Here is a 51,928-nt window from a genome sequence, read left to right on the forward strand (position 1 = left end):
CCAACAATAGATTAGATACAATTGCATCGGGGACTTACACTTATGTCATACTTACACTTACTAATACTAGGCTCAGAAACACCCACCTATCAAATGCGGGTACACGATCGCTATCCACCTTTCTGAATTTGTTGCATAAAGCGCTACGTTTGGATAGTCCCATGCTCGGCTAAGCCATTGAGATTCATTACTTTCGAGTCTAAACCCGGCTGGCTTCAGGGGGACCTACTTTGCTTCTAAACTGGACCTATACCTGGCATGACTTAACGCGGAAGAAAGAAGGAATTGATGAAAAACAGAACATTGCTTTATTGAAAGCTCATGTTAGCCGATACAAAGACTCCTAACACGAGTTATTACTGTTGGCTCTAGCTAAACTGCTGGATCTGGCTCTTGCACTGCTGATACACTCCCGAGGAATATGACACAAGAACATCGATTACACTCGCACCTACGTCAAGCGTAAAGTAAAGCAATGAATTGACACTCGAACTACTTATTATTCTCCTGCTCCATCTCTTCCCTTTAGCGCCGAGGAAAACACAGAATTCATTTGATAACTCCTTTAGTAGCTACTCAAGTCTGGGCCTGCTCCTTATTATTAAGATGATACTGTTCCTTTCCACTTGACCGACGCAGTTAAATAAACCCTACATAAACAGACACCATAGTCCACTTATGTTATTGAACTCCAAAATGAGAGGAAGAGATGCCATGCCCCATGTGAAGTAGTGTTGTGTATATTGGGAGAACGGGTGCCCATATCAAGAAAACGAATAGCTCGGTTCACTTTCCAGTATAGGGAGACAGACTTCGAATTGAGAAAACGAATAGCTCGGTTCACTTTCCAGTATAGGGAGACAGACTTCGAATTGAGAAAGAAGTTCCCCCATTTCCATTGAGATCATTTCCGGGTCTCTTCGAAAATCGGCTGCTCTCTGACAATCCCTAGTGGAGCCCTGCTGCTCAACGACTGTCCGATGAAGGTATCAGGTGTCAATACAATGAATGAATCCGAGATGAAGGTATCAGGTGTCAATACAATGAATGAATCCGAGATGATGGCCTTCTCTTCTTATTCAAAGAAGTGTTTCACTTGACTATATTCTATAATATGTGAAATGATATTCCTTCTTTTTGACTATATTCTATAATATGTGAAATTCCTTCTTTCGAGTTGATAGAAGAGACCCGTCCAGCCAATTAAGAGATCAGACGGACTGTTGTTGAAACTCGCTAACCTGACTGCTGACTGCTTTCATTGCACCCGAAGGCATAGAGAGTAAGGAACTAATTCATATATATTAATGAGCTATGAGCTATAGTCCAGTGTCCGCGTCATTAAGTAACAAGTATGTCATTAAGTAACAAGCACTGCGTAATGTAGTAACAAAAACACAGCTCTGACTTTCTTTATGGAATTGGACCCGCTTCTTTCACTTCTCGACCAGCTCTGACTTTCTTTATGGAATTGGACCGCTTCGATCACTTCTCGACTGGAATTGGACCGCTTCGATCACTTCTCGACCGGGACTTCCTCCTATAGATAAGATAAGATACCTGATATATGGATCTATGGGCAAAGAAGCGGATTTCTACTTCTCTTCCTACACAAGGAGAATCTATTGTACTACCGATGGAAGGGAAAGACAAGAAGAATCTATTGTACCACCGATGTAAGGGAAAGCGGACTGAGATACCACCGATACCCTATGAAAGAGAAGGAAGGGTGGAGAAAGAAAGCTAAGCACTTGGATGGATGCATACCATAATAGGGATCTCCTGATGAAGTAAATCAGACAAAGTAGATTCTTTCATGGTGTGTGAGCAAAGACAGATGGATTCGTTATGATTCGGTTGTTTCAGTCGCTTCCTGTTTTAGTCAATCAATGCAGAGGTCAGGTACCTTTCTTCGCTTAGTAGCACAGCACAACTATTGCTCTATGGGGGTTAGGTTAAGGCTTCTTTAGCGCATAGCTAGTTTTAAGCTCAAACAACTAAGGGGGAATTCGGCTGTTCCAATCAATGTTTGTCAAAAGCCTAGCCTATCCATTATAGTTCTATTTCTCAAAGAGAGTTCTATTTCTCAAAGAATAGAGACATATATGAAATTAATAAAGAATAGATGATATATAGATAAGGTAATAAATAGATATATAGCTAAGGTAATAAAGAATAGATGATATATAGCTAAGGTAATAAAGAATAGATGATATATAGATTTATGGAATGATATGTAAGATTTTAGGTATAAGCGGGAATGGTACCAATGGTCCTCATCCTGATTCCTATGGGTTTGTCTCCAAGCGGGATTTGTGATACCCAGACGGTAAACCATGATAGTAAGCGATCCCATTGCCAAGCACAGAGCGGAACCATCCGAGCACACCGAGCGTCATACTAATGATTATTTGTGATGATTTGGAGGAGTATCTTTCTCTGTGCCCGTCGGCTTGATTTGATGTGATGTCCGGTCCGGGGTAAAAGAATGAGCTAAGCACCGAGCTAAGAACCATACCAACAAGGTTAGTACAGGGATGTAGTAAAGCGTACCGGGAGAAAGAGCAGCAAGAGTATAGAGGGGAATCGAAGAGAGAACACTATATATATAATCATGAAGAGAGAACACTATATATATAATAATGAGATTCTCCCTGCTAACAAAGGCTTCTTCACTACTAGGTGCACTAGTTCGAGGATCTTTCACTGAACATGAGTTTGCGATTGACTTCCTTTGCGTTTAACCGCTCCTGCCGCCAAGTCCTAAGGTTATGAGCAAGTAAAGCCTTTCTTATTAGCCTGATCCACCATCTCTAAACTCCGACTATGAGAAAGCCACCCACCTTATCTAGCTAGCAGGGGAGGCTCCTCAAAAATACATAAAGAAGGTTCCAGCCTTAGTGATTGAGCTCCAAGAAGAGGAAGAAAAGTGTCTCTGGTTATCATCCCGACCGTAGATTGAATGAATTGATTGGCTAGTGTAACACAGGTCGATCCATGCAGAATGTCTTACAGGAGATATAGATAGGATATACTCTACTTCAGTCCAAGAGGTCATAGTTCTATTCTTGTTATCGGCTAGTTAAGCCTGAGCTCCGAGTGAAACTATTAGAAGCTGCAATTCCATTATTATTAGCAATGGTTTGATTCTTACTGGTAGTAGTAGCAGAGTGAAACGGTGGGGAAAGTACTCAATCTAAGATCCCCGGATCAGCAGCTAAGGAATAAAAGCTAGTAGCTCTAGAGTGAAGGAAGGGGGAAATATACTGATAGGCGGGGGAAAGTCAGACCTTAGGAGATAGATAGTAAGGCTTAGCTAAAGCGGAAGCAAGCTAACTAGTGAAATAGGGAATACAAGTAAGTCGTATGGGCTTTAGAGCAATGGATGACAGTATCCGGATCTGTGGTTAAAGAGTGGGGGCAGAGATACAGTTTTCAAGCAAGTCGGTAAAGGCTAAGTTCCGAGCATTGGCAACAGGATAAGAAGCTTTTCAAAGAGAATCCGCATAAGCAAGAGAAGGATTAGAACAAGGATCAGCAGCAGTGCCAAAGTCCGCTGTTCGCCCTAGAGTAATACGTGATGAGTCTGTACATCAATCTATAACAAGTGTGACTTCTGGAAAGCTCCTTGTTCGAAAGCTCCTTGTTTCGGGTGCTTTACTTGAAGTAGGAGGAGGTGATTGATTGGCGCTTTACCTTAGTTGTCTCGCTGGACTTGAAACTGGATACTTTGACCTCGAGGCAAGAGACGGAAATGGAGTATTTGTTGTTTGTTCTGTTAGGTTACAAAGTGATATGCCATGTGCTCGAATACATAACTAATGAGTTTCACCCGGCAGTGTTTTGTTGTTGACAGATAAGAAACATCAGAAGCGGTTAAGGCTTACGGAATGAGGTCAGTCAGATAACCTTACTTGCTTACGCGCCTATAATGATAAGTCAAAGCCTTCACTTAACTTGCTTGACTTATTAGTGGTTTTGAGCATCTAAAGGAATAAGGGTAATCAGTAAGTTCGGGTGCTAAATCTCTGACTGGCTTTGATCTAAGTAAGGAAGTAGAATATCTTTCATCCCAACAAGCAGACAAATAAAGGCAAAGAGAGAAGACAAGTAACGGCGCAAGTACTGTGTTCGGCTGCTAACAAGACTATCACTGCTACCAATAAGACTCTCATCACTGAAAGAAAGAATCGAACCTGTAATAGCAAGAAACGAACTAATATATGATTAGTAAAGAGGTACTATTCAAACTGAGGTACTATTCACACTATAGAATCAGAATGCCACTGGTACTATCATAATTGAACACGTAACTATAGGACCTAAACGCGGAAAGCGAGCCGAGCCTACCTTGCCCGGTTCCAACTCTGCTACTGCCAACTATCAGAATCCAATCAAGACTTTACTCGAATGGAAGGAATGAACCCTGAGGTACTACATTAGGGCTTTTCCCCACAGGAGGATAGGCTTTTGCTCTACAGGATATTGGTCTGACTTTCCTTATTGCTAGGCCTGATTAACGCCTTAGTTCTTAGTGCCCCACCTTTGATTCTCACTTTTGGATTTGATTATTCAATCAAGTATGTTTATTTCATGATTCAATTAAGTATTCTCTTCTTGTATTATTGGAATGGGGTTTCGGGGGTAACTTCACTATTCTCTTCTCATAATAGTAGAATGCACAACTACCTGCTACTGATGAGACTGTTCCCTCGGGGCACTAAGCTGACTTGCCTCTTGACTATCCCTTTTGAACTCTGAAACCGCCACCCATGAGATTGGAACTCGACATACAGATCTTTTCACTGCCAGCCCAGCAGCTGACGCTTACCTTGGTTTACTTCATCTGAACCTATATCCCCTGTTTGAGTGCGCCTCTCTTCACTCTGGTATGCTTTTGCTGTTTCTCAAACTATCGCTACCCTCTGGAAGGCGTTAACTCATGTCTCTAACTCCCCAACTAATAGCTCTGGCCCTTTCACTCGCTCCAACGTCGAAACCGATAACTCAACTAATTCCTACTTACGCGGAAGACAATAACTCTTACTGACGCGCCCCAAAAGTAAGCTAACAGGAATGGAACAAGCCCCTAAACTCATAAGCTAAAGCGCATCAATCGAATTATAGGTGTTTTGAAGCAATAATAAGAAGTGCGTTTCTGTAAGCAGATAGAGCAGAGCCAGAGTCCTTACTTGATTCTTTCTTGCCCGGCACCAAAACCAAAAGATAAGTAAGCACCAAGCCGATGTGCTTTCTGCGTCTCCGTAGAGTTATGAGCAAGTCAAGGCTCGTTGGTTGTTTTAGGCAATAAAGTAAAGCTGCGAGTCATTAATGATTCTTTCAAGCTTACATGGTATATTCGAATCTAGCTGCTATCAGAGAAATAGGCTGTTGGGATTCCAAAATAGGATTGACAGACTTTACATCAATCCCAATCCAGCACTGGTCAATCCTTCATTTCCACTCAGAAACTGTCCTTAGAAGTCATTTCTGCCTATAATCTTTCTGGTTCCCTTGCTTGAAGATCCGGGTTGGTCTTTCGCTGACGGCACTACGGATTGATTTGTAGCATACGGTAAGGCTCCCCCATCTACAAGAATCCCGGCCCACTCGCAGCTACAAGTAAAACAACTCGTGCACTCGCCGCCTCAAGTAAAACCACTCGATGCTCTCTTGACAATTAGAAAAAAGATTTGGTAAATGGGAAAACGGAAAGCGTCCGAGAAGGACTGCCTATCCCTTACGGGAATCGAACCCGTGTCTTCGACATGAAAAGACGATGTCCTAACCACTGGACGAAAGGGACCAATAAGAAATGAATAATATAGAGCGCTCCATGTGCTCTGAGAAGAGCCTATTCTGGCTTTTCCATACGCAATGAAATCTCTCCTTTGTCTTCATGCCCCCCTCGAGAGATATGGCCCCACTCCATTATAGTAGAATTGAGTATTCTGTATCTTCTTCCTTTTATAAAGGTGGATAAGAATAAGAGAAAACCTATCATATACCAACTAATTGCGGAGACTTGTCCCCCGGTCCAATGGTCTCTATGAAGAGTAAATAGAATTAGTGGAAGCAAGCAATGGAACCTCTGAGCTTAGAACAAGAGAAGAAAGAATTAGTGGAAGCAAGCAATGGAACCTCTGAGCTTAGAACAAGAGAAGAAAGAATCCCGAATGAAATAGAAAACTATGCTTCTCAGTCAATAAAAAGAAGAAAAAGAGAAATCACAAGAAGACGGGTAATGGGGAGAATCCCGAGAAAGATAGATCAGAGAGTTGGTGGGTTCGACGAAAGCTGCGGAAGAGATAATCCCCTAGCCAATCCAATCTGTAGTGATGGCACTAAAAAGCCTTCTTCGAAACCTCTTGTTCGTTCACCCGGCCCTACCTACCAGCGAATTAGCCTCATGACCAGCTAGTACTCATTATCCTTTCCTTTATCCTTCAGGTTAAACCGGCGGTGGGGCTTCCTTCCGACTATCCGGGTTAGGGTCCATGTAATTGAGCTCCTGCTGCCTCTTCAATCCGAAAGCTCATTCGATACAGAACTAATGCAAAATGGAATAACTTATCTGCTTTTCTGGGGTGGGGAAGGTCAGTGTCTTCTTGGCAGAGGACTTTCATCACATTTCTATGCTTGCTGTCTGAGAAAGGAAATTCATTCAATCACTACCCTTCCATGCTTTTGGTAAATCTTTCCGCATTATCCTTTAGGTTGCTTGCCTATCCTACGGCTTTGAACTTGAGAAAATCCTTTATATAGGTTAGGTGTGTCTCCTACTAATAGATACTTGGAGCTCTAGGTCGATTGGAGAGGTCTTCTTCCCCGTTATTTATGTCTCAATCTTACCATTGAGTAGGGTATAGAAGCTACGCCTTTATTAGCTTGCGTTCTTCCACCTTTCTTCCCTCAATCTGCTCTTTTCTTTTCCATCTATTTCTTACCATAAGTGCTTTATTAACCTTATCTTTGTAGGGCGATAGGGGAGCACATTCTATTTGGCTTTGTTAGCTGGGATGTCCTCTTTGTCCTCTCGATGGGGGAATCCGTCTTTGTTAGCTGGGATGTATTCTTTGTCCTCTCTCTCGATGGGGGAGCACAGTCTATTTTGCTTTGTTAGCTCTCTGGCTTCGTTTGTAGATAGTTCCTTCGCGCTTGATTAGAGCCTATCTGATCTTAGGTGATTAGCTTCTTTCTTAAACATAAGTTGTTAATTAATCCCATCTTCTCTCGTATGACTGTGTTTAGTCTAGCCCGCTAAGCTCTATCTTCTCTCGTATAACAGGGTTTAGTCTAGCCCGCTAAGCTTTGTTAGGTTCGGCTAGTGCTTCCTTTCCTCAAGAAATCTGTCTCTCGCTTCTAAAGCTCCTTCCTATAGGCCTTTAGCCCACTACTTATTAGTACTAGGTCCGACGCTTGCTTTGTTCTCTTGCAATCTAATCGTTTCTTTTGCGTTTCTTTTTCCTATTTTTTGGGCAGGGAAATCTCTCTCAGTAGTTTGGGTTGTTTAGGCGAGTGGATTAAGTAGTAAACTAGAAGGAGGTCGATGCTTCTTTGGCTTGGAAGCTTCCGGTTGCGTGGATTGACCCTATCTATAAGAGCTCCCCTTCTTTGTAGGAATGGGCGAGAGATCGGAATAGCTGTGGTGCACTCTCTCTCTTGATCGGGGAAAGGAAGAGAAGCAATTGAAGGGATAACCTATCTATACTGCTTTTTCGTGGGAAGGCATCTCTCTGGAGGGAGAGAGATCAGATCATTGCCTATCTGTCTAGTAAGAGCAGTTGTCAATAAGAGGCTCTTAGCACCTTCGCTTGTCTTGCCCAACCACTTGAACCTTAACTCACCTCTAGACACAGCTCTATCCGTCCTGTCCTCTTCATCCTTTCTCTCTTCGTCAGGTTTAGCGAACAATGAGGCGAGGGCTCTTCCTTCTTTCTCCCATTCCGAGGGAATTCAATATCTAGGCAGGCCCAGGCTTATCTCTCGTAGGGGATTCAATCTCTCTGTGGGAGTCAGCAGAAGCTCAATTCACATCTAACCTCTCTGGGTTTCATTCTGTATCCTGTAGCGAGAAGGCCGAGAGGTGGTAAGGTCAAGGTACTCGGTTTGGGAAGATGCTTTACAGAAAGGAAGGAACTACATGGTAGTCGGCCATAGGCTCTAAGTTCAAATAACCTCTTTTCGGGTAGCAATCCACTGAAGAGTAAAGCGCCATAATACCAGATTAGCGGAGCTCGAAACTATCGATGAAAGGAAGCGGAATGTTCAACTAAGAGATCTATAAACTAAGAGATCTATCAAGGCCAGTGCCTTCAACAAACGGGTAAGACTATGCTCTTTCAAGAAGGGAGACTGAGTCCTCATGATATGAAGGCCTATTATTATATGAACCAAAGGACCCGGGGAAAGTTAGAGAGAGCCTAAATGGGAAGGCCCCTACGTAATCGATAAAGTATAAGGAAATTCTGTATACCCAGTTCATCATCATGGACGATGAAGAAGTCATTCCTACTAATATAATAATAGTAGATTCCTGAACAAGCACTTTGAAGATCATAAAAAGGCTCCCTGAGACTAGCCTAAACTATCCCATATCCCACACCATTAATTAATCTCCTAGCCCGCACACTAGCATAAACTCTTTCACTCAACTGACAAGACCAAGTCTCCAAAGTCAGGGCTCCTGCCGCCATGAATACAAGACTCGGGAACAACTCATTAAGACATGTTATATGAGTTCTCGAAGACAGGACTTTCTCATAACAGGAGCCAAAAACAGGAATTGTAATGAGAAGAAAGGAATTGAGGAGAGGTCCGAAAGTCAGATAGAGTTAGCCCTTATAGTAATAAGTCCCTTATAGTAAGTTGTAGTCAAAAGAGAGTACCATCTTCGGGTAGTCAGTAGTCAAAAGAGAGTACCATCTTCGGGTAGTCAAAAGAGAAACCTCATGTAGTTACTTGGCTCTGATTTCTTATTATTATTCATTGAGTGCACAACCTTATCAAGGAGCTTCACTTAAGGTCTAGCCAACCGCCTTCACGACGCGCCCTTTGCCCTATGCCTCTGTCCTTATTATAGTGTTAATTAAGGGTTCCTAACTTAGCCCTATAAATAGTACTTCTCAGCCTCTGTCCTTATTATAGTGTTAATTAAGGGTTCCTAACTTAGCCCTATAAATAGTACTTCTCAAACCAATTAATAAACAGATTCTCATACGATGCCTGGTGATGAGTTGACGTTACGTTAGTTAAGTGGGATACTCTTGTCAATAATGTGTGTGTGTGTATGTGTGTGTATACTCTCTTTTTCTATGTTCACTTTCCACTGCTTTCAGCACCTTTAGTTTGGCAAAACCATAAACCAAAAGCGATCCCAAAAGTTCTCGAGAGAAAGAAAAGACGGGTGACCCCAAATCTCCCGAAGGGGAATAATTCGTTCGACCATTTCACGGACGAGAAAACACTAATGCTTAGGTAGCTCAGCATGGTTAGAGCAAAGGACTGAAAATCCTTGTGTCAGTGGTTCGAATCCACTTCTAAGCGGGCTTTTTGGATGAAGCAAACTAGCCAAAGCGAGCCGGATAAAGGAAGACAAGACAAGTGAATGAAAGAGGCTTTACGGCAGATTTCCTAAGGTGGTTCTCGCGTCCCTGTGCCCAAAGCGGGGTGGGAACTTAGTTTATTCATCGGCCATATGTTCCTATGTTTCAACGAGGTGTAGCGCAGTCTGGTCAGCGCATCTGTTTTGGGTACAGAGGGCCATAGGTTCGAATCCTGTCACCTTGATTAGTATTCTAAGGGGCCGCTCCACTCTTTCTATTACAATCTATGTTTAAGCCCTACAATCCTATAACTTAATACTCTTTATGGGCTTTCAGCGCCTAGTTTTTCTTCCCATAAATTGCCTCGATCGTTGTCTTCGTTCAGCTCTAGAGGGTCGACCGCGCTCTCTTAGATTTGGAATAGTATGTGCCCCATCTATTCTAACATTATGTATGGGGAAAGCATATTTTCTTAACCAGTTATGGCAGCAGCATTCAATGGCATCATACTCCTTTCTTTTGAGTTCTAATTCAATGGAAGTGCATCAGCGAAACCAAGCAAGAGAGAATTCGCTTTCTTGAGCAAGAACGCTCTTATCTTTTTCGATAGATTCAACTCCGGAGTGGAACCTCGCAGGATAGCTGAGATAGATCGGTCGAGTGGTCTCAGTTGGAGATGGGATTGCACGAATGGAGTTCTTAACTTACCACTTTCTTAGAGGAAGGAGTCTTTTTCAGTCAGGAGGGTCATTTTCAATATCAGAATGCCTCAACTAGATAAATTCACCTTTTTTACACAATTCTTCTGGTCATGCCTTATCCTCTTTCTATTTTATATACTTATATGCAATGATGGATATGGAGTACTTGGGATTAGCAGAATTCTCAAACTACGAAACCAACTGCTTTCGCACCGGGGGAATAATATCCCGATCGGAGACCCTAATTGTTTTGCAGATATCTCGATCAAAGGGTTTCGCACAGGTGTCTCCTATATGTACTCAAGTTTATTCGAAGTATCCCAATGGTGCGCTATAATAAGTTCCTTCGACTCTTTTGGAAAAAGGAGGATAATAACTTTCATTGAATCTTTAGGAGAAATTAGTGGCTCACGAGGAATGGAAAGACGGATTATCTATTTGATCTCGAAGTCCTCATATAACACTTCTTCCAGTCGGATCACTTGTAGGAATTCCATAATGCTAATCCATGTTCCACACGGCCAAGGAAGCATCTTTAATACCCCTTAGATTCTTTCTCGAGGAATAGAAGGCACTACAATAAATCTTTCTCGAGGAATAGAAGGCACTACAATAAAGATGGACTCCTTTGCAATTCGCCCCCTTTACAAATAATGACTTTCAGGGTTCTCGAGATTATAAATCGTCCAGGCGTGCGGGAAGGCAGCGAGACCAAGCCAGACAGAGAGTCAGCCCTTCCCATTCTACGCCTATCCTGTTGATGAAAGAAATGCTGCTTCATTCTCTTGCTGGTTTACTTTACTTAAGGTTTAAAGACCCTTTAGGACCGAACGGAAATGAACTCCTAACTCAAAACTGGAATCACTCAGCTAGACAGCCGAACCCTGAACTCAATAACCTAACTTGCGCCCTTTCTTGTTCTCTATAAACACTGCTTACAGCTGACTACTCACTCCTTAGTAACAATCAACTTGAAGAACGGCTTGCTCCCTTGCATCCAACAAGCTACTACTAAACAAGCAACGAAACAGAAGGAATATGCTTAGCCCCAGTCGAACAAAGGACTTGTATTTCCATTTCCATTTATAGAGGTTATTTACCATCATCTATATCATGAGGTGCACTAAATGAAACTAGCATAAGTCTCAGAAACAAGGAATATGGTGGTAGTGAGCTAGAAACAAGGAATATGGTGGTAGTGAGCTAGAAACAAGGAATATGGTGGTAGTGAGCTAGAAACAAGGAATATGGCGGTAGTGAGCTTTAGAGAATTCCACTCGCATAAGTCTAAGAAACATGCTATGGCGGTAGTGAGCTTTAGAGTTAGGAAGCCATAAGTGAGTTTCTAGTGTTTGTTTACTTTTTTCTATACATAGTGGATAGCTCCATCAATTCTTTAGCGCAGTAGTGGAACGCTAGATGCTGTTAGGTTCTTCTATTAGTGGAAGTGATTAAGCAGTAATGTTCGGTTCTTCTATTTGAAGCTCCAGTTCGCTAAACTCATTCATTTCCATTTATCCCTCTGGCCTTGTTCGGTGTACTTAAGTACGGAAGTCTCGATAGTATTGACTCGTCTCAAGAAAGATCCAATTAAGTATTTGTTGATTAAGCTGTTAGATGGAGTCATTCTAGTAGTTGTGCATTCAATTCTTAAACAGATGAAGCAGGAGCAGATTGATCAGAGTAGTGGCACTAATCTCGTTCTCATGGCGGCCTCCTACCAAAACACCACTTAGGCACTTTCATTTGAAAGAAGAGAGCACGAGTTACCTCAATAAGGAAGGGGAGAGTTGTGAAACGATTTGAGAGATGCTTTGAATAGACCTAGTTACTAGTTAATCATAAGAAGGCTGTGCTGTGGATGGGGGGTACGATCAAGTTTCTCCTTTTCTGGGACTACTGATGCATCCGTCGAAATCGAAGCAGTCTAAGTATAAAGAAGCAGATCATCTGCAAGCGGTTTCAAGCCCCTAACGAAGGAAGTCGGATCGTATAACGAAGGAAGGTATGAGGGAACATGTTAGTTGCGAGCTAGGCTTTTCTTCCCTTTTCAAGCAGCAGGTGGTCAGATCCAATCACAATTCCGATGTTAATCCTTGGGTATGATCTATACACTCCTTTTCTTTCTTTTTTGCATCCCCCTCGAGGTTAGATTTCTCATTCTAGTTCGATTGGTTGAGTACGCTATAACTCCAGAGAGTTCATCGGTCAAGTCAAATTCCATGGATTCCACCAGTAGTTGTAGTGATATAAGCGCAGGCCTCCAGAGAATCCTTGCAAGCTACTCAAATGCTGTTGATTCTTGCTTTCTATCAAATACTACAATAGCCTGTCCACTTCTATATTCCATATAGCCATCAACACGAAGAAATAGTCAACCCAGTCCTCTATGATATCTTTTGGGAAGCCCAGATCAATCCAACTCTAAGACCAACCTGATATAAGGAAGCCTTTAGTAGTATTCCTCGTGGATCCGCTTTCGCCTAAGCTCACCTGCTGGCAGCTGCTGATGATGCCAAAGAAATGCCCATCCCCTTTTCTCTTACACAACCCAGTGTTTTTTTTAGCTATGCCCACAGCTCTTTCAAAGGAAAGGAAAGCAAAGCAGTCTTTTCCAGAAGAAAGTCACACCGCTAAGTAGGATAAAGAATAGATTCCCAGCAAAACCTAACATGTTCAATGGGTGCATAAGGATGTTGTGCTCAGCCTGGAATACAATCATGAAGTGGAAAGTACCAGAGATTCCGTGAGGCATACCATACCATCTGAAACACTTCCTTGACCAATACTTATATTACACTCGAAAGAAGGGTTCTGAAGAGCCAGATCCCATACAAGATTATGTCCCGAACGAAAACGAAGCTAGAGGGATGTTAGTTATTGGCTTTCACGAGTCGGTAGATATAGGTGATTGGCTTGTCGGTTATTAAAGTGGAGTTCGGGAGAGAAATGGAAGTGGTAAGAGCTGATACGATAACATTTGAGAAGTATCACGGGCCCTATACTTAGCAAGTATTATGTCATTCGTGTGCCCTACGAAGTCCTTTTCTTTATCGTATTATACGACGGACGATAGCACTATCAAATCCCACTCGCTTCTATACCAGCAAAGAGTACCGAAGTCCTTTCCATTAAACCTTACACCAAGAACAGATTAAATAGCAGCGCTTACGTATAGTTTACCATCGTAGATCAGATCATAAGCGTAAATTCACAGCGGGTAGGCTTTGGTAGTCTTCCTTTTGTCTTTGACTAAAGGCATTAATGAGCGCTACGCCCCTTTGCCTGCCTTAGTCGCGCGCCCTTATAATGGAAGGGGGTCAAAATGCATATCTCTGATAGTCAAGGCGGGTAAGCCAAGCACTAGCAAGCTGAAATGCAAAAAGTCATAATAGAATGGATAAGATAATAAGTCAGTATGGTAAAGACAGTAGCACGGTTTAGTGTGCCTATCTCGGATTCGTGTTTCTCCTTAAGCTGGATCTCATGGTGTTTCTCCTTAAGCTTGATCTCCTGCTATGCTCACTTTCTTTCTTTAACTTAACCACTGATCGGTATATGGTACGATGTAGTGCATCTAGGAATAAGAATATGGATACTATGTATTAGAATAAACCCCTCAAAAAGGGATTCTACTATCAAGAAAAAGAAGAAAAGCAATGGTACCAAGACTTCACCTAGAAACTCGGAGTCGTGTAGCAATACCCATATAGAACTTGGTTTAAACAAGGTGCTGAAAGCCTACTAAGAATAGAAAAAGGAAGAAAGAGTTAATACCCACCCCCATAAGGCAGCCTATCCTATAGTTAAGTATGCCCCTCCTGTCTACTGGTCTTCCTTTCTTTGCTTAAACAAGAACTCTCCCCCGGGCACTAACTGTAACTAGTTCTTTTCCAAATAGGGCTCCCGGCATTGGATCCTGACTTTCCAACTTCCACTACTAGTAGGATCGATTGCTAGTCTGCCTCTATCTTCTCTCAAACGGAGACTCCTGTTTCTCTTTCTTCAATTCATAGGTAAGGTATAACGCCTATAGACGTAGACTTTACTACATATCAGTATTGCTTTACTTTACAGCCTTTTCTTCTCTCTCTGCTGGGCTTTTCTCTTGCTTGTTAGCTTCCATTGCTTGCTTTCAACCTCGCGCTGCTTACTTTTGATTATAACTCCGGAGTGGGATCTTAGCTCTACCGTCTCAAACAACCTCTCCTGGCTTTCACTCTGACGCTACTGCTCTCAATGCTATGTGCGAGGGTTACTCTGCGACTTCCCAACTCTCAACTATGGATAAGTACAGGAAGACTTCAAAACCGGCAGTCAAAGAATGGCTACCTATGTAACGGAGTCAGAAGGAAACTTAAGTAGTAAAGAAATGAAACAACTACATTACACGGGCTAAACTCCAAATTAGTGAATAAAGAATTCAATTGTCAAGTTAGAGTTTCCCTCTTTCTGGCCAACCAACCTGGGGCTCATTTTGAAAAGTATCAATTTCTGAATGGAACTCACAAGTCCGGATACTAATGTCAATAGATAGGCTAAGACCAAGAATCGAAATACGGAATTCAATTCGAACAGCAGAACTCACAGGGTAGTGAGGGAATACTGATTCGACCCTGTATAATACAGAATGATAAAGGTTTTGGTAGGAATGAACTATTTGCATATTATTAATTGGTCACCAACCTAGTACGTGCTCTCTCTAACAAGTCAGAATGGAAAGTGCTATCAACTCAAAAGTTAGAATTGAAACAGCAAGGTAGGAGTGACACTATAAAGACAAAAGCAAAAGAAAACTCTATCTCGCCAATCACGTGCTCTTTTCACTTTACATGAAATTATGTATGTTACCCTATGATTCTTCCTACTACTTACTATAGGTCTGCTACTACTTCATCTAAGTCTGTCTTACTTACTTAGGGTTCGCTCTTGGACTCCTTACTCCAATTATGTGTTACACCATTGAGTCTTCTACTGGTTGGTTGGAGCCTACTGCCCGCGAGAACACAACTACACCAATAGATAGAATAGAACCGCAGCTACTCGGACTTATGCCCGGAACCGGGAAACCAACTACAAATGCTAATACTTTAACTGGGAACTAAGCCTATACCTACCGTCTCTAAGACCGAACCTGTCGACTGAATAAAACAGCTACTATCCACTACTACCTACCAACTACTACCATGGGAATCAGACTAACTCATTGCCTCACAAGGCTTTCACCAATACATCCAAGACTGGAACTACTGATAACAAGATCTCCACCCTTCTTTTTGTACGAAATCGGATCCTTAATGAAAGAATAAAAGAAAGGCTAGGTAGTCTTAGAAGCAGCAGCTCAAGTCCTATCAACAGGTAGTACTGTTAGAGTGAGAGTTTAATCCCATCCCGGTAGTCCAGGTCAAGTTTCAGTTTCATCCCAAACTCGTAGTTTCGTAGTTTCATAAGTAGTTGTAGCCATAGGTATAGATAGAAGACAGAGTTCAAAGAGTAAGCCCGAAGTCAGGAGTAAGGAGTCAGCCCAGAATAAGAAAGAAGGAAGCCCTGAAGAAGGGAGTCAGTAGTAACAGAGGAAGAATTGCACTCATTGGTGAGCTAGAGAGGTGAGCTAGGCAGAATGAAGCTATAAAGATGGAGAACAGGTGGTCAGAGCAGGAGTTTAGAGTTGTAAGTAGAAGACCGGAGAAGAAGAAAGGGAAGCCTTGGCTAGGCAGCCTTAAAGCCAGGGCAGCGAGTAAGAGGTGAGCTAGTAGGAAAGGAATCATGAGCTAGGTCTGATAGATCTTTGTAACCAAGGGCAGCAGTTCAGTAAGAAGTAGAGGCCAGTCCAGTAGTATACGCTTTGTTAGTAGGCCTACTTGCTATGTGTTTTCATAATTTAGTTCTAGGAGCGGAGGCACCCGAGTTAGACACTCGACTTTCCATTCAGAAATAAGAATTGAGTGGACTTACCGCAACTCAGCTATTTACTTATAACTAACTACTCTAAGAACAAGAACAGGACTACCAGGGGCAGGCAACTACTAGGCAAGTCTACTTGTCTTATAGCTCAGCAGATATATAAGTATTTTCCCTCAGCAGATATATAAGTATTTTCCCCCTTAATTACTTTATTTCCATCTCTACAGTTTGAAGTCACTCACAACTACTCAAGGTATAGTTCGGTGCTCTAGTTTCATCGCTTGTTTGTTTCATCTTATTCCCTTGTTTCATCTTACTGCTGTGACTCATATCGGTCATATCGGTCATATGAGTGGAATTCTCACTTGACAACTTCTACTCCCTAGCATTAAGAGCAGTTAAGAAAGAGCGAGTCCTGTTCTAGAGGGTAGAAAACGACTTCTCTTTCTCCTAGACCAACTCTGTACTAGTTCCCCCGGAATACTTCATGGAAGGAGTGATGAGTTGACTTAACACTGTCGGTATTGATAAACAAAGCCGAAAAACAACTCTGATTTCCTATCTACTGACTCCTTCCTTGTTTAGAAGAGAAAAATATAGGTTCATTTGATCTATCTTCATATAGGAAATAGGATTCCACTGGGGATGAAGACTAGAACTTCACTCGAACAGGACTACCAGGTTATGGCCAATCAGCCGAGGTATACCCATTCAAACGAACTGGCTCCCTACCTGCTTTCTTTGAGCTTGTAGTAGTTCCTTGGCCGGTATTCAACAAGTTAACCTAGCTTAGCTCTATTCCTTTGCTTGCCTCGTAAACTTACCTTTCCACTCTAGTAGTAGCTTGTCTGATAGCTCAGCAGATATAGTAGATGAACTAGTAGTAGATTGTCTGATAGCTCAGCGGATATAGTAGATGAAACGAAAACTCGACCTTATAGTAATTTACTACCCGGAACTACTTGAATCTGTCTTTGTTGTTGGCGATGAGAGAGGAGTGTCTTTTGTTTGATGCCCTCATAGCCGCAAAGCAAGTACTCTTTTCATTCTGATTAGTAGTAATTGGAAGACATAGGCGATGACCCTTTACCCTGAAACTAGTAGTTGTCCAGAGCCCTAACTGTATTTGTTAACTACGGTATCGGATAAGAGACAGAGGAGAGGCGGGTTCAGGTGTTGTGTTGGCGATGAGTAAAAGAACTCGTATACATGTTAGCCCTAAGCATCCCGAGTGGAATCTTATAAAGAAAGAAGCAAAGCTGGGTGAGTTAGGTCGTATAGAGAATCATATCTTCGCGCCCTTAGAGTGGTTAATTCACTATCTTAGAGTTGTGGTATCGATTATCCTTAGGAAATGGGTACTTTCCTATGAGTTGAGGTATCGATTATCTGCTATAGAACCGGGTAGAATCAAGTACTAGATCGGAAGAAACAGAATCATTACAAGGAGGGAGATGAGACAGAGGAGCAAGATCCGAGGCAAGATCAGAGGCTAGATCCGGAGCTGGCTTAGTCTCTTATTGAACGGTGGAAGAAGAAGAGGCTTTTCAAGTCTGTTAGCAGCCCTAGGAAAGTATAGTTTGGGTGTTGACGAGGTCAGTTATGATTATTGGAATACCTGGTAGTCCTTTTCGAGTGAGAGTTGATAGTGGAATGATTTGGTCAGCTAGTACTAAGCATATAGTATACGCTTGACTCTGAGTTGATAGTTTGATTCTTTGACTTAAGCCCGTGAGCCTGTCCTGTCCGATAAACTAGTAGTTGTCCTGTTAGAGTGATAGTCAGAACCCCGAGTTGAAGCTAAGTCCAGTGTTCGGGAACTCAGCAGTATAAGAATCAAACAAGTAAGTATAGGTTAGTTACCGCTACTCCGCAATTGAATTAAAGAATATAGTTTACTTAGGTAGAGGATAGAGGTCAAGTGGAAAGTGGAGTTTAGAGTTGCTAGTGGAATTCTTTAGAATGTAATTAGTTGCCCGTGCCTTGGCGGTCGTTAGCAGTTACTTGGCGCGTGTCTTGTCCAGTAGTGACTTGGCCCGGTTTCTCTTTTTCCTTTACTATAGTATACTTCCCATCTGTAGCTTGAGATCCTGCCCTACCTATAACTGATAGATCTGCTCTGATTGGAATGAAACAACTACAAAAAGAGCTATGTATGGTTCCCTTGCCTAGCGTGGAATCGTGCAGTTAATAAATCTAAGTGATTGTTGAATCCCTAAGATCAGAAGAATGGCCTGTTCGAGTGTAAGTTGCATCCCCAACTATTAGTAATCCAGTTCGAGGTTCAGTGGAAAGTGGAGTTCTTGTGCTCGTTAAGTCATGTAGTCCTGTTGCATCAGTATTTGTTGGCTTAGAAGCGGGTTGAGGAGTGTAATAAAGATAGGTCGGGTCGGGTAGGCTTCTGTTTCTGACCTTGGCCCTCTAATCTGATAGATTCTCTTTATATATGTGAACGGATTCCACAGAGGCAGGCTAGTAGGAGTTACAGAATCAAACCGGTAACATCAAGCCTGATACCAACAACAACCAGACTGATACCACTGCATCACAGCCTGAGACAAGTGAGTCAAAGCCTGATGCGGTGTCTGTTAGGTATGTAGCTAAGGTCTCTAACCACTGTTGCTAAGGCTTCAATCAATACCAATCGGAATGGAGCTAGTGAGGAACAGCCTGAAACAAGTAACTACAGGACTAAGACAAGTGAGTCAAAGCCTGATACTACTGTTACTGAGAATGGAGCTAAGGAATCCAAGGTTTAACAAAGGGAGTGACAGGCGGAAACAAGGTAGTTAAAGAACCGAACCAGTGCCAATCAGACTGAGATGCTGGGTAGTTACAGGCTCTATCCACTGTTGCCTAGGAAGGGAGCTCAGTGGTCTGCTTCTCTGATGTCACTAATACTATCCATCTGGTCTGCTTCAAGTAAAAGAGGTAGGTTTGGAAATGAAGGAGGTAGGTTTGGTGCGAGGCAGAAGCACTAACTGAGTTGAGGTCGGCAGACAATAAGAATGGACTGGACTTACCGGTCCTATACATATCGCTATGAGCCAAGGAACTACTTTAGTGTAGCGGCAGTGCTGTTTACCGTGTTTCATGAACTTTTCTGTCAATTGGATCGGTCTATTAGCGGAAATGGCTGAGCTACCTTTTTTCACGGGTTTTGGTGAACTTGACTCGACGCCAAGCTAGATACTAATGTGTAGCGGCAGGCAGGAGCCGAGCCCCGGTCACTAATGAGTTAAAAGAGCCAGGTCACTTATGAGTTCAAAGAGCCAGAGGTCAGAGGTATAGTCGTTGCTTGGCCCTGCTCAGTAGACAAATAGTATAAGAAATTAGCTATCAAAATAGATGTTATTATATAATAAAACAGATGAACCAAGGGATTCCACTCAGCGGTAGGAAAGGAAGAATCAAGCTATTAACTACCAGGTAATGGCAGGCTCTACTACTATCCCAACCAGACTTAAACAAGTGCTAGGCAGAATGAAACCCGGGAGTCCAAGAATAAGAGCCAGGGGGCAGCTAGTCAGTAGAAGTCTTAAAGCAGCTACATTCCCCAACTTACAATAAGGGCCTCTCCTCAAGGCAAGGCCAGGAAGCTAAGCTATAAGTACTGAAATCCAGAATGCAACTCAGAGGCAAGGGAGAATCTTAATCATGAGCTAGGTATTCTAGTTCTATTACTAGATGCTGTTTTCAAGTCATAGGTCAGGTTGCTAAGGAATTCACTATATTCGGTTTTCTTGTAATAAGGTAGCTAATATACCAGATGCTTGTTTCATGCTAATGTTGATAAGACAGTAATGCTTGTTTCTAATGTTTCTAAGGTAGCTAAGGGTGCTAATGTTTCTAAGGTTGCTAAGGTTTCTAAGGTAGCGGCGGTTGCTAATATACCAGATTAGGGTTTCAAGTCATAGGTGTTTCATTCAACAAGCTACTCTACAACTAATGTATAGCGTTAGTCCGGTGAGCTGAGTTCCATTCAGTAATTCCTTATGCCATGCAAGGAGAGGAGAGAGAGGCAATCAACCAACCAGTACTATAAGGGGGCAGCTCTATTCTTTACCGAGCCCATTCTTCCCCACCTACCACTCAAGCCTTTTAGAAGAGAGTTTACGCAGTGCACTCCTGCCTTGAAGAGGAGAGTTGACTTACCTATCCTCTGGCTCTGGCTCTGGACTACTATACAACACCTCCGGCTTATCTAACTCAATTGGTTTTCTACCTTAAGCGGATAGCGCCCACTGATTCTCTCTACCGCACAAACAGGATTTACCCTTTCCGAACTCTTAACTTATTTCATTGCCTGTTTCCCCTGCCGATTCCTCTGATCTTGTATGGCTACCTAGACCTAAGTAAACTAAGTGATATGGATCTAAACAGAATCCTATATTAAGTGATAGTGGTTTGATTCTACTGGGTGTATAGAGCGTGTGTATAGCTTCAATTCAAGTCTAAGCTCACTGCTTCACCTTCTTTTGAATCTTATGATACTTGACCTGGCCCGGATCGGATTCTCTTTCTTACCGAACAGACTTACTATACCTTATAACCTATATTGCCTTACTTATATACCTTATAGGAGCAGTGGGGATACTTTCTGGATTTCTTTCTTATATAATGACTTTTTCACTCACACTGTTTCCTTACTTATGTGAAGAATAGCTTCCCGCAGAAAAGCCTTTACTTTACTCTGCCCCGCCCTCTAATTGGAATGAAACAAGTAAGTATGGGAGACAAACAACTCCCTTTCTATTATTTGATCACTGGCACCCGGCACTTGACCTGGACCAGATTCTCTTTCCTCCCGCGCCTACCTCCCTCGCCTCTGGCTCTAGCACTAACTGACTTATATAATAGAACTGATGAAACTATATAAATGACTATTCATTACTAAACTAAGCAAGATCGGGTGAGGAAGCTTTATCAACCGAATCGAGCAGTTACAAGATCTGGCTCTTCATAAGGAAAGGATAAGAGGTTGACATTAGTAGGCTTGAGCTCCTGCCGCCATAACGGAATTAGGACATATCAATTAGCTGCATTGCTTCTTGACTCCTGATGAACTTAGTGCTTTGCTTCAAAACACACATCACTCTCTTGGTGCACTTCCGCTTATACACCTATAACTACCTTGGTGCGCTTACACTTATGAGTCTCGGGGCTTGTTCCCTTGCTTTAAGATCTTTGTCCAGTGCCCTTACTTAATTAATGCCACTAAGATATTTGGTGAAAATGCATTCTAAGGACAGTTTATTAGTTTCAATGAAGGATTGGTAATAAAACATAAGAAGTGATTCAATAGCTCCTTTTAAGCCCCTATCTTGTCAGGTAAGTAAGCAGGATAGAAGGCCTCAGGTAAGTAAGCAGGATATTAAGCCAAAGAATCCCCAGTGTAAGTTCTAAAGTGAGGGAATGGATATTACCAATCTGACGCATCTCTAAAGTACCTAATTGAATCCTTCTTTTCGAGCGCAGAGTGTATAAGAGAGTCATATTACTCCTATATATATAATGAGAACCGCTTGGGCTGTCTTAAAACTCGCATTAAAGTAAAACAAACACCCACAAACACCAGTAATTAAGGGCACCACAAGATGTTAATAAAGAATATATCTCTTATTGAGCATAAGGTATAGAAGGAATGTAAAGATCAAACATCTTACCCTACAGCTTATCCAGCTTATGCTTTAGCAGATATTCAAACTGGAACTGCTCCTGATATTGAACGGATTAGTAGCTGCAGACCTAATCCCGAAGATCTTGAAACTTACACTTATTATCTGGCTTCTGCAAACGACGGCTTTGCTCATAACTCGTTGTCACTTGACTCTAGGCTCTAAACCCCATATTATATTGACTTCCCAAACTAGAGATAAAACAAGCGATGCAACTATCACTGGCACTTGACTGGGACTACTACTATATATAAGGGGCTGGACCGACACTTGAAACTATATAGCAACAGCTGCTTTGTCTTTAAACCTTAGCGCACAATTAATTCTTTAAACCGCACGCACAATACAATGGAGAGTTGGAACATGGGGAGTGAACCTCTCTACATTCGCAAGTCAATTTGCCTTCCGGTCTATTACCTGAGTTAACACTCATGTCTTTTATCCATGCCTTGGCGTGCCACTAGACTCAAAAAGTGGATACTCTAGTAGATAGCAGTTGACTTTACCCAATAGCTTATACAGAAAAAGAGTGGATGTTCGAGAGAGAAATAGGTTGTTTATTGAGAAACGAATCGTCCGGTAGTTATGACTTTCCATACCTTCCTTCTTACACAAAATCCGATCAATAGTCGAAGGAAAGTAAATAGAAAAAAGGACGAGCAAGAGTTGGTGATTCAATAAGCTTTGGATAGCCAGCTTTACTTACTGATTGACTTAGCGCGGACCCTCCCCTGTTTGTTGCAATGGAAAAAGAATAGATGGAAGGGTCCATCCCCCTTTAAGAAAGGAAATAAGGGAACTTCTCGCATTGAATGGCACGGAAAGAAAACAACAGGAGCAAAAAGCACACTAATGAATGAAACCAATACGCCCCCCCCTTGATTCAAGAATGAATGAAACCAATATGCCCTAAGGACTTCCCTTCCCAAACCTGTTTCCGTGGTCGAAGAAGACTAATGATGATTGGCGTTCAACCAAGCGTAATGTGAGTTGCAAACAAGAAGGGGTGGCGGGCAGGGTAAGACGAACTCTAATCTAATATAAGAAAGGTTCGTAACACTGTTCGATGTGGATCTTACGTGAGCCTATGGATTTCCCGATCACGAGATCCTTTTGCTGTAACCATGCCTCTAGTAAGAGCTAGTAAAAGGTCCTTTTGCTGTAACCATGCCTCTAGTAAGAGCTAGTAAAAGATCCTTTTGCTGTAACCATGCCTCTAGTAAGAGCTAGTAAACTCTCTCCAAAGGCTCTCCCCATTTACGTGAGAATTATCTCATTTTATTCGCAGGATTATATATGGAAAGATTGGATTTTAGCCATGTTTTCCAGTAGCAAGAAAGCAAAGCTGAAACATTGGGGGTTATGAAGAGAATTCTATGAAAAGACATCTAGTAACTAGTTATGAGTAAGCCCCTAGTCAGTTACTAGAAGGAAGCCCCTCGTCGGTTAGTAGGAGTCAGTTAGTAGTAGTAAGTTAGTAGTTATGAGTAAGCCCACATATAGTAATAGAACTATCATACCTAGCTCATTCTTAAGAGGTCGGGTACTTGGTTTGCAAGAGAGAATTCCAGTATACTTGCTGCGTTGGCTTATACTAATTGCTTATTGGAAGGTTATTTGCTGAGTTGGCTTATACTAATTGCTTATTGGAAGGTTATTACCCATCTGCCACATCTAGTAATTGTCCAAGTAGTAGTCCTGTTGCATCTCTATTTGAAGACAGAGGAGAGGAAGTATTTGTTTACAGAGGAGAATTAATATCTGAGTGACTTGGCCCTAGCTGCCCTGGCCTGATTCTCTTTCTTCCCTATCCCTAGTGTAGTCTCATCTGAAGTTGACAAGTAGGAGTCCTATAGAATCTAAAGTAGGAGTCCTGCTCGAGTGAGAGGTGAAGACCCTTCTTTAGTTGTTTCATGCCTAGTTTCATCTGTATTTGTAGCAGTGTCTTGGCGGTCATTAGTAGTTGCTTGGCGGCTTTGAGGCGAGGTATCTTCACAAAAACCCGGTGCATTAGGTACCTTAGCTTTGACTGATGGTGACTGATTTCTTTCTTTCGCCACTGCTGGAAACCAACTATATCTCAATTAACGGAGAGTCGTTTTCTACCTTCCGGGTTTTCTTCTTTTGTTTGATACCAGAATTAGGCACTTTCGATTTCCTTTATCGAGATTATAGCAGACCTTCTTATTCAGATTTGAGTCACACTTATTCTAAAACTCCTGGAATCATTCTTTCACAAATATTAGTTTAAGCATTCTTTGAAGGTTCAGCTAAGGCGGAGCCAGAGTAAGCACAGGATCCGGGACAGAAGCCGACAGGAAAGTCAGTTGCCCGACTTCCGCTATTAATTAGGACTGCTGAATCAGTTTCTCGAGGAGAATTGTAATATTGTAGCACTGCTTAAGTTCAAAGTAAAGAATACGAGTAGATAACTTCCTCAGCGCGTTGGTTGTCCTTATTGGGTTTTTGTTCGCGCCTAGTTCTTGTCTTGTTGAATCCTTTTCCTCACCTGCTCTTTCAACAATAACTCCCATGGAATCTCTTTCTTGCCTTGGCACTCAATTCTATTACTTATCATTACTCTCTTGTTTCATTCCTATATAAGTCATATTACTCTCCATCTTGCATTAACCGATAAGTTCAGTGTTGGCGAAAGTCAGTCAGTATAAGAAGTTTCAATAGAATCAGCCAGGTCCAGCTCGGCCCAGACTCTTAGTAAAAGCCTTTCCGGGCAGTCAAAAGTCAGTAGCTGCTGTTGTGCTTGACTCTGTTGTGCTTGCTTCACTTTTCTCTGTGTTTATTGGCGCAAGTAAGGAAGCCGTACCCGGAGAAGGAACAAGAGAGAATATTGCTATACCCAGATACGGAACAAGAGAAGCAGAAGAAAGATAAGCAGAAGAATAAATGCAAGAAGCAAGGGCACACTCAAACCTACGAGCTAAGCGGCGAGCAGGACAATCACAATCACTCCCTTGAAGACCCGAGAGTAACAGACTTGAGAACTGCTTCCCTTGATGGTCGAGTTTACTACTAATAAAAAGTGCACCCTTTTCCTGAGTGAACCTGTGTTCATGGCGGTAGGGCAGCTCTTTCTCACAAAATGTGTAATCCTGTCATCAGGCCTCCCGAAAGGCTCTTAGAATGCATTGAGGCCCCGGCGGTAGTACACTATTCGAATACTTATACTATCCCTATTCTATGTAGCTAGATCTATACCTATTAATACTCTTGTCACAAGATCAGTTATAGGCTTAGAAAGTCAATACCTGAGTCCGGTACATATACTTTTCCATCTTACTATTAGGCAATTAACTAGACGATATTAATTCTATTACTAATGTGTAGCGTCAGTATGCTACTTAATTGGAGTCTGGGCCTGAACGTAAGATGCTGCAAGGGAACACTCTCTATTCTTAAAGGCAGTAGAGGATCACTAGGGAAGGAAAGAGCACTCATACAGAATATTCAGAGAAAGAAGAAGTCTTGTTCAAAGCCTAGGGAAGAGGGATTGAGGTTACTACTATCAAAAATCGACTCGCTGGCTGATTCCCCAACTTACTATATAGGCCTCGGATCGACCCCTGGAGTTCAAGGCTTAATCGAGTAGTGGCAGCTTTCATTGCAACTGACTTTGCCTAGTGCGGGTGTTGGTTCAGTGATTGACTTTCCCGAGTCGGTAGATATAGGTGATTTACTTGTCGGTTCATCAAGTGTAGTGATAAAGTCTGCTTATGAATGACCAGTTTCCGTTTAGGTCAGGGCGGATTCCAAAGAAAGGGGACAAGCTGTGTATTTACTTAGATCTATCCCAGGACCAGGTGCTCAAGAGATTCAAATAAGAGGTAGAGTTCAAGAAGTAACGCAAAAGGGAAGCCAAGTCCCAGTTAGATTCATAGGATAGGTCAGGCTTTCAGCACCTTACTCTACTCTATGCCATGTGCTCGAAACCATAACTAATGAGTTCAGTGCAGAAGTAAAGGGCCAAGCGTATACTACAAAGGCAAAGTACAAAGGCAAAGAAAGTCATGAACTACCTGAGATGAACTACAGCCCACTTTAAACCGTACGAAACGACAACACTAGCAACGAACCCTGGTTTACAGCCCAGCCCCTCTAACGCTATTTGTATAAGTGACTTGTTGGATCAGGTAAGGAAGCCGAATCGACTCGTCCAGTTCCAGTGAGAAAGTAGGGTAAGTAAACTAGTGAAATTAGTGAAATACCTTTAAGTCAACGAGGAAAGAATGAACTACATCCGGCGGTAAGTCTATACGTTGCTTGCCCCAGGGAGTAGTGGGGCAGTTTCATCAGTAGTAGTTAGTGGAATCCCTTGTTTCAGTGGAAGGTATCATATCTCGTCACAAGTTGCGATTCAATTCAAACGCGTCTGGTAGAGTTATGTTCTGCTCGCGTTAGGAGTGAAACGCGTTAGGAGCTGTAGTTGCTTTGCTTGTTCGGTAACCTTACTCTTTCCTTTAAGAACGAATATTGGCACCCACCCCGAGTTGCTTGTTCTCTACCACTCCGGACTCCTGGCTCTAATCTTTGCTCTGCTCTTTACTTCTACTTCGCATTTTCTGTATCGCCTTACTCTTGTGCCCTAGCTTGCTGAATGGAATTGAAAAGTTGGAAGTCACTATTAATACTTATATAGGAGTTGTGGTAAAGAGGAAAGAATTCATTACTATCCGGAGTTGCAAGCACAGATTCTACTGCTTTGAGGCGAGGGAAAGTCAATAACTGCTCTACCCACTAATCCAGCTCTTGCTCCCGAACACATAACGCCGCGCAACAAATAGGGGTTGAAACTAGTTAATGGCGTTAGTCGGAGTCCTGTGTCTATGGCGTTAGCAGTTGCTTGGCTGGGCTACAAAGGACAATTCTGATGTTGTAGCTTCGATCCTATATACTTATGAGCTAATTCCTATAGAGTTTTTGGATTACTTGCCTTGCCTGTACCTGTTAATTTCTTATTGATAGTATTAAAAGCAGAAAAGTAAGGGATGGTAGGCTTAGACACCGGAAAGGCAGACTAACCCCTTGGGCAAGCTATGATAAAGGAATGTAAGGCTAATAGGTTAACTACCGGCTTAAAGGCGGGTAAGTAAGGGCAGCTGACGATGGTTCCCTATCGCAAGAATACGGGTAAGCAATGTCCGTTTTAGAGCTAGTATCGGTAGATTTCTATGAGGGAGCTGGCTCTATAAAGTAAGGAGCGAGGCTTGTTGTCAGTGAGGAGAGAGATTTCCTGTGGAATCCGTTATCCTAGAGCAACTACGATAGCACATATTGAAATAGAATAGGTAACCTTCCAACCATTAACTCTTTCTCTCCAAGCCTGTACTATAGTTTCATCCCGAGTTTAATAAGAATAAGAGGCTAAAGCCGAAGCCAAAGATGGATTGGATCCTATCCCCGGTTTGATTCCTTAGTTTGATACCTGAATTAGGCTAATCGAGCTCAAGTCTTTTGGTACCTGAACTAACTCTCCTCTGGTAACTACCCCTTCATTAGTACACCTCGCTTCAAACCCTGGGCCAAGCGTATACTAAGTGCTCTGTTTTAGGATAAAGATCCAAGATGATGTTCTAGACGTTACTCGCCCCCCCAAGAGATTCATTGTAAACTTCCCTGCCGCCCAGAATAAAGCACTTGTTTATAACTCATTGGAACGTATTTATGTACGACAAACACTGGACTCTGCCCCGCCCTCGTATTGAAGGGAAGAACCGACAACAGGATACAACACTGGATATCTAACTCACAGGATACAACACTGGATACCCAACTAACAGGAAACTTCACTACTGTCTACTTTACTTCCTTACTAGCTGCCTACCTATCCTCTGGCAACAACCACAGAATTGAATGCGCGTAACCACTCCCCTAGTATCTAATGCGCTGGCAAGTTGAGTTAGTCTTTACATAGATCTATAGAACAACGAGTAAGCAGCAAGTTCCGAGTGCGCCGAGTTTGTCTTAAGAGTGTTTGCTTCTTTCATGGCGTTAGTGAGTGGTGCCTATGTATCTGCTCTTATGTTTTAGTCAAGGGTGCCTATGTCTCTGTCCTTAACGAAGTTAGACCTCTGTCAACTAACCACTCCTGTTCAATAGTTTTCTACCTGAATTCTTTTCTCTTCTGTTTCCTCTGTTTCTAGTTTCATGTATAAGACCGGATTGAGAGCACTGGATTGATTTCTTCAACCTCACCCCTTCTCCCTCTGTACCCTAAACCCTCAACCAGACTTGAAACAGCTAATATCTCTCCTATTGCTCCCGAACCGACCTCTCTTTATTACAATTACACTTGCCTCTCCTCTTGCTACTACTACTGATGAAACTTCCCTTGAAGACCAGACCCGACCTCCAGAACTGCTTCCCTTTTTCCTACTTACTAGCTAGATTGCTTGCTTCTTTAATAACTAACTAGAGCTCATCTAACTCAGTAAACTAATCAAGTGATGACTCTTTGAACTCTTTCTCACTATACTGGATTTCTTTCCTTCCCGACCGATACTTTGACTACTGACATGAGGAGCTAGCCCGGGTAGATCTATAGCACTGGTTTCAGCCTTCTAGTTGCTAGGTCAATTCCCTTACTTACTAGCTCACCTCTCCCTCTTGCTACTGAGTTTGATTCTGAGTCGAATTATGTTAAGGGGTGGAATTCTGCCTTGAGAGTTAGTTGCTCCGGTAACACTCCCTAGTCATTCACTGCTCTTTCCTACTTGCCTACCCGACCTCTGCTCTGGGCTTAAGGCTTATACCCACTAGTTCCGCTCTTTGGCTACCTGGTTTGATTCTTATCTTAGTGCTAGGGCATCTCTGTTACTGACTAGTTTAATTCTGAGTCTACCGAGTTTCATTCTTTATGGGACTGTAAACCCTGATTCCGTTTCTTCTAGCATAGCCTATCAGTTTGATCTGACCCGTGTCTTCATCTGACCCAACCCATCCTCTGTCAACTAATTCCATTCTGCAGCCAAACTCACTTTAGCTAGTGTTCTGTAAACAAATGCAATTCCATTATTCTTTATTGCTCTAGTAGTGGCTGGGCTAGTTGAATACCTAGTAGCAATGGGGTATACGCGGGAAGGAATGTATAAATGCTTGTGCCTGAGCCAAAGAAGGAATCATAGTAGATTGAGGTCTACCGGCGTCAGTAGTTGATTTACGAACTTCCATATACGAGGAGGAAACAAGCATCATTATTGATGATGAAGCAAACAAGTAAACAAGCAACAGCAACTAAGTGCATCAGCGAGTCTTATATCTGATCTTGTTTCCAGGTTGAATATAAGTAAGTGCAAGCATAGAAGCCCTATAACTTATAATGGGCCGCTCATTCTTCTAATAGTATGAGAAGGATCAGATGTTGTTCGAGTTAAGTATCTTGGTGTTGCTCTAAACCCACCTTTTATTCCACTTGTGCTTGGTGTTGCTCTAAACCCAACAAAAGTCACTACGCATAGGAAAAAATGCATTCGTTGTCAAGTTTATTAGAAGAAATTAGGGAAACGCTAGTAATTCGCTTTAAATGGCATTTACCTTAATCATTATCCTTTACCTTAATTCAGACTTGGCATCAAAGTAAAGTTAAAGTGAGCTGCCTTGCACTAACAGAGTTCTTAAGGTAACCGAGATCTTATGGATATTTATAGTTGGTAATCACAGAGTGGTAGGTTGTGCTAAGAGTTATAGCTTTAAATACCTTAATATTAGGGTGCGAGTGTTTCGGTTAAGTCTGAGTACAAGTCTCTTTAAGCAAGGGAACCCTCAATGGAAGCAGCCCTTAAGTGAAATGCAGAAGTAGAGTCCAGGCAATTCAATCAGTGTCATCCCCTCTCTTACCCACTTCCTATTGTCTAGGGCAAAGAAAGCAGATAGGGATTTGGTTACTTTACTTATATCTTATAATACATAGCTCATGATTCTTTTCTGTTTCCGGACATCTCGCTTCAAAGGCATTCTATCTAAACTAGCATTGCTTAACATAAGCCTTACTTATATTGGAGTATCAAACCTAGTAGCTGCTTGGCCCCCCTTCTTAAAGGAAGTAACACGTACTGCCTCGAACAACATCTTTTCTCTTTACCAACTAGAGTATAGAGTTTTTTCCTCGCCCCACTAACTTCCTTACTCGCCCAACTTCCTTAATAGATGAAACTAGGGATTCTGTAAGAACAGGACACCTTTCTACTGCTTGCTTATTCTATTGGGCCTGGACCTGACCCGCACGCACAGTCTATAGAATTCATTTCCTCTTTTGTCTTGATTTGACTTAGACACCGGATCTAGCTGCTTACTAAATCATTACCTCACCTCTCTCTCCACTTTACCTTGGAACAAAGCCTGTATTTGACTATTACGCAAGAACTCCTCTTTCGGGTATTGCAGTCAGGTCAACAACAACTGTGAACTCTACTGAACAATAATTCATTGAATCTCTCTCGAGCGCACGGGCTACTAGATCGTATTTCTCCTTTGATACTGTTCCCTTATAGATCGGTATTTCTCCTTTGATACTGTTCCCTTAGATTTCACTAACAGAACGATACTGTTCCTTTAGATTTCACTAATAGAACAAGCAACTCCTGACTCAACTAATAAAACATATTCTCTTTCACTTGCTTGCGCAGAAGAGAAGCTCAAGCAGGATTAGGAGCAGAAGCTGGGCTGGAGACCCATGCTGACTCACTACTTTAAGCTCACGTGCAAACTCAACCTTTCTAACACACTGGTTTCTTTCCCAGAAGTATAAGATTTGATTGGAGGAGAAGATGGAACTGACACTGATGTTGACGCCACTGGGCCTGGGCCTGATCCTTATTTCCCGCCCTGTTGTTGTTGCAAGAGAAGCTGTATCCGGTTTTGTAGAAAGTATTGTATCTGGGGCAAGCAGACAAGACACGGCTACAAAAACATAGATAATAACAGACTAAACAGAAATATGTTATGTAATTAGAGTTATAACAAGTCCAGATTCCGCCAAGCAACTGGGATAACTGATGAAACGAGAAAGTCATATAGTAGTTCCGGGTTGAATATTATTTATTTGTTGCTTCCGTAGCTGGGTGTTAGATTAGAGATGAAAAAGCCGCTTCTTCTCTTGTTCCTGTAGTTTTATACCTTCCCCGCCTTAGTAGCTTGTCTCAGTCCTTAGTAGCTTGTCTCAGTTAATTACTGGTTGCATTCTGTTAGTCGATAGAAGAGGTATCGATAGGTACTGAAGTAAAGAATTGCTATTCGCCAAGGAACTACAACTAACACATAGCAATACATAGATATGTTATCGGGGTATGAGCAAGTCCTAATCTAGAGCGGCAGTGCTGTTTCCCGTGTTTTGGTGAGTGAGTCCTGTGTTTGGGGTTGGTTGTCCACTTGTCGGCTTGCTTGGCTCTTTCTTTTGTTTCTTACCTTGGATCAACAGTACTTCTAGCTTCAACTTACTATAAGGGCTCTCCTCTGGTATTTCATTGTATCCCGAGACTACCTCCACTATATGAGTTATATATCCAATCTGGTGTACCTGAGTTAGGGCCGCGTCACTACTAATGTTCTATGGTCTTCAACTCTTCCTCGAAATGGACTACTACTACTGGGACTACTACTTTGATTACTACTTTCAGAATGGAGTTTCAGAGCCTACCTACTCGGATGTCTTACAACTCTCAATCAGGTCTTGATAAAACGAGGAACTCCTACTAAGCCACGAGACTTCACTGGCATTGCATCTTCAGTAGCTGGTTCCACTTTGCCAACTACTAGATACTTTCCTTCGACTGTTTCTGATTTTGTAACTACTTATTCTCTGGTTACTGCGGGCTTTGGCTCCCATATCTTCATTTCTCAAACGAAACTTTCCGCTTCATCTTGCTTTCAGAATGAACCTAGTGGTTAACACAGCCTTAAAGCAGGGGGTAGCTAGCCCTTATTATAATCTTATAATCCGCCAGAGTGTGAGTTTCATCCCAGTTGACATCCCCTTGAAGTAGTAGTCCTGTCAGTAGCTGTCCATCAATCAGAAGAGGGTTGACTCGGTGCCCTTAAGTAAGGTGAGGAGAGAGAGAGGCTCAATTAGTACTGTTGTTGACAGAGGTAAGAGGTATGTATCGGATAAGAGACAGAGGCGAGGAAGCCTATTAAGTACGGAAGTCAAGAATAGAACGGCGTAGTCAAAGTATCGGTCGACCAGAGAATCAGTAGTTACAAGATCTGAAGCCGGGTATGCCTGCTTGGCCCCGAGTTTCATCGTATCTAGAGGCAGTGATCAAGTAATCCCGAGTTGCCCCTAGATTGATGTTGGGATAGAGATTAGCTAGTTGCCAGAGGAGAGAGATTGGCTGCTGAATCCCAGTAGTAGCTGTTCCTGTTTAGAGGTCGGGACTGGTCTTCAAGGGTAGGTCATGAGCTAGGTAAGTCAGGAGAGGTGGGTTCGGTTCGGGGTTAACACTTATAAGAGAAGAGTTAGGGCCCTTATAGTACTTTCTTTCCCTTTGTAATAGAGTTAGGGTCAGGTACTTTTGCTGCGGTGCGGGTGTCCATTCAATCCTTATTTTAGTAGGTAGTTTCATCAGTATTAGTTGACAAAGCAGAGGGAGATGATAAAGCTGCTCAGTAGTCAAACTCATAGCATGGGGGGAAAAGACTCAGTAGTCAAACTCATAGCATAGAGGGTTATAGTAACACCTCCTGATTCACCAAACAAAACGATTCCTCAGATGTTGATCCAGAGGTTTCATCATGCATGATAACGGTGGGCCGAAAAGCAAAAAGAAAGGCTAACTTCCCCGATTCCTGTTCTCAAGCCGAGAGAAGGAAGAATGCACACTTCAATACCATAATAGAGTTGCTTTAAGATTTCGAGATTAGCGATAGCAACGCTATTAAAGAGAAAGGGAAGGCTGATAAAGAGAAAGGGAAGGCGCAGAGGCAGCATAAGCATGGAACCGGTAGAGAGATACTAAAATCAACTTATTATTAATAAACAGACATTCTAATTAGAACATCGTGCCTTTTAAAGACAGCAACAATGCGTCTCTTAAGTCTCGAGCTAATCTACTATTTATTAGATTTGCCAAATGGAACCACTATTTATTAGATTTGGATAGTTGGTCCTTCCTTCTATTAGATTTGGATAGTTGGTCCTTCCTTCCGATCCGGACGAAAACGAACGGCCGGTAGATCAAGAAACGTAGACAATGGGAGCGAGTAATCAACCACCGCCTCAGTATACCACTTTACATACTCGACACAATAAATAGGATCCAATTCCTTAGAATCCACTTCTTGTCGAGCCTGGGATCAATGTCCGTCGCCAATCGTTCGACGTACGACCAATAAGGTTTACAGGCGTCAACGATAAGAGCGCAAACGGAAACTCAGTCATATAAGTATAAGAATGGAAAGTTGTATACTAAGAATAGGTCATCTCCTAGCGCATAAGGCTCTTTACCGACCCACACGAAACTAGAAAGTCAGAATTGAACTCCTTATAGCCGACCTACAACTCTGAATGGCAACTACTTATACCAACGAATTCCACTCTTTATAGCTTGCAGACCTTCTCGCCCAGCCAGAGCTGCCCTACCGCCATGAACCAAGTCCCTTTTATGGTGTTCTTCGGCTTCAACTTAAGGCCAGTATCAGATGAAAAAACCCGTGTTTCTTCCGCCAAGCAACGACTACAAAAACCGCCTTTTTCCCTCTTCGGATATGGATTTCTTCTTTGCTTAACACAAGCACTGAATCCTATTCTCTGTCAACTAATACAACAACTACCGGTATTCCACTCGCCCAGCTGCAGTAACTTCATTCCACAACTACCCGAGCAACTTTCCTAGACTAGCACTACGGTTCTCTTTCTTCCCTTGCCCACCTCCTAAACAGCTTCCCGACCCGACCTATCTACTACTACAAATAATAATAAGGCATCTACTAATAAGGCATCTACTAATCAGATACTCAAACTAAGGGACCGGTCTTCAACTCACACCCTAAACCCATAATGAGTGTTAACCCCGAACCTTACAATAAGGGCCCGAGCTAACTCGATCTTACTTACCGACCTCGACCTTTACGCCACAGTACTATCGTTCTTAAGACAAACACTTGAGCAGGACTTATAGTCATTTTCTTCCACTCACACAGGAGCAGTAAGAGAATGGATTGAATCTCTCTCCCATTGCACAACTAGGTTAGTCTCATATGAGTGCAATTCCTCCTTGCTTAACTCTTATCCCAACTCAGTTCCATTCTTCCCTGTTTAAAGAGCTCACCAGCCTTACACCCACTAGTTTCATTCTGAGCCTACTTAGTGTCATTCTTACTCTGTCTGCCACTTGTCCACTCTTGAACTCCCTCTGGCAGTCTTAGCCCCTACCTTAACAACTCTAACTCTTCACCCCCGCATTCAAAGCCTGTAACTACCTTAGCAACTGGGGTATTTCTACTTAAGCCTGTAACTACAGCTGCAGGGAACTGATTAGCAGTGGTTGTAGTCTTTCACTCCTTAGTTCCCGAACACAGTTGAAACCTCCTGCCGCACAACATTAGTAGTTGTTTGGCGGGCATATGAGTGTCATTCTTTAACAAGCATCTGGGGATCAGTGGTATTGGTTAAGGCTTGGAAGCACTGGTTTTAGTCTGTAACTACTGATTGTTAGGCGGAGCTAGCTCCCCTTACTTTCAGGCTGTGATGCACCAGTATCAGCCCGAGCATACCTCCTATGAGTCCCATACACTAAGCAACCCTTCCAGTCTGCCTAGGCACCGCATCAGTCTTGAAACAGATACCCGAGCTACCCAGCAACAGGCTTGGAAGCACTAGTTGAAGCCTGATAGTTGATAGGTTGATTCTGATTGTTACTAGCCGAAGTCTTAGAAGCACTGGTTTCAATCTGTAACTCACTAACATCAGCCTTGGATTCATTGGTGAAAGTCTCAGTGGTACCGGTCTCATTCTCTGTCTCACTAGTTTGATTCTGTTCTTTGACTCCTGGGTTTGGTTCTTAGTGGCACTGATATCAGGCTTGGATGTCCCTGTTGCATTCTCTCACTCCCTTGGTTAAGACTGGTTTGCAGTGGTTGCATTCTTATCTGTCTTACCGCAATTCCCCCCAATAGTAATTGACCCCTTTCCTTCTTTATTGAATAAGAGTATGACTTACCGCAACGAAGACATCTATTGTAATAACTTCGTAATAACTGTTTATTGGCTGCCGCTTTGAACTCCTGACGCACAACATTAGTAGTTGTTTGTCTAGTAGTTGCTTGGCCCCATTGGTACATCTCATATAAGAATGAATATGACTTACCGCAAAGCCCCCTTACCACTAGCATCAGTAGCAGCAGCACTGGTTCAAGCCTATCACTACCATTACCAAGCCTATCACTACCACTACCAAGCCTTACACCGACCAGCTCCATTCCGAGCAGTACTGCTTTAAGCCTTAGCAGCAGTGGCTGGAGTCTTGTCAGCACCAGTTCCATGGTGAGTTTCCCCGGTTGCATTCTTTGACTCACTGGTTGGATTCTTAGTTTAGTTAGTTCAATTAGCTCACCTCTGAATTGATACCTTAGCTAGCTACTGGACATCCTTTCACTACCTTGTTTCGTTCTTAGACTCCTTAGGGACATTCTCTCACTCCCTGGGTGAAGTCTGGTAGTTGGCGATATCAGTCTTGCTAGGCACTGGTTAAGGCCGTTCCTCACTGGTTGAATTCTGGTTGGCTGTGCTTTCAGGCTTGGATTGACTGGTTTAAGTCCGAGTAGCTGTTGCCTTAGTCCTGTTCCGACTAGCTCACCTCAATCGTTCCATTCTATAACTACTGTGTTTCATTCTGACCTGTCCTACCACTGAGTGGAATTCGGAGTCTGCCTCCAAAGCCAACTAGCAACTACTCGCAACAAAGACATCTGACTTTATCACTGGAACTGGCTATTCTCCATGCCTACCCTATCTTGCCTACTTCAACTCAAGCTTGCAACAAAGCCTTTACCGGATGATCCATATTCTTTATCCTCTTCTCTTGCTACTGAGTTTGGCTACTGAGCTGACCTAGATGCAGAGAAGCAGACCGGTTATTTGGCTACTTAGTTCCCGACCACAGGACTTGAAGTTAATAATTCCATTGATGAGCTCGAGCACCCATAATAGAAGAATGTCATAACACTGCTTCTGATCGAGTTCTTGTTCCTACTCCGGCTATTGCTTCTGTTTCAACTAAAGATTCTCGGGTTACTCCTGGCTCTGGCTCTGCTTCCTGGCCTCGAACAGAATCACCTATATCTCCACCACTACTACTTGGAGGGTTAGACTTGAGACCATAATTTCTATACACCCGAGCCGCCAAGTAAGTAAACTAATTCTGATTTCTTACCCTCCACTCCGAGCCTCACTATTAAGCTTCCAACTCGCGATGCAACTCTAACTTGACCTGGACTACCGGGCAATTCCATCAGTGAAATCCACTATCCCAATAAAATATACTATCCAATAAGAGGAGAAGAGAGTACTGGCCAGATAGAATCTACAGAAGATTTGTGGTTGCTTGGCTGATCGGATACTGATTCACTTATTGCAACACTGGATTGAGAGCACTGGATTTCCTTCTTTCTTATGAGACCCGACCTCTCTTTATTACAATTACACTTGCCTCTCCTCTTTTCTTTATAAATCAACTACTAGCTTCCCTTGACTCTCTATCCTCTGGACTAGCTTGACTACCTCGACTCTATCTCCATTCTTTCATTCCTACTTTCAAGAAAGAGCACTCAATCGGGCAGGCTTGGAGTTAGTGCTTTCAGGCTGGTTGGGGTGAGTTGAAGGCTTAGTGGCATGGGTTGTATTCTTTGGCTACCCGGTATCAGTCCCTAACTACCTAGCATCCGCCCGGTAGCTACCAGTTAGAGACCTTAGCCCTCCTTTGTATAGGATTAGTTAGCTCCATTCCTTTACTGACTAGTGGAATAGACCGCTACTGACAAGTGGAATTCTGAGGCTACTTAGTTCTATTCTGCTACTGACCAGTGGAATTCTGATCTATCTCTTGCTAGCTCCATCTGGTAGTGCTTTCGGGCTTGAACGACCGAGTGGAATTCTTTCATTCCTACTTATGAGGTTGTCTCTGACTTTCCACTATCCCTCTCTTGCTCTGTCAACTAACGACTCCAGTTCTGGTTTCTGTCTAAACTAACCACTCCACCACTACTTAAAGGGGCTTCTAATACGATAACTCCACTTTCCTTCCCGTCTGATACGATAACTCCACTTTCTGCCCCGATTGCAGCTGGCAACCTAGACTACTATACCACTAATATGGATTCTGGACGCGACTACTGCTTGGCCCCTTGCTTTCAGACTCGGACTCACTGGTTGGATTCTTGGATTTACTTGCTTCATTTACTACCTGTGCTTTGGATTTACTTGCTTCATTTACTACCTGTGCTATTGATGCTAGTTTGATACTGCTTCTAATGGGTTGAATTCTTATCGCCTTGTCTATAGTACCAGTTCCATTCTTATACTGACTACTTGCCTACTGAGCTGCATTCTTGCACTAGAGCTTCAGTCTTGTTGTTACTGGTTGAAGTCTTAAACTACTGGGTTCTACTCTTGGATTGACTGGTCTTATTCTGATCTTAGTAGCTATAGGTCTGAAGTAGCTATATAAGAAGCGGGCAATTGAAACAGAGACCCCAGCTACAGAGCATCAATCTGAGTACCAATACCCAGCATTAGGCTTACTCACCGCTTTAAGTCTCGCTACCCTTGGTTGAAGTCCTGTAGTCAGGTGTCTTAGGCTTACTAGCACTGCTTTAAGTCTTACTAACTCCCTTTCCATTACTAGACCAGCTAAACATAGCATCAGCCTGTCACTACCTGGTTTAAGTCTCAGTGGTACCGGGCTTGCTCACCTCGCTTTCAGGTCATAGGTCTAATTAACTACTGAGTGGGACTTCTGGTCATAGGGAATCAGTGGGCACCGCATCAGTCCGATACGATAAATACTTAGCATCAGGCTTAGCAGCACCAATTGGAGCCTTGGAAGCACTGGTTTCGGTCTGGTTGTTAGGCATCAGTCACCAAGGAACTACTAATGTTCCGCGGTAGCGAGCGGTTCTCCCCTTGCTTTCAGTCTCAGAGATCAGTCTCACTTCCCTTGCTTTCAGACTTGGACTCCTTAGCTTCAATCTGAGCCTACCCGGTGTCATTCTTTGCCAGTAGTTTCTTGTTTCTAGTTGGAAGCAATGTAGCTATAGCCTTGGACTTCCCTGTTTCACTCTGATAGTTAGGTGCCTTAGCCCTGTTAACAGTGGTTTCAGCCTTTCGCTGCCCGGTATCAGTCTTTGAGTTAGGTATCTTAGTCTCGCTACCCTGACTTTAAGGCTTTGACTCCTTAGGTCAATTCTCAACATACACCCCCGCATTCATAGCCTTACACTGACTGGTTTCATTCTAATACTTACTGGTTGAATTCTGATCTTAGTAGATCTATAGCACTGGCAAGCCAGCTTGAGGCTTGCGACGTTGATGCTCTGTTGCTAGGTAATTCCTGTTGTTAGGGTTGTTAGGTGCCTTCGTCTTGCTCCCCTTGCTTGAAGTCTGATTGGGGTGAGTTGAAGACTGTTACTCCCCAGTGGAATCCCAAGCCAATTCTGGTTTACTATATTAAGAAGAGATAGAATTATCCACTGTTTTTCCCTTCCTAACAAGTACAGAAAAGGTAGTCAAAAAAGAGATCGACTTTTTCGTATTATTTATGATTTGATCAAATTTATTCATCGGGCTATTCTCTGGTCAAGAGGGCAGGGCCGCTAGTCAATCAAGCACATAGCATCTTCCCTCTATTAACTCGGTATTCCACTATAGCACCGAACTCGACTCAGGCTTGGCTACGCCTACCTCGACTCTGGCTACAAATCATTTAACCCAGCTAAATCCTCTTTTTAAACAGGAGTAAACAAATACAGATGCAACAAATCATTCCACTGGCAGCTGGCAACAACTACAGAAGAAACTACTCGTATACTTGCTACCAGTGCTACTACTACCAGTGCTACTACTACCAGGGCAGCTAGTCAATCACATAGCATCTTTTCTCTCTAACAACTACTGGCTCTCCTCTGTCTCTTAACTACTCTCCTATTGCTCCCGAACCGAACCTACCTCTCTTATCTGGCCTACCTCGACTTGAAACTACTAAATCAATTGAACTGTCCCCTTTCCTACCTGTACTCTGGCACACATCAGAATGAGCTATCACTTCCCCGGCCGGAGTAGCTCTTTTTACTTCACTTAGCAGCCCAGCAGCTCCCTTACTACTTGAGGGAATCAGTGGCATGGGTTTGGTTCTGTAACTACTTAGGTTCAGTCTGCCCAGCACTAGCGTCCGCCTGAGATGCACCGGTTGAAGGCTTACCCCGATCAGATCAGCTCTAGTCTCTAACTACCTAGAAGCAGCCTGTAACACCTAAGCATCAATCTGAGCCTACCCGGGTGAAGTCTTGATGGTACCGGTTTAAGGCTTGGAGTTAGTGCTTTCAGGCTTGCTGGCAGTGGTATCAGTCTCAGTAGCCCTTGGTTGAGTCCGACACCTACTAGTTACATTCTGTCACTCACCGGCATCAGGCTCGGTGGCACTTGTTTGAGTCTCGTCTTTGCTAGCTCCGTTCTCACACTGACTGGTTGGAGCCTGTTTCTTCCCTGTTTGGTTCTGTAACTCACTTGTTTTAGTCCGGGCATCACTAGTTCTACTCTTTGACTTGGACCGGATAGCCTGTAGCACCCTTAGCTCATTCCGGGGCATATGAGTGTCAGTCTGATCCGTATGGGTTCAATTCTTGCCTGGTAGTGGTGGAAGCCTTGGAAGCAGTGGCTCAATTCTCTAACTACCTAGCTCCGTCCTATGCCTACCTGGTCTCATTCTGAGTAGGAGCAGTTTCAATCTTACTGCCCTTGCTTGCAGTCTTGGGCGAGTGAGGCCAATTCTTAGCAGCACTAGCTCAATTCTGTGACTCCCTCGTTGAAGGCTTGCTAATAGTATCTCCATTCTCTGACTCCTTAGCAACAGTCTGCCCAGCACCGGCATCAGACTTGGAAGCACCGGTTGAAGTCTACCCCCTTGCTTTAAGCCTTGGATTCACTACCATCAGGCACCAAGGCACGGGCCAAGGAACTACTAATGTGTAGCGACAGAGTCAAAGTCACGTTTTCTACCTTTGCGTTTTCCCGTGTTTTTTGATAGCATGGGCATTTCCCTTCCTGGACCGATCCATGAAAATGAGATCTTGGCGTTTTCCCGTGTTTTTTGGTAGCAATCTGATTTCCCTTAATAGACCGATCCAAAAGATGGATTATTTGACGAAACACGGGTTTTTTCGTAGCAGATGCTTTTTCCCTCCTAAAGGGTTCCAATCCAATGATGTTTTTGCGTTTTCTCGGTATTTTTAATAGCAAATGGGTAAATAGTACTTAACTTGAGTTCGGCTTGTCTAGTAGTTAGTTGGCCCGATCCTACAACTCTGGGTTCTGAGTCTACCCGGTCGAAGTCTTCCACACCCCCGTTTAAGTCTTGCACTCCTTAGGGACACTCTTGCTGGCACTAACATAAGGCTTGGAATCCTTAGCCGCAGTCCCCGAACACAGTACTTATATCTTTAACTCCTTAGCTCATTCTATCCAGCACTAGCATAAGTCTTACTAGCAATAGAATCGGTCTCGCTACCCTGGCTTGAAGCCTGCCCAGCATCGGTATCAGTCTTGCCCTCGGGTCGGGTAGGCTGCCACTCCTTAGCTTCATTCTTTGACCTGCTAGCTCCATTCCGATACCTACTAGTTCAATTCTGAGTCTTATACTTATACTAGGCTCATCCACTTCTCCTCTGTAAACAAACACAGATGATACTGGGGATTCCACTCGAACAATAACTGGAACAGGAACTCTACTTTATGACTGGAACTGGGGATGAAACTAGTAGTTGCCTTTAATTGCTTCCCTGGCCTACCCTGTCGTTCACCCTACCCGCACTAACTATATCTGACTTTCGGACCTAGACCTTACTTTAGCCTCTTCTTCTAGAACTCCCCTTTCTGACCCGATTGCTGCTACTACTGATTTAACAGGACCACTACATTATATCAACTACACCTAAGAACCGAGTGGGGAAGGGACCCACGGAGCAGGGGATGGCCTGTTAGCCGTGAGCATGAGCTAATGTTGCTAGGGGTTTAATTAAAGAGAGAAGCTAGTACACTGAGTTAAGACTGGTTGGCAGTGATCGATGTAGCTACTGGCTTTAAGGCTTATACTGCCTAGTTCATTATGAGTCTACTATGGTGGAGGGGTGTTCCTTTCTTTGACTAGTGAGTTGAATTCTATCACTGCTTTGGGGCATTCTAACTTGAACTACTGAGTTGCCTTGGAGCGGCGGAGTCCAATCAATACTTGTTGCTACTTAGTAGCCCTAGATGCTGGCCTAGTCACTTCATTAAACAAGTAAGTCCACCACCCTGCCCTAGTAACAGGCAATTCTCCACTTCCCCGCATCAAACCCAGTACAAGTCCTTTCTTCGACCATAAATCTTCTAGTCATAAATGCATTCTAAGGCAAGTTGATTAGTTTCAATGGTATATCCTTTCCTCGGTAACTTACTTCTATCAGACCAGGACCTAGCGAATAATTCCGTTTCTTAACAGAAAGTTCCATTCTGCAATTGGTTATTGGTACTACGTTAAGTCAACTCAATTCTTAAAGGAAGTAGCACTACACTAGGTTTGCGAGGGAGATAAAGAGGGTTTGTTAGTGACTTTTGCTATTAAACCCCTTCGGCTAATTCCGCTTTTTGAAGTTCAAGTAAAACTCCCATTTTAGCCTTTCCTTCCCGCTTTCTTGATACTGATAGATTTCCCGCTTATCTTTACTGCGTACTGGGCATGAGAGAGAGAACTTTCTACTTATAACTAACCACTACGCGGGGAAGAAGAAGTTTTTCAAAGGACTCAGAGACACAAAGACCTGACTTGCTCATTACTACTCTTCATTTTATTGTACTTGCAAGTGGGGGCGCAGAGCGGTTCTTCAAGTAATGAATCCGCGATGTTGGTGCAAGTCAAGTTTACGGCTACCTATGCTCTTGATACAAGCAATATAGTCGGGGAGCATAAATGGATACTACACTTGATACGCGCAGAAAGAAGAGATGAAACTGTTGCTTTCGAGCATAAAGAATGGAATGAAAACTGTTGGTTGACCTCGAGCATAAAGAATAGAATGAAATTAGACTGGCTCCCTCGGCGCATAAAGGAGAGTAGGCTTGGCTCTGTCTGCTTGTATATGTTACTTATGAGTTGCCGGAGAACTCGAATTCTGACTTAAGAGTAAAGAGCACATACTAGGTTTGTGACCCTAATCCATGATACCCCTTCTGTTCCCTTGCATTAGACCCCTTACCTTCTGTTCCCTTGTAGGAGTAGAATACTGTAACTGGCAATTGGGCTACTGACCTCTGACTTGTACCTACACCTAGAAACTCCACTCTAATGTCAGAATGGAATTTAGATCTCGAAGGTAAGCAATAAGGTATCCAAGAGGGAATATAGCTTCATTAAGGTATTCAAGAGGGAATATAGCTTCATTCTCTCCCATGTGCAACAAGGTTAGTGGGTGACTCTTACTACGAATACAAGCTTCCAGAAGGACTCGCCGCTCCCTTACTCCTACTTTATAGAACAGCTTCTTTTTATCTAATCTCCCTAAAACTGCCGACTCGGTAAAGTGAATGAAAACATTCCTATTACCTCAGAAAGGAGAGCTACCGAATACACACCTTCAGAAACACAGAGCATCCAGTTGATTTACCTACCTCGGATACTCTGATTCACCAGATTATCTCGATCCAGCCCATTCTAGTTGTTTTTACTTCACGTTTTGGGATCTAAAGAATCCAAAGGATAAGGATAAGAGGAAAAAGAAGGAGAGGTGAGGTCGGCAAAATCACTATCACTAGGGCTTCGAACACCAATTCATTACTACCACTCAACTCAACCACTGCTATAAAAAAACAAGGGGTTTAGTCAACTGCTTCTCTTGCCCATGATAGGGTCAAAAGAGATTCTAAGGCTAGTTTCCTCGGTTCAATGATGTATTTCCCATAAAACATAAGAAGTTATTAAATAGTGCATTTCTTCCTATCAGATTGACCCTATTGCTCTGTTACTCCGGTAGTACGGCTCCTGTTCTTGTTGAAGACCTTGAGAACTGGCTCGGATCCGTCTTTTATGGACCTCTTTTCTTTATTAGGGTTGCCAAGAGCCCTTGTTTTGTGGAAGATACCTCGCATCAAAGGCATCTATAAAGCTGCCCTGGATTGAAGTTTGAAATAAGCAAGTGGAAGGCGTACAAGATTGGATTCTTGGCATGATGCTCTTAATTCTCTTTTACTTACTCACTCGATTCTCATGTTTTCCATGTTTATTCTTGTTGGGCGGCTAGGGGATTATTGTACTCATTAGTAGGATTATGGTTTTCCCACTGGGATCCCCCCTGCTGTTCCAGTTTCGTTCTTATACTAATACGCGAAATTCTTTGACTTCCCTACTTGGTATTGGTGGTTCCATTCCCTATTCTGTGTTTGACTCTCTATTACTTGCCCACTAGTGATAGGTTGTCGAGAGGGTATTGTACCAATATGAGGTGAATTCCGACCTTGCCCACGCTCCAATGCTACTATTAGATTAGTCCAGTAGGGGCTATTTCAAAAGATGTAATAAGCAACTACGGAATGCCGGAATAAAGGGAAAGAATTAGATAGAGTAGTGTCAAGCTAATAGACAGGAAAGTAAGAACGAGAGATGGTAAAGCAAGATTGAGATCGAGTTCGGTATGATAAGTACGAGTCCAGTGCCTCTATTTGTTACGATTCCACTGTTATAGGTGTTGGTCCCAGTCCGATAGTCATAGTTTTTGTCTTAGAAGTACTAGGGTTATTCTCACTTTCTATTCTTAGTATTAGAGCTTGTTTCCCAAGCCGGGTAGACTTACTTATTAGTTTGGATTCCCTTAAGTATATATCTGCAACTTCTCATACACCTTAGCACATCTGCTCTTGCGTTATAACCTATACTCCTTATTCCGAGTTTCGATGTATAGTCTTATACTCTTTTCTCTGATCCTAATACTTGCTCCTTCCATTCCACTCTTGCTTGTTAGCTGCCCTTACTTTCGTCTCCTTACTTTACATACAGGAGAGTTCCTTTCTTCCTTTCGAGTGGGGAGCACCTGGTCCTGTATAACTATGACTTTATAGTGGAATTCCTACTTCAGAGCATAGAGCACCCTAAACTAGCTCGTGTACCCGCCCCTATTCTTCTCGTGTACCTGTGACCATATTCTTATTAATATGTATTTAATCCATTCTTTGACTACTTCTTTGGATTCTGACCACTACAATTATTATTCCTATAGCACAGTGGGGGTACCCTGACTTAAGGCAAGGAAGTCAGACCGATAGCCAGGAGAAAGTGAGCCCTATCAGTAGTCGCGATATTTTGGATTATAAGGAACAGTATTGGAAGCCGCGATTCCATTCTTATATGCCCGTTGTTGTTAGCAGTGGTTTCATCCTCTTACTACTTCATTGAATTCCGCCGTTCTTTTTCTCTTACTATACTATTACAACTGCGAGTCTTATACTAGAGTTCATCATCTACGAATCCAATAGGGGGGTCTAAGGCTTCAACAGGAGCATAGGCACTTAAGACAGGCGTTGAAAGAACAAGTCCAAGTTTGCCCTCTAGCAAGTAGGGCTCGGACTACTAGGTTTAGTTCCTTATTTCCTAAGTGAGAGTTTAGTGTCATACGCCCCAGTTCAGTTCTCTGCAGTAGTAGCATTGTTTTTCATAGAGCTCCCCAATTTCATGAACGAACACAAAATAGTTGAAGCTCCCAAAAACTGGACTTGGTACCCAGAGTTCTGAGGGCCAGGAGTCGTTGATTTCTTGTTAACATCAGTATAAGGTTTCAAAGCTAGTGGAGCAAGATTCGAGATCAGCAGCTAGACTAATGCTAACAAGGGTCGAACTAAGTAAACCAAGCCTAACTCACCAGCAGCCCAGGCCTTATTGCCTTACTTTCAAACTTCCACTAATTTCTGAAAGGTTACCAAACCCAATATAGAGTATTGCCTTCCTCACTTTGATTCTGACTTACTTAACTGCCCTCTCGCTACTAACTATTAGGCTTAGCGCTCTACCCAAACTAACATGCCTCACTTTTGCTTTACTACCTTTGCTTTAACTCTGTAGTGAGTACTTCTAATACTTTGTGGATTTAAACGATAGCTCTTGTGCGGGTGTGCTCAGTAAACATAATTCTGTGAGGTCAACAGCATTCTTAGAAGTCTCGATGCTAACTACTACTCAACTAGAGGAATGAATCAACTCCGACAGGAAGAGAATTAAGCCACTACAAATTGATAATTGTACTCATCCGTAACAGAACTAACCAGCAGAGGCTAGACTTCAACAACATAGGGATCAAACAAACTTAGGAGTATCGGACTTCAAACTCATAGGACAGGATCCAATCCAACAGTGAAGTTCAAGAAAGAAAGTGAGTGGTATCGGGTCAAGAGAGTTTATAGTACTATTGTTACTAGCTTGGTTCTGACTTGACCAAACAGACCTATATCTCTACTATTTGTGTTAGCCCTATACTATAATGAATAGTATGAGAAAGTATGAAAATACGCTAGAGGATTGGGGTTAGGTTAAGATGTTAGATCAGGACCTTAGATGCGGTGAAGCAAGGTGATTATAGGAGTAGTTAAAGTGGGAAGGTAAGGATAGTCAGAATAATCTATTGTATAGGAGGAATCAAAGACAGGATCCAATGTCAGTGTTAGAGGATCAATCAATACCCCAGGAAGGTAGCTTTGGCTAAGTAACTACAACTCAAAAGTAAGACTATTAAGTCAGTTTGAAAGTAGAACAGAACCCCTTGTAGCTGACTTGATTCTTTTCTTCTCGAGTCGACAACTAAGGTCAACAATAACCTCTACCCTACGACAAGGAACTAGAGCACCAACCTCTTATTCTGATTATTAGATGACAGACGCCTCTTCAAAGCACCGAACTCCCACTTGGATTATGATTTGTCATATAGAAACTGGATCTCCTTCCAGCTATTCTAATTCTTATTATCATTCTCACTTATGCAGTAAACCAATATACACCAATGAGTGGGACAACGTAACTTCATGATTAAACACAGAAATCTAGGACCTACACTAGTCACTCGGGAATCCAACTGTACTACAATAGATCGAACTGCAGCTAACAAGAATATACACCACTACCGGATAGATTTGATCTTACTAATAAACAATTCAACGGGATTCCAAACACTACTAACAGGACTGCTTTCATTCAATGAACACTAGCACCCTTCACTTCTTATATAGGCCTCGACCTAGAGCGTAAGCACCAAACGAAACTCCCCTTTCAGAGTGGAAGACCGCTTTTCATTCTAAGTATATATACCAGATAAGTAGGAATACCTGAGTTAGGAGTTAAATACAATACCAGAGTGAGATTAGCCTCATGAAGTTATAAGAGATGAAATAGTATCTAGAGATTCAATCGTATATGAAAGAATTCCACTCCTAAGTCAAAGAACGTTTAATCCGAATTGAAATCATCAGTCGCAACAGACCGACCTAAGCCCAGTTGGACAAGCCCTACTTTGCACCCCTACTTCTCAGCCTTACTATCCTTGGCTTTAAGTCTACCATTGCTTTCTTTAAGGCTTAGCTTCCTTGCTTTCGGACAGAGGAATAAGAATAGGGAGGTGCATAGATAACCTAAGGTAGTATCCATACTAACAAGAAATGAGCTAAGGACTTAGTAGTTGGCGGAAGACCCAAACCCCAGGCAATAAGGCTTTTGTCCTTTCTCACTTAAAAAACCAAAAGGGAGTACTAATAGGGAGCCAGAGCTAGGTCATAAAAAGACTTATTCTCGAATGATGTCTTCGGGTAGTTTTCTTGATTTGCTTGTTTGTTCATTTACTTATTCTAATACGAGAATTCATAATCATATAATTAGTTTTCTTAGAGTCATTCCACTAGGTTTATTCTAGTAATTAGAGAAAAAAGGTCTATTGCTTTTATCTTCCCTTGAGAACTATTTGTTTGGGTGTTCAGTAAACTCCCCTCTGATTACTCTCCTACTTGAAAACTGAATGGTACTGGCCCGATGAGACTTGAACCCGATATAAGTAATTCAACTCCAAACAGGTAATACAAACACTCCTTCCAAGAATAGAAACCCACGCAACTGCTCAATACTTTTACTTGAACTGAGAAAGAGGGATAGGGATCCGACTACTGCTTATCATATTGACACAAGAGAAAGGTTTCACTCACAACTAGGAATGCGCTACTACCCACCTTGATCGAACTAGTGTAATGCGTACAAAAGAAAGCAACTGGTGCCAGCAAGGCCTTACTTCATAGCTTCCAAGCCTTATTTACATAGCTCCCACTTCTTTATCTAATCCTGTAGTTAACTCTTCAAACTAACGCTCCTTTCTTTAGGGCTGGCCTTGCCCTGCCTCTCCCAGGTGCGGTGTTTAGTCTGACATTCCTATCTTGCTTATTTAGCTCCACTATAATAGAAGTCCTCCTCTCCCGCCTCTAAGCCTATCGTTTCTGTATCTCGGCCCATATCTTCTTGCTTTAAGGCTTTCAGCTCCTTGGTGAAATTCCTATTCCATTGGTTTGGTCCTGTCCTCGTAGATGTGTTCTGCCAATCAGGCCATACTTTTCTTCTTTCTCGTTCGGATTTCGTAAGTCAGTCAAGAAAGTGGAATTAGAAGCGAGTCCTGTGCCCTAAAGTCAACTAAGTCAGATCTTGTCTGTCAACTAAGTCTGCTCTTGAGCACCTCTCCTCAGGCTACAAATACAGATGAAGCTGGACGACTCCCCTTATATACAAGTGAACAGTGAGAAAACATTCCAACAAGAATTCTCTCTTATCTAAGAAACCAGATGATACTAGGGATGAAACTGGGCATGCAACTTCCTGTCAAACAAACAACCAATAAGGAACTTACAATAAGGGACTCTATTACAAGGAAAAGCCAATCGAGAACCTCTCTTCTCTGTAGTATCCCGTATGATTATTTGTAGGAATAGTATGAGTGGAAGACCAGAGGAGCTTCATTCAATACACCCTTACACTGCTTCCCTTTCGCCAACATCTTTATACTTTACTTTCGAACTGGAACTGGTGCTGTGTTAGCTTACTTTGTTTCTATCAGAATTAGTTGACTTAGGTAGAGGTAAGCCTAGCCTAGTAATAGAGGTCAAGTAGAAAGTGTAGTTACTATTCAATAGGTAATCGAAATAGAATACAAGGGCTCTCAACTCCACTCTAAAGTCAGAATGAAATGCAAACAGAAGAACGAGCTCTGCCTAATGGAGCTAAGTCACCAACCTAACCCTGTGCTCTTAGCAGGAATGGAAAGTCAGAGACAGGCAACTCGGCAAGTCGATAAAGGATCATAGCAGCCATAGTTAGATGAGCCTCATTCTGTTAGCGGAGAGGAAATAGTATCTAGAGATGAAATAGTATCCGCTAGGCTTAAAAGGTGTCTCCCTTACTGAGAGGTATCTCCTTTACTGAGAGGAAACCCCTTCATAGTACTAGAGCAAGAAAGAGAAGAGAACTTAACTTATAGCAGAACTGAACGGATAGCCCTTATATATCACAGGCACAACTCTTCATTCCAATACGCCGGGCAGGGTAGTTCAATTCAATCAAAGAAATTCGAAAAACTAGAAAAACTCAAAGGAAAAACATGTCCTTGATCCTATACCAACTCAGTATAAACACAGTATAATTAATTATATATAACTTTATTAAGAATTGAAGTCGACTCGATAAGGTTAGAATCCGGGGCTGGAGCTATGCATGCTAGATCGTACCAGCTCGATAGAAGAATTAAGATATACTAGATGCGCTAGCAAAGACTTGCTCATAAAGGGAAGCTATGAAAGTCTAGTTATTGCCCCAACTAGTGGTATAAGTAGTCCAGAGCCATAACAGTATTATAAGAATTCAACCCCAAAGTACGGAGTTAAAGGAGTTCTAATGAAATACATAAGTCCGGAGTTACAGAGCAAGAGGGTCAATATGTATTTAAGATGTTAAGAGGGTCTCAAGATTATAGGCTAAAATGTCTAAGACTCCGGATAAAGTAAGGGCTATGGAGTGTACTCTCTTGTTACAAAAATCGATACTATGCCCCATGTGCTCAATAAGATAGATATTCCATTTCCGTTTGCGATGCGAGTGTTGGCCTTGCCTTCTTTAGCTCCCGTTAGCGAACTACTTAATAAGCTTACGGAGTTTCTGCTGGATGACATTCATTCCTAAATTAGATATATGCTCTAAGATATCTATTCTTTTTCTTCACTTCAAGGAGAGTTCCAGAAACCGAATATCCTCTTTTGCCCTTCTTGTCTTTTTGTTCGCCTAGTTCGAGTGTAGTCATAGAGTTGATAGGCTATCCCTTAGCGCCTAAAGCTTGTTTCAGAGAGTGCAAGTAAACTCGCTAATGCTATTGGGCGAAAGAAAAGAATATCATATATTTGAACTGACTGACACACATATCGAATATGGTAACCAAAGAACATAGGTAGGTGGAATCTACTCGTATTCCTTACTTCTCTGGTCGGCAATGTGCCGCGTACGCTCTACGCTCAAAGTGGTCTCGTGGAGTAGGATTGAAAGTCATCGTATAAAGAATGGAATGTTGAATGCGAAGGCTAGTAAGTTAGGCTCCTCTCCTCTCCGAGAGGTGGGCAAGAGAACCAGTGGAATTCTTTTTCTTTCTTGTTTCATTCTACTTATACTAATACTTAGAAGCGGTCTTCAACTCTGCAACTAAGAAGAAGGGAGAAGAATAATCATAAGGGATAAGAAGAGGATTGAGCTATGAAGTCATTGCTACCTGTATTATATATAACTCCTAACTCGAAACTCCTAATACTTTCTTTTAAATACTATAACTCCGGTGCCAGTTTTCTTCTTTAATGCCCGTTTCATCCCCGCCAAGTAACTACAATACAAGCAGGAGCCCCGTTGTTTCATCCATGTTGGAAGCTGGGCGAGGAAAGCCTTGTTCGGATGCTAAGTCTACGAGGGAACCAGCAAACGCATCTGCCCTGAATACTTGTTCTGAAAGTTAAGTGAGAGTGTCAATTCCTTACCGTTTCCATTCCTGCTTGTTCAGGAGAAGACTAAGTTGGAAGGTCAGCAGCAATCGATTCTTCAAGTAGAGTTATTCTCTGTGGGTGCTCGAGAGATTCCATTAAAGGAAGACTGTGATAGGTGTTTTGTCCCTAAACTATATCTTGTGTGACTAATACTATAGTTGGTGTTCTAGCTCGCGTGGAGTATCTTAAAGCAAGGGGATACGGATCATCTGATGCAGAATTTACAGTTCGAGGTCAAGTCTCAATACGTCTCAATAAAAGAAGCCGAAGAAAGATATGAAGTTGTATCCGGATCCGAATCAGATGCTGTGCGGGTGTCAGCTACAAGTAGTTCTTCCACTTGAGTGGGCAGAAGAATCAGCTGTGTGAAAGTAAGCTACAAGTCCAGTTTTCATATCAGCGTCAGGGTAAGGTAGAGTTTACAGTGTTGGCGATTAGTCTCCTTCCATTCTTATTGAATCGGGCGGGGTGCGTCGTTAGTGAGAGAGTTATTGGCATAAGATGAATAATCATAAGAAAGAAGATATGGCGCAAGAACAAGCTGTAATAGAATAGGTGTCTTGTTACCTTCTATATAGTGAACGCTATATGATTTGAGATTGGAGCTTGAATCAGTGAGTTATTGAGTGTTGTGAGTAATCCGTTAGAGGTGACTTACATTACTTATGTCAGAAGATGTGCACTCCATTCTATTCAAATAACAACTTAGCTTTGAACGGGCTTCCCTTTTGCCGACCTCCACTTTCCGCTTGCAGAACCGTTTTCCTCGAACAATACCTTTGACTTTACTACTTGCTGAACACATGGGATATAGTAAACTATAGAATGGAATTGACTACAAAGCTGTATAAAAGCATTTGAGCCTAAGAACATAGTCCTCCAGCTCTTAAACAAGAACGGAAACGGAACCTTACCTTTCCCTTCCTTACTCTCCTGACACAGAGGAAACTAGGGATGAAACTCACACCATTAACTTAAGGGCAGTGGTTGGGTTAGTTACTGAATTCTATGAAATAAGATATCTTACCCAACTCCAGATCCATCTTAAGATCTAGCTTCCGAGACTTCTTCTCGAGACGCAAAGACTGATTTCACTACTACTCTTTCTTATGCGGATGACCATATGCTTTTAATCTACTGCCACTGCTACTGCTAGATCTGGCTCTGCTCTGGCTCTGTAAACTCAGAAAGTGGTTGGTTGCTCATCTACTTCTCCTATTGCTACAAAGACAGATGCTACTGCCCCTAATACTGATTCCACCAATTACTTAAGGGCACAGCCTACCTTCTCTTTATTCAATTCATTGCATGTCTTTGATTCCCTTTAGAGTTCGGGTCGGGTTTAACTCATTGCCTCTGATATTCTTTATTTCCGGTTTCATTCTAACTTGATAGCTCAGCAGACTTCCTATGGCTCTTTTCCCTCCGTTAGTGCTTCTGCCTCACCTCTTGCTTATCTACCGTAGTAAACCAATTCCATTCCATTCTGAAATTCCACTATCAACAAGCACAACGGCGTCGGCAAACTAAACTAGAAATAGGAATTGCATTTAGCGCTTCAGAGCGTAAGGGCACAGAATAAGTGTATCCTTTTGCTAACTTGAATTACTCATTTCCATTCCATAGAAGACTCGATTCCCTTCTTTGCCCTAGTTCTTGCTCTTTATCCTGTTTCCTCTCTTTCCACCTTATTGTTTACTCCTGCCCCTCTCTCTTTCTTTGGAGTTTACTATCTTTCTTTCGAGGAGTTTACTATCTTTCTTTCGAGCGCATGTATATCAAAATGTCATATTAGCAGTTTCTTTCTATACTATAGGT

The 51,928-nt window shown here is 42.5% G+C and overlaps 1 protein-coding gene and 2 non-coding genes across 3 annotated transcripts; 2 read left to right on the forward strand and 1 right to left on the reverse strand.

Annotated features, from left to right (window-relative positions):
* Positions 1-5,734: 5,734 nt before the first annotated feature.
* Positions 5,735-5,806, reverse strand: TRNAE-UUC (transfer RNA glutamic acid (anticodon UUC)). The gene has a single exon. It is a non-coding gene; the product is annotated as a tRNA-Glu (tRNA).
* Positions 5,807-9,714: 3,908 nt separating this feature from the next.
* Positions 9,715-9,789, forward strand: TRNAP-UGG (transfer RNA proline (anticodon UGG)). Its single transcript has one exon. It is a non-coding gene; the product is annotated as a tRNA-Pro (tRNA).
* A 6-nt stretch (positions 9,790-9,795) lies between these two features.
* On the forward strand, positions 9,796-11,047 carry LOC103973976 (putative ATP synthase protein YMF19). The gene has a single exon (XM_009388681.3). The coding sequence runs from the start codon at positions 10,310-10,312 to the stop codon at positions 10,793-10,795; it is 486 nt and encodes a 161-aa protein (XP_009386956.1). The 5' UTR covers positions 9,796-10,309; the 3' UTR covers positions 10,796-11,047.
* The last annotated feature ends 40,881 nt before the right edge of the window (positions 11,048-51,928 follow it).

Source organism: Musa acuminata, unplaced genomic scaffold, assembly GCF_036884655.1.
Source record: "Musa acuminata AAA Group cultivar baxijiao unplaced genomic scaffold, Cavendish_Baxijiao_AAA HiC_scaffold_1097, whole genome shotgun sequence".
Classification (NCBI taxonomy): Eukaryota; Viridiplantae; Streptophyta; class Magnoliopsida; order Zingiberales; family Musaceae; genus Musa; species Musa acuminata.

What these genes read in the sequence shown, in the direction of transcription:
- LOC103973976 (XM_009388681.3), top strand. Translation starts at nt 10,310, where the DNA reads ATGCCTCAACTAGATAAATTCACCTTTTTTACACAATTCTTCTGGTCA.